Below are 72089 nucleotides of genomic sequence, written 5' to 3'. Positions count from 1 at the left end.
ATCCATTACACTTCTTTTAAAGATATTTTAGTCTTTGCCCTGGTGTTTGAAATATACATTTACAACTGATTCAATCCACATTGAAATAATGCTATATCACTTCTTAGGTAAGATAAATACCTCATAATAGAATATGCCCAATCCCCAGCCCCACATACCTTAAGAAATTCCTGACATCCATTTCACTTTTGCACATGCTATAATCACCACTATTGTTATTATTATACTTCAAACAAATGGCTATCTTTTAGAGCAAGTAAGAAGGAAAATTATTTTATTTTATTTTATTTTCATTTTTTTTTCACCTTATGTTCATCGCACATATGCCCACTTTCTATTTTGCTGAGAAAGAGGTGTTTAGTTGTGTAACAGTTTCTTTCCCACAGAGGAATGCCACAACTGCTACCATAAAAACAGCTGCAGACCAGTAGCTGTGGAAGAAAATTATTTTAAATTATATTTTATCTTCATTCATTCCTTCTCTAATACTCCTTTTTGTTTGTGTAGATATGAGTTCCTGAACTCTATCATTTTTCTTCTCCCTGAAGAACTTCTTTTGACATGTCTTTCAGAGCAGGTCCAGAGATTTGGATTTTTCTTGGCTCTTCACCATGAGAACCTGGTGAGATTCCTGAAGGTAAAACCCACACACACATATGTTTGCTTCCTGTGAGTGGCCCTCAGTAGTTTCTCAGTTTGACACTTAATCTCAGCAATTTGTCAAAATTACCTTTAAGTATTCCTACCAGTTTAGAGTTTCTGTTCCAAGTAAACAGATCTTGGCTATTATTCACCTGTCTCTCCAGATTTTGGGGTAGATGGTGGTTTGCCTTACAGTCTCAGTTCCTTTATAGTTTCAAGAAGAGTTGTTGATTTTTGTTTTTTTCAGATTTTACTTGCTATGAGAATGGCAGTTATAACTTTTAAGCTTTTTACACATCAGGACTGAAACTGGACGTCCCTTGCTTCACTTTCTAACTTATTTGGTAAAGGAAATCTATGTGCGTACAGGGCAAAATATTTATTGATTAGATAAATCAACTGAGTTATCAGAGATTTTCTTAGAAAATGATGAGCATGGAAATGAAGTTTATTTATTTTTTTTAATAAATTAATTAATTAATTTATTTATTTTTGGCTGTGTTGGGTCTTCGTTGCTGCATGTGGGCTTTCTTTTTTTTTTAGTTGTGGCAAGTGGGGGTTACTCTTCATTGCAGAGAGCAGGCTTCTTACTGCAGTGGTTTCTCTTCTTGCGGAGCACAGGCTCTAGGCGTGCAGGCTTCAGTAGTAGTGGCTTGCCAGCTAGAGAGCACAGGTTCTGTAGTTGTGACACATGGGCTTAGTTGCTCTGTGGCATGCGTGATCTTCCCAGACCAGGGATCGAACCCGTGTGCCCTGCATTGGCAGGTGGATTCTTAACCACTGCACCATGAGGGGAGCCCTAAAGTTTGGTTTAATTGATGCGAATTTTACTGGTATTTACTTTTTAATTAAAAAACAAATGCTCAGAACTTGATTCATTCGAAAGGCTATTCATTGACTAATATTGATTTAAATAAATTAGTTAGAATGTATAGATATGTTGGCCAATAGGCCCTATTATACTTGCTGTTTAGCATAATGTTGCCAGGAAACTAAATGAGCAGTTCCTGCCTCCCTCAAGAAGTTATTAGCTCTCTTTTTCAGGGAAATAACAGGACTTTGTTTTTACCTTTATAAGAGCACTCAAATCAATCTACTGTAATTATCTGTTTGTGTCTGTCTCCCCTATGAGAATAAGTTCTTTGAAGGCATGGATCATATATCCTATTTATTTTGTATTTCCAGCACTTAGCATATTTCTTGGCCCATCATAAGTGCTCAAGAAATGTCTCTTAATTGATTGAATGAATACATTAATGAATGAAAAATATTTTCCATATAATAATACTGTGAGAGTGATTCTTTGGGAAATTTATGGCAAAATTCTAATATATTTGTATTATTTTGGTGTGTTTCATCTGAAAGTTGTCCACTGAAATGTTGGTATAACTGTTTCTTAATTTCATCATCTCAGCTATGTCCAAAATATCAAAATGTACATTATTTCTTGGAGCTATAAAGCATAGGCTTTTAGAAAAAGAAATCTTATATTCTCAAATGTCTGATTAAGTTGACCAATGTTAACATTTATTTGTTTGTGTTACTATTTTTGTGACTTCTTTGTCACTTAGCACTTTTTCAGTACATCAGTGGTAATTAAACCCATCTCGGAGTTCTGAGTGGGAAAGTAGCAATAAAATATTATTAAAGAAAAATTCTTTGCTGCTCTGCCAACAAAGGTATCAGGAGGGGCATATGGTGTCAAGCAGAGAACTGGGATCAGCGAGAGCAAGACCACAAGCCCTAGAGGCTCTAAAGAGGGGCTTCATACATTATCTCCTGCCATAGGATAGTACCTTCAGAAACCTGTTATTGTCCACATCCTATAAGAGCAGGTTTATCTTTCAGTGGCAGATTGTGTTTAAAAAGTTCATAAGGTAGGGCTTCCCTGGTGTCGCAGTGGTTGAGAGTCCGCCTGCCGATGCAGGGGACGCGGTTTCGTGTCCCGGTCTGGGAAGATCCCACATGCCGCGGAGCGGCTGGGCCCGTGAGCCATGGCCGCCGAGCCTGCGCGTCCGGAGCCTGTGCTCCTCAACGGGAGAGGCCACAATAGTGAGAGGCCCGCGAACGGCAAAAAAAAAAAAAAAGTTCATAAGGTTGATGGAAAAAAGCTATAATACAAATTTGCAAATACAAAATAGTTATCATAGAGACAGGAACTGGAAAAATTTATGTGTACTTAAGTATTAATATTTCCATGTATATGCTTACTTACTTGGGAAATTTGTCCAGAGAACTACTTGATGAACAGGATGTGCTTTCTCAGGGCTCCTGTAACAGATTATCACAAGTTTAGTCTAGTTAGTTTTGTAGTCTAGAAATTTGAAATCAAGGTGTAGGCAGGGCCATACACCCTGTAGGCTCCAGGAAAAGTTGGGGTTTTTTTTGTTGTTGTTTGTTTGTTTGTTTTTGCCTCTTCCTCATTTCTCGGGTTTGGCAATTATTGCTGTTCCTTGGCTTGTAGATGCATCGCTGACATCTGCCCCATTGTCATACGGAGTTCTCCCTGTGTGTTTCTGTGTCTAAATTTCCCTTTTCTTAAAGGAAACCAATCCTATTGGAGTTGGGGCCCAGCCTAATCCAGATAACCTTATTTTAACTTGATTACTTCAGCAAAGACCCTATTTTCACATAAGATCACCTTCACAGACTCCAAGTGGATATGAAATTTGGGGGCACACCATTCAACTCAGTACAGGAAGCTAGATAAATCCAGTATTTAATGGTACCAGGATAAGGTAGGTTGGTAGCTTGATACAAACATTTACAACTAAGGACCATTTTGTCAAAAGGACAAAGACATTTTAAGTCATTTTAGGACAATTTTAAGGCTATGACTCCACAGTCATTTCAACAGTCAGGCTGACTTTGCCTCAAGCACCAGAATACTTGAGGACCTTTGGACATCAGTGCCAAACTTAATCTTACTCCTTTTCCTGCTTTCCAGGCTGCGCAGTGCCCTATTTGATAGATTGATGCTTTCTTTAGATATGTTAATAAATTCCTTCAGTTTTCTGAGGAGTTTTCTACTGCTGAAACAATAGCCCTCTCTACTTTGCTATCTCTGCTGGGATTATTTATATTATTTTTATTTTGAAGCAATATTCTCACAGATAATTGCATTTCCGTGCATGTAATGGTTGGCAGTGGGGATGCTGGCTACCATATGGTGGTACTGACCACCATAATAACCACAAAAATAACAAAACATTATAGTAACCATTTACTGAGGATTTATGGCTATAGGAAACATCTCATTTAAGAAGTACAGGTGTTTCACATGAATTATAACAAATGATCACAAGATAACTTAATAGGCATCATTTCCTTATTTTACGTGTGAGGAAACTAAAACTACTAAGTAATTTGCTGAAGATTACTTAACTAGTTAAGTAGTGGATTAGAAACAGATTTGTCTATGTTACTCCAAAGTTTTTCTACTTTGATACAATAACCCAATCTAGTAACCACTATACGTACTGGGATGATCAAGCTGAGTCTCTGTCTCTCTCTGTCTCTGACTCTCTGTCTCTCTGTCTCTCTCTCTATTTTTCCTCTTATTTTTAAACAACATAACATTTTGAAATCATTATATATTTTTACTTTCAAAGTAGAGTATTACAGATTAACTTAATTGACCAGACAACCACTTTTCCTGGAGAACTTTTTCTAAAACTATTGTTCTTTGAACTACACTCTAGAAAACACTACTTTGCAAGCTTTCAATCAGTGTCCGCCTTGTTTTTCTCATTCTCTACCCTTGTCGCAACTTCCTTTCAGACAATATGTTTATTTTTTAAATAAATTTTTATTTATTTATTTACTTTTGGCTGTGTTTGGTCTTCACTGCTGCGCGCGGGCTTTCTCTAGTTGTGGCGAGCAGGGGCTACTCTTCGTTGAGGTGCGCAGGCTTCTCATTGCGGTGGCTTCTTTTGTTGTGGAGTACAGGCTCCAGGCACCCGGGCTTCTGTAGTTGTGGCACGTGGGCTCAGTAGTTGTGGCTCACAGGTTCTAGAGCACAGCCTCAGTAGTTGTGGCACACGGGCTTATTTGCTCCACGGCATGTGGGATCTTCTCGGACCAGGGCTCGAACCCGTGTCCCCTGCATTGGCAGGTGGATTCTTAACCACTGTGCCACCAGGGAAGTCCAGACAATATGTTTCTGTTACTGAAATATTTTCTTTCATTCATCTTCTGCAAAGTGGTGAGAGCTGAGTTCATTAAACACTGACCTGCTCTGAGTCTGTTAATACAGTGAAAATGGGACCGTTAGAAAGGTCTCATTTCTAATTATGTCATCTGAAAAAGGTAGCACAGTAATGAATCAATTCATGTAGCTATACCCATTAACCAATTGCTTGAATTAGTTTGCTGATGGGCTGGCTCACCCCTGTTGGAGAAGAGAATCCTGAGTGGTGCAGGTGTTGGTGTTGGAAGGGTTCGTGCAGTTGTTGGCATGGAGACGGGTTAGTGCAGGTGTTGGCATTTATTGGTGTTGGCTTTAGGAAAGGCTGAGCTTACCGCAAAAAAAAACATGTAAATTAATTTTGGGACACTATTTAGGTTGGAAGGTGTATTAATTTCCTAGGGCTGCTGTAACAAATACCACAAACTGCTTGGCTTAAAACAACTGAAATTTGTTTTCTCACCATTTTGGAGGCCAGAAGTCTGAAACTGGTAGATTTGTGTTCTGTTATCACAGAGCTTTGTTCTCTCCTGAAGTCTCCAGGAGAGAAACTTTTCTTCCCTCTTCCAGCTTCTGGTGGCTCCAGGAGTTTCTTAACTTCCATGGCTTCATAACTTCAGTCTCTGCCACTATCTTCACATAACTTCTCCTTTTTTCTCTGTGTGTCTCTCCTTTGTGTCTCTTATAAGGAAACTGTCATTGGATTTTGGGCCCAGTTATCCAGGAGGATCTCATCTTGACATCTTAAACCTAATTATTACATCTGCAAGGTCTTTTTCCACATAATGCCACATTTACTGATGCCAGGGAGGAGGACATAAACATATCTTCTGGAGACCTCTGTTTAATCCACTACAGAGGGTAAGTGTCACACTTAATTCCAAATTTTTCCTAAGGCCAACCTTGCCACTGCATCCATGAAATTTTCAGGCTAAATGGAAAACTGATAATTTGAACTAAGCACTCAAATAAAACTTATCAGTACAATCCTTAAGGCTCTGAATTGTGTGGAGAAAGGTAGAAATCTGAGCAGTATTGAGATCTCTTATGAAAGAAAATGAGATGAATAGTTGGAGGATTATGAACAGCATCTGCTAGTACAGCTTCTTCATGTTACTCTATGCTCATTTTTATCCCTTTTAATAATAGTATATGTGGGAACTCGCATCTGTGTTTCTACTAGGAGATCCAATTGTCACAAATTTTAGTACAATCAACACTATCGCAAGCTTGTAGAAACAGAACTTAATTTTCTTCGAAATGATAGCATATTTATAGGCTTGTTTTTTATCTTACATTTCATATTTTTCAATTTTGCTAAATATTGTAGAGAAAAGTATTCTCTGATTCATGAGTCCACATGACTCTTTATTTTCCTTACCATAATATTCATCGAAGTGTATAGTAGTTTCATGTCCCTGGCAGCTAGTAGATGGTCAATAAATATTTCTTGTAGGAATAAATATTTAGAAATAAAGACAAAATGAGACTGAATAATTTAACTAAAAGTCATTTGTTCATGGTAAAAATGTACCTCTATCATTTCAGTTCTAGTCAAATTACTGTAATTGTTAATAAACAGATTGTGAATATTATTATGTTATATTATCAATGTGTTTAAATGCAGTGACACTTGGTGAAGAATGAAAGAGTAACTGAATAATATAGTTTGAGGATATGGGAGATAATCATATATATAACAAATATTCATTGACTCATTCCAAGCAAGTTCTCATGTTAGAATCTCTGACAGGGGGAGTGGTAGAAAGAAACCGTTTTTGTGGTAGCTGATTGCTAAATGGTTCCCAACAATCTCTGTTGCCTGGATTCACACAGTTGTGTAATCTCTTCCCACATGGTTTATGTGAATAATAGACCATGGTAGAAGTGATGATCCTGTCTTTTCTGAGATTGCGTTATAAAACAAACCATGGCTTCCCGCTTGGTTATACCCCCCACCTCTCTCTCTTTCAGCAGCTTGCTCTAGATGAAGCTCCTTTTGTCATGAGCCACCATATGCAGTGGTCCACATGGTGAAGAATTGAGGACTCCAGCTAGTGAGGAACTAAACCAGCCCAGGTAATGACTTCCGATGACTAGATCCTTGACTGCCAGCTCTGCTGAACCCCCATGAGCCACACTGAGTTAGCCACCCAGCTAAGCCATGACCAGATGCCTGACTCTCAAAAACTGGGTGAAATAATAAATATCGTTTTAAGCTGCTAGGTTTTGGGGTAATTTGTTATGCAATAATAGATTAACAATGGGAAGGCCGTTGTGAATGGGTAATACATATGTACATAACAAGATAACAGCTAGTAGCTGCATAAATACTAGCTTCTAAATGAGTGGCATGCAAAATAAGTCCAGAGGACAGAAACATGACGTTCAGCTCTGTTGTAAGGGAAGGCTTTGTAAAGAGGAAAGAATTGAGCCAGGTAAGATTTGCACGCATCTTCTAAAATGTGTGCATAAGTCAATACACACTGGATAGATCCAGATAGATGGGATTTTTATGTATGCTTTGTAGAGACCGGTCTCATCACTTTATTGTTGAGGCATAGTAATCTATGCAATCTTTCATGAATTCCCCCAGGTCATTAGTTTACAGCAATATTGCTGGGTGACGTATTCAACTCTTGCTACCTTGCAGCACTCTGGGAAATATGTGAATTGTAGGACCTATAGTTCTGCCAGAAAGTTATACTAAGAGGTTTAATTCACAGAAAATAGATAGCACGTATAATCCAACACTGGGTATGCAGATTGTGTAGGGACACCGAGAACTCCCTGACAACTGTGGTCAGGCTGGCCTATTGACTTCTCTTATGGCTCTTAATGCTTTGTTCTTTTTCCTGCGTGGATATAGGAGACTTTGGGTTTAGCATCCTTGACCCTTCCGTAATGTTAACTGCCCATGTAGAATCTTGAAGGAGGCTGGGATTTCCCTTTTCATTTTTCTTGAATTGAAATGCCACCTCTCTTTACCCCACTGAGCTAATAATGCTGCTTCTGCCTCCCAGGTAATGCTCATCTGTGATCTCCTCACAGCCTGGGAAACCCTCTCTGCTCTAAATGTAGCCTGCTCTAGTGCACCTTATACCCAAGCCGTGAGGATGCTATAGGCAGGAAAATCATTAGGAATTTCTATTCTTCTGCAGTGGTTCAGAAATAAGATGGGGTGGGAGGAAGTAGACTGTAGTATTGATCCCTTTCTTTGGAAAGAGCCATCTTGTTTTTGTGTGTTCTTTATGTCCTGTTATCTTTTGGACAGAAAATTGATCTTTGGCCCAATTACATAGTCTAGGAACTGTACTTCATCAATTAGAGCTGCCTTCTCAGACTTGTAGAAAACATTGCAACACTGTATTGGGTTTGTAGGTAAAGGCCACAGTGCTTCCCAAACTTGTGTTAGAAGGAACTTATGGGGAGGTTTCTGAATTCACTAGTAAAACCTTGGATAAATGAATTTCTCTAAATTATATTTAGGATAGTTGAGGTGTGCATTGTTAATTAGGTGGACTATGTACTTAATATGGGCACCGAATGTAGCTATTTTAAGCCAAGCCTGTAAAATGTGAGGAATAGCTTTCCTTTATAAACTTTCAAAAGCATTTGTTCCAGTTTATTGAATTCTTCAGTTTTGATGATGAAAGTGTAGATAAAGCAGGAGCATGCCCATCTCTTGTGTCTGGTTCACTGGTATGTCATCTACTTAGTTGGGATGACATTTTGATTCTTTACCTGTGCTGCTGTATAAGAGAGGGAGAGGGAAAGGGAGAGGGAGAAAGGTATAAAGAGAAAAAGGGAGGGAATGAGAGAGAGAGAAAGAAGGAGAAAGAGAAGAAGGAGGAGGGAGAGGAGAGAAAGAAGAGAGGGAGAGAGGGCTTCCCTGGTGGCGTAGTGGTTGAGAGTCCGCCTGCAGATGCAGGGGACACGGGTTTGTGCCCTGGTCCAGGAAGATCCCACATGCCGCGGAGCGGCTGAGCCACGGCCGCTGAGCCTGCGCGTCCGGAGCCAATGGGAGAGGCCACAACGGTGAGAGGCCACAACGGTGAGAGGCCCGTGTACCGCAAAAAAAAAAAAAAAAAAAAGAGAGAGAGAGTGCTTTAGAATGTATGAAAGAAAAAGCATATTGGTGAGAAGATTGGGTAATATTATTTATTTATTTATTTTTTGGCGGTACCCGAGCCTCTCACTGTTGTGGCTTCTCCCACTGCGGAGCACAGGCTCCGGACGCGCAGGCTCAGCGGCCACGGCTCACGGGCCCAGCCGCTCCGCGGCATGTGGGATCTTCCCGGATCGGCGCACGAACCCGTGTCCCCTGCATCGGCAGGCGGACTCTCAACCACTGCGCTACCAGTGAAGCCCCGATTGGGTAATATGTTAAAATAGATATCCTATTAAACAGTACAATACTCCACAACCTAAGTTCCATTAGAAGTCATAGAGATAAGTAAACAAATGCTTCCTCACTTTCATAATCATCATGCCATTTACTGGTACTTGTGAAGAATTAATCAGTACATCGGTGCTGGGGGACGTTTTAGAGGTACATTTGACATACTGAAAATCCTTTAGAGTCCTTCCAATCTCAACATAAAAAGGCAGGGGCCAAAAGCAGCCTCTTGCTGCAATTAGAAAGGAAGGCTCTTCTGCTTTCTCTTTTTGACTTCATATAAGAGCACTTAAAAACCTTTAATCTCACTTTTCCATTCTATGATAGAAGACATTTCAGTGCCCCCACCCCACCCAGGGAATTGCCCAGGAAATAGCCATCTAGCAGGGGGAAAATAAGCTAGCTGGTTACTGTGGCATAAATATTTCTGTTTAGCAGAACTAATTGGTTGACTTACGCATTTGTCTGTGTGGTTGTCTTGCACTTGACTCACTGCTTGGTGGCTGGAGCTTGTCATCCTGGCTCCTGGCCAGGACACTCCTTACCTCTGTGAGGCATCATCCTGTGTACATCCTGGGAAATACTAATGCCCCTGCTTCTTTGCATGCCTTTGTTTGTCCGTAAGGCAGCTCTCAGTATAGAATAATTCCTAGGACGTGAAGAGAGAGAAAATCCTCCCACATCCTTCAAAAAATGAAATTAGTATACTGTGGGAGAAAAAAACATGATACAGTTCTAATATGTATTCTTGACAATTGGTCTTTTCTTTTCATGGAGGATATCCTAGAAGTGCTGTGAGCCTGCCATCCATTTTCCATTTTTCATTTGCTGGCCTTTTATTTCTTTCATCTGTACCTTCCCTTTCCCACAGCTTCCTCCTTTCTCATCACCCATCTTCTGTCTTCCAGTGAGATAGCATTTTACCAAGATCTCCTTATTATTATTATTATTTTTTTTCATTTTAACAGGACCATGTCAAGAAACTTAAGCTCCAGATCTGGCTTGGCTCAATATCACAGTCAAAAGAGAGATTAAAAGCTCCATTTTTCAAGCATAGTATAGGATTTCTCCCAGGATGATTATGATGTACACACTTCTGTTTATATATACCTATCAAATTCTATGCAATGGCAATGGCTAAATTAAGCATACTGCACGCAAAACACAAGCTTCATTTTTAATGTCACGTCAACTAGAAAGGCCAGATGATATTTCAGATCACCGAAATCGCTTATTAAATAGATATCAGTATGCATTACATGAATTTCTTCCCATCCTGTAACCTCACCTATGCTACAGAATTCAAAAAAAAGTTTCAGATTTTATAAATTTCCCTAAACCTGATGGAAAATCAGAAATAAATCAAAATAAGGTCAAAATAACTTCAACTTTTTAAGGTGCTATATTATTGGTCGAAGCCTTTTACACATTACCTTTTGCGCAAGATTGGATTAAGATTTTATACACACCTTTGCCTTGTTCTGACATGACTCAGTAATTAACGTATTTTGTGACTAGTCTATTTTAGCTGACCACAATATGGAAAAAGAGGTGTATTTTGAATTTTCATAGCTTGGGTTTCGCAACTGATAACCTTCTCTAAGGTTTCTAAAAGAACCAAGAAATCTGTTTAATCTCCTGTAGCTTTGTACAGTTGCTGCTAAAGAGAAACAAAATATAAATTAAAATAGCATATTTGTGTATCTGCTTTATTGATTCCATTTTCTAGAAGGCTGGGACCCCTTGTATTTTTTCTACAGCTCATTGTGGACAGTGACTAAATATATGAAGTAAATGATCAATAATTTAATGCAGTTCTATTTCCCTCGTTAATTTGTCTTAGAAAGGCAAGATAAATTTATTGGCTGTGTTGTTTATAACCTGTTAAACACAAAGAGGATTTGTAGAATAATTGTTTCTGTTTTGTTCAGCCTTCCTCCTTGGGATCTCTAGCCTCCTTATGGGCGATGAGCTGATAATTTCAAGCTTCTGTTTTTAGCTTCTCTTTTTCACGCTCCTTCAATAATTCACAGTGTAAACCAAACTCTGAATAGTTGAGTCGGGAAGGATTTGTATGCGTGTGTCTGTATCATGGGCATTTTCTTTGCTCTATATCGTGCACGTATTTCGTAGGAGAAATTGGAAGGCCAGCTTGCTTTATATGCTTCTGAAAGCCTGGCATTGTGAGCCTCTTTTGTACATAATAACTGCAGGTGCTTTCTGGTGCAGAAATGATCCTGTGATCTGATAGCTGTTTTTCACATTCTGTGATCATGGCCAGTTCACAGAATACCACAAAGGTGGAAGATTGTTGTCTTCCCCTGGGTTGCCTAAAGTTACAGTGCTGATCTTTTGCCCCTTAATTTCAGCAAGTTTGATTGCTCAGGAAACCCTAGCGTGCATATTTGGAGCTGGTGTGGCATTTGCTGTTGAGTTGATTGTCAATATCCTAACAGGCTCATAGTATTTAGAAGAAGGGAGATACAGTATTTTGTGTAATTGTCTTGCATTTTAAAGAGTTAAATGCAACCAGTGTCACAAACTACTCCTTTGTCTCACCTAGTGGAATATTTTAGGCCTGGTGATGTATTTCGGCAAATGATTGCTGTGATTAGAGTGTCACCGCTTCTCTTCCTTGTGAAGTATAACCCTGCCCACCCTAAGGCGACAGGGTCCCAAGAGAAATGCAATCAGTCATTGGAATGAAGCCAGTTTATGAATTCTGATTTTCAAAAATGAAATTATTTTAATAGGGATTTTTAAATAAGTAATGCAACATGTTATTAAAAATTGCTAATCTTGCTTCCTTACTAATCTCGTGCCACACTGAAATGAATTGGTTGTACTAAGTATTTTAATTGTTTCCCCTTCTGATTTTTCATTCAACCTCTCTCATCAGCCCGAGTCCTTGTTCATCCTGTGGAAACTGATCAGGTATTTAAACTATGAATTAGTTTTTTTCGTAATAACCAGACTTGATTGTACTTGCAGATCATTTAATTTAAGACCCATGTTAATTTTTGCCTCGCTAAATGCTGCCTTGTTCTTGATTCCCGATTTGTTTCTCAAAAGGTGACTTGGTTGATAGAGTTAAATGCCTTTTAACCACTAGAGGGAAACATACCAATCTACTATGAGCAATGCATTGTCTCCAAATGGCAAATATCCTCCTGAAGCTGCAGGTCCTGCAGTTTGTTTTGTGTTCATCTTTTCCCTCTGAATATTGACAGCATTATAATGAGGAATAAGCAAAGGGTATATATTGATCAAAAAATTTAGTGAAGATAATTTCCTTTTTATTGAATAATTTGGGACCTATTCCTTGCTGTAGTAAATTTATTTTTGAAGTGAATAAATATCCCCAGGTCACTAAGGACGTGCTCCTATGATGCAAGCATTTCCTTGCATATTATATCTGGGAAGCAATGTTCTTTAAACGTCCTACTTATACAAAACATATTGAGTGAGTAAACGAGGATTTACTGAGTGTTGCTTTATCATTACAGGGAAAAAAAATCTTTCAGACAAATCAGATTCTGTTTGCATCCAAGAGTCATGGTTGTTAAAAGCATTTTACAGATTGTCCTTAGTATTGTTCTGGCCCATCCATACTTTATTTATTGAATTTGTTATTTTTTCATATTATCTGCTTTTATTTCATTATTTATGCCCTGGGGCACTTGACATGAACCCTGTGGTTGTAGCAATAGTCTTTGTGGCAGTTATGTAACTCCAATTACCTTTCTTATAGCTTTATGGAAATTTGAAGCAGGAATTTTGGTAGATCACCACAATGTTGAAGGCTGGGGCTCATAATATCAATGCTAGATGAATGGATTTTAGGAACCCAGTACAAATACCAAGCTGATTCTATGGCATTGCATAGCTGTCAGAAGTGAAAATACTGAAGCAGATCAAAGCAGTTAGGGAAACTCTGGACATGTGGAATATTTGAGTAATGTAAGAGGTATTCCTACATGTGTCAGAAACAGACACTTTTCAATGCATATTGCAAAATGTCTTGTTTTAGTTGTTTTTAATGTGAAGAAACAGTGCAAAATGCATATGGACTGTTTTATCCAGGCTCAGTTTGTCTCTATATCAACGCACCTAGAAGAATAGTCAGACAACACCTCCAAGCAGATGTTAGGCACCTATTGCTTTTGTCCGCCCAGTGTTCTGTCCTGTCCCATTTCCAGGCAAACTCCCCCTCCCATTCAACATGCAGAGGAGCTTCCTTTTCCTTACAGATCATCCGCCCTCCCCGCCGCCCTCCTCCACCACACACACTCTCTTTTGGCCACAATTAATTGGCACAGGCATTGGCAATTCACCAAACGTGGCCAAGGGCACATCACTGAAGCTTGGCCAAATTCTCCCCTAGGTAAACATGCTATGGAAAACAAGACAGAGAGAATGAAGCAAAAGGAATGGTAACTCTGGTGGTACTGGAAACCCTGTTAACCAACTGCACTCCTATTCTCCATGCATAAGACCTGAATATTTGTAAATATATTAGCATTTTGGTTTAAGTTTGTTTTAGTTGGATTTCTCTTACTTGTGATGAAGAGAGTCTCAATAGGCAACTCTTTTTCTTGTTTAAAAATAGAATGCAGATTTCTGTTGAAAAACATCGTGGTTGCATTGGATATGCAGCTAAAGTTTCTCTAGTTCAATAGGGGCTAATTCCAGGACTCTGGGTGTCTAGAGAGGAAAGGGAATGAGAATTCCCCCAGGAGGAGACATGAAAGTATGATTGGTTCTGACCAGAAATTCGTCACCTCTACCACCTATAACCTCTTACACTTTGACACTGAAAATAGAACATGGAATCATGTTAGATTTGGAGTCTTCTACCCATTCATCTATCCCTTTCTATACTCAACCATTATTCTCCGAGCCCCAACTATGTGGCAGACCCTGTTCTAGGACCTAGGGATGTAGAGAAATTTTAAATTATTTATTCTGAGATCTGAAAGAGGAGTTCAGGAGTTAATAAGGTGAAGAGTTAGATGAGATATTATCCAAATGTGTATTCAGCCTTTAATAGGACCACAGTCTGTGGCCAAACCATGGAATTGAGATCAGCTTTGGTTTAGGCTACATTGGTTCACTGTATATTTGATTCATCTGTAGTATTTTTAATTATTGTTTATTGCATAAAACACTTAATATGAGATCTATCCCCTTAACAGGTTTTTAAGTGTATAATACAGCATTGTTATCTATAGGCATGATGCCGTACAGCAGATCTCTAGAACTTATTCATCTTACATAACTGAAGTTTTATACCTCTTGATTAGCAACTCCCCATTGGCTCTTCCCCTGCAGCCTCTAGCAACCATCATTTTATTCTTTGCTTCTATGAATTTGACCACTTTAGATACTTCATATAAGTGAAATAATGCAGTATTTGTCCTTCTGTAACTGGCTTATTTCACTTAGCATGGTGTCCCCAAGGTTCATCCATATTGTCCTTATCACATATTGCAGGATCTCCTTCTTTTTAAAGGCTGAATAATATTCCTTTGTACATATATACTATATTTTTAAAATCCATTTATCCATTGATGGACATTTAGGTTGTTTCCACATGTTAAGTGTTGTAAATAGTGCTTCAGTGAATATGGGAGTACTAATGTGTCTTCAATATCTTGATTTTAACTCCCTTGAATATATACCCAGGAGTTGGATTGCTGGATTACATAGGAGTTCTATTTTTAAGTTTTTGAGGAAGCTGCATACTGTTTTCCATAGTGGCTGCACCATTTTGCATTCCCACCAACAGTGTGCAAAGGCTCAAAATTCTCCACATCCTCACTAACACTTGTCTTTTTCTCTTTTTTCTTTTTTTCTAATAATGGCTATCCTGACCGGCATGAGAGATATCTCTTTGTAGTTTTGATTTGTATTCCCTGATGCTTAGTGATGTTGAACATCTTTTTATATACCTTCTGGCAATTCGTATGTATTCTTAGGAGAAATGTTCATTTAAGTACTTACCTCATTTATTAATCAAGTATTAGTTTGCTATTGAGTTGAAGGTGTTCCTTATATGTTTTGGAAAATTACCCCTTATCAGACATATGGTTTGCAAATATTTTCTCCTATTCCCTAATTTGCCTCTCCCTCTTTTGACTGTTTGCTTTGCTTTGCAGAAGCTTTCTAGTTTGATGTCGTCCATTTTGCATTTGTTACCTGTGATTTTGGTGTCATGAAATTATCACCAAAACCATTGTCATGAAGCTTTTCCCCTATGTTTCCTTTTAGGAGTTTTGTAGTTTCAGGTCTAATGTTTAAATCTCTAATCCATTTTGAGTTGATTTTTCTGTATAGTCCAATTTCATTCTTTTGCATGTGGATATCTAGTTTTTCTAACATTATTTGTTGAAGACACTATCTTTTCCCCGTTGGGATATTCTTGGCATCCATGTTGAAGATCAGTTGAACATATATGTGTGGGTTTATTTCTGGGTATAGGATACTGTTAAAGAATAGAAAAGTGATCTAATCTGTATATTTTAGCCAAGAATATCTAGAACAGGCCTCCTGTTTATTTGGACTTCCCAAAGTCCAACAGGTTAAAATCATGCTTTTTCTTCTTTAAGCAATGCTAGTTGGTGAGTGTGACTCTTTACCATTTCTCTCTAATCCTTTGTGACTTACTTAATCATTTGATCATTTGTTTATTGGATTTTTTTTTTTTTTTTTTGCGGTATGCGGGCCTCTCACTGTTGTGGCCTCTCCCATTGCGGAGCACAGGCTCCGGACGCGCAGGCTCAGCGGCCATGGCTCACGGGCCCAGCCGCTCTGCGGCATGTGGGATCTTCCTGGACCGGGGCACGAACCTGCGTCCCCTGCATCGGCAGGCGGACTCTCAACCACTGCGCCACCAGGGAAGCCCCTGTTTATTGGATTTTATGCATAATGCAATCCTCTTCTCAATTCTCTCATTTATTTTTTCTGTTTCATTTGAAACCCACGAAATAACTTCTATACCAAAGATATTATTTTTTTTAAATTGGCTTGGATATAACAGGATACATGCTTCTTCAAAGCTGATATTTATTTGAACTTGCAGTAATTTCCTCTATGGTTAGCATTGCAGAAATATTTTAATATTTTTCCAGAGCAGTGTTGTACAGTGGAACTGTCTGCAGTGATGTCAATATTCTGTGTCTTTGCTGCCCTATATAGTGGCCAATAATCACATGTGGTTATTGAGCCCTTGAAATGTGACTATTGTGCCTGAAGCACTTAATTTTTTACTTTATATAATTTTAATCAATTTATATTTAAATTTAAATATCCACCTGTGGCTAGTAGCTATCATATTGGAAAGTGTAGGTCTAGGATATTTGGTCATTTAAAAAAAATGTTCCGTGTGTGTTTACAGATGGGAGAATTGTTGGATTTGGGGTTGTATATTCACTAAGTCAAGTTTACTAACAGTGAGACTTAAATCTTCTATTGCCTTATAAATTTGTTTTCTGCTTGGCCTATCAATTACCTGAAAGAGTTGAATTTTAATTATATATGATGAATTTTTCTATTTCTTCTTGTAATTATGTCAACTTTTTATTTATACATACTTCAGTTATATTATTTCATGCCTCAATGTTACAATGTCTGTTTTTCTATTAAACTCAAATTTTATCATTATATATTTATCCTATTTGTGATTAATAATGCATTTTTCCTTAAAGTATATTTATATGGTAATAATACGCTAAAATAATTTTTCTTTTGTTTTTTTCCTTTTAGATCTACTTTCGTTATTTTACTTTCAACCATAATATATTAATTTATCTTGAGTATGTCTATTTTAAACCCTTCTATTTATAGAGCTCAATGATATGTGTGAATTCATTTCTACTATAATATTTTATGCTTTTTATTTGTCCTGTTTTTTCTCTGCTTTTGCATTTCACCTGTTTTTCCTCTTTATGAATTAACTGAATTTTTAGTTCCATTTTTTTCATGCACTGGTGTAGAATTATACAGACTATTTTTATAGGGTAATTACCTAAAAATATTAACACACAAATCTTACTTTAATAATGCTTGAGGTAAATCAATTAGTGGAGCTTCCTCTTAAATGATCCAAAGGCATGAAAGGCCTTCTCTTTGATTAAATATCTTCTTTATCTTACATTATTGTCTAGTATAGTAGTTTTATCTGTGTTTTAACATCGCAAAGTACATATTATCATTGTTTTACATGTTGTTGATATTAGTTTTGATACCCCAATTTATTTGCTTGTCTTTCTACTCTCAGACATCCCTTCCACAATTATTTTCCTTCTTAAATTATAGCTTTTATTAATGATACATTAGTGATAAAAATATCCATTTTTTTGAAATTCTATACATTTAGCGCTTATCCTTTAATGAAAATGAAACATAGCTGGTTGATGATTATTTCCTCTTAACACCTTGAAAAGAATTTTCATTGTCTTTAAAGGGAACCTTTTTTCTTTTTGGAAGCTTTGAGCTCTTCTTTTTGTCTTTGGCGGTCTACAGTGTTACTGTGACAGGTCTTATTATAATTTTCTATTTTCTTTTTTCTACTTAATTCTACTTTACATGTGTCCTGACTCTGAGTATTCATATCTTACATCAAGTATTGTAAGGCTTTAAGCATCATAGCATTGAATATATATCCCCTTTATTTTTCTATTCAATTATTTTTAATTCCTATTTGATTTTTGTTATATTTTATTTTGTCTCTTTAGTTCATTAATATATTTTCAAATCTTTTACCTCTTAGTCTTTCTATGTTGTATTCTAGTTGATTTCCTCAGATCTCTTTTCCAGATCACAAATTCTCTTTAGCTTTAGTCTAAATGGCTGTTTATCTGATCCACTGAATTTTTCTATGTTGAATTTTTTAATTTGTAGGATTTCTACTTGGTTTTTTGAAAAATTGCCTATTTTTTCAGTGGTATCTTCTTTCTTGCTCATTTAAAATACATATTTTATTTCTATTAAACATATTAAACATATGATTTTATATTCAAGATCCAGGAATTCTAATATCTTCAGTCATGGGGAGTGAAAATCTGCTTTTATTTAATTGATTTTTCCCACCTCTACTTTATGTTGACTTGTTTTCTTAGGTATTTTGCAATTTGGGGTTGTGAATTCGGGTTTGACTGAGTTTATGTTTGGGAATACCAAGGCTTGTTGTGAGGGTATATCCATCCAGGAAGAATGTGAACTTCTTTCTGTCATGTATTCAGAAACTTTACCAATCCAGGATCAATTTAATTTAATTTAATGTTTCTCTTGAGATATCTAAGACCAACATTCAGGTAGAATATATTAAAAGCTAGCATCTGTGTGAGATCAAAACTGTGGTAATAAATTTTCAGAGGCTTTCTCAGAGAAAATAAATCTCCCTTTGCTCATGAGAGATATTTTATCCAATATTCTCTTTTCCTAAAGGTGTATACTTTCAAGGGTCCTGACTTCATACAGAAGTCTCTGTCACAGTTCCCTAAATTATGGGGTCCAAGGGCTTATCTCCTGACCCAACCAGCCATGAAACCCAAAGCTCTAAATTTTTGATATCAACAAGCACTCCTTGGTCACTGTGACTTGAAATCCTATTTATCAGTGTGCTTTACACTTTATATTTTTGGTGCCTATGGAGTTTCTGTTTTGTGAGTACAAATATGCATTTGCAATAATATTTTGTAATGTTTTATTTAGAGTTTCTCAGTGCTTTGTTGTAGGAGGATTTTACAGGATATCTAGTCTAGCCTGCATACTTCCCCTCTATTTTTTCAAATGCATTATCTAATTTATTCTTAGTAGCCAGAGGATGTACTATAGCTATATGGATTTCTCCCTTTCTATAAATATTCCAGTCTGATTTGATTGTAAACTTCTCTGTGGGAAAGAATAAACTTAACGTTTCTATCACTTCAAATTAAACAATAATTATGTGGACAAGAGATTTAACTTATAGTCTTTGTTTAGAATACTATAAAAAATACATATTTTATTCAGCAAAGTGACACATATATGTATATATATGTATTTATGTATATATTTCTATACACCTATTGATAAAAGCAGAAAAGGTCTATATATTCCCCAAACATAGGTACCTCTCCTGCCAGCAAGGCCTTAGGCAAATGTAAAAATGAGACAAGTTGTATTCTTCCGAAGTTACTTACTTCTATTATTTCATAAAACCTACTTCATATGTTCTACTTTTGTCACATACCCTCTTATTATTAGTTATTTTTATGCTAGAGATAATATTATAGTTCATTATATGTTAAACTATGTGCTCTGTGACTTTGCAATTGACCTATGTTTACAGAGTTATGCCACATCAATTTCTACTTTGGTTTAGTTGCTAAGTTATAATGCCTGTCAGAGGCAAACAAAATTGGAAATCATCACGATGCTCCTGAAATCTGATTGGTTAATTATAATAAAGCTTATTTTCTTGTGAGCTAATGTCTGACATTATGTATTTCAAAATGTATACTTCTGATGAAATAGCACAACAAATTATCTACCCTAAAAAGGATTGAGAACTCACAAATTTGGTATTATTCTATTATATAAATGATCATCAACATAATAACACATTTTCAAGTGAAATCACATCAAATCAAACAAAACAAAAGCAGAATACAATATAATCATACACAACAAACACTATCATGTTATACGTACAAACCTCAATTTCAGAAACATTAAAGTCTGAACACATATATATTGAGATCAAGGAAATAAGGTAAGTGATTACGATGATACACCACTGCATGAGCAAATCAGAGACATGGTCACATCCAGTGATAATGTCCTATAGCCTAGAGTTAAAGTGGAAGAGTTTTAATCTTTGTTGAGTGAGATTTTGCACATATTATGCTGTTGGGCAGGTATGTAAAGAGGTTTATGTACTTGTTCTAATTCTGGTGACTAGTCATAGTGCCTGGAGTTATTGTTTGTGGAGGGTTTTGAACTAAGTCCAGATGCAGGAAAGAAGAGCTTGTTGGTCATAGATGCAGAACAGAGGATTGGTGGCATGAATGCTACACGTTTGCCATTTGTATCCCCAGGAATTGCCTTGTTCACCTTATGGAAGATTGAAGTCTTCTGCATCTTCTACTGCCCAGTTGAACAATGAGCGTCAGGCTGGTTTTCCATATAAAAAGATAGCAAGGTGTCCTTATTCTTGTACTAAAACCATTCTAGCCCTTCCAAAGATTTGCATAAGGCATCCAACTACACTCCATGGTAAAGAGTAAGATTGAGCACCCATAGAATTTTTTGTTAGGAATAGAATAGAAAGTACATCGTGATTGAATGTGGGCCATTCTGACCACAAGGTAGTGATCTCAATTTAATTCAGGGAAGAAGGACTTGTTTCCTCTGCTTAAACCTATACCTTCCTAAACCCCAAAGAGAAAATCAAATTTAATGCCTGTGATTAATATTAATGAACACTAAGCCATAATTTTATGAGGTTGGCTGTGACATGGCTTCTTTTTAAAAAAGGTGAAACTACTAAAGTAACTTAAATCAATATTAATCCTAAGTAGAAACTAAATTGAAGCTTATATACTATTGGGAAAAATAATTAAAAATCAGATTAATTTTTATGCCTTTGGAAAAGACATAAATCTCTTGTACTGCTCCAGCTGCTATGAGACAATGACGTGTGGGAAGATATTAATCAAGAAGGAACAATACTAGCCAGTGCAATCTCATTTAATGTGACAGAAACAAAAATGAGGATGATTATTGATTCTGGCAAATGACATAGCCTCTTATAGATTTCTACATGTGAATATCTTAAATTTTACACTAAACTAGAGGTGAAGGATTTGCTTCATTTATTCAACAATTATTTAGTACCTTTAACATGGAAGGCACTGTGCCAGTCTCTGAGAAAATAGAGATGATTAAAAAACAATTTTAACCTAAAACAGTTTATAGATTAACAGCCAAGACAGATGGGAAAATTATATTAAAGCAAAGCAATGACAGAAGTATGGAGGTTCCTTTTAATAATTACAGTGCTCAGGTAAGCCTGCGGGAGCCACGGAAACTTTTATAGCAGAAGCTTTGATCTAGGACACATAAAATTAAAAAGCAACTCAATATAAATGAGTTTAAAAGAAAGAAATATAAAATTGTTAGCGTTATATAAATGAACACTAGGGAACTTAAATTGAAAGTGCCTTCATTCCTACATTTGAGGGTGGGAGGGAATGGGGAGCATGTATGAGTGAGAATATGCAGAGGCAGGAAGACACAAATAGATATAAAACTTAGGAGAAGGGAAAGAAGACACTGCTTTTAGTGCGGAGTGAACCTGGGCTACACCCCTGCTTTTCAGGGTTTGGAGTAGCTTGTCAGCATCATCGCTTTCAATCATGGATCTGCACGAAGTTAGTGCCCTCATGACTCCTACTGAAAAACAGACTTTGATCTTTTCTTCTTTTCTGCATAAAAAATAGAACATATCTCATATTCTTAATTATAAATTGAATAATATTCGGAATCATTAACCTTGCTCTTAAGGCCCTTCATTACCTTGGTACAGAGTTGTATCTCTTCTGAAGCTCTGCTCCAGACAAATGAGTCTCCGCACTGTCCTCTGGGCATGTTTTTGCTTATTTGGGGCTTATGTCCTGCAAGGGAAGTCTTTTTAAGGGCTTTGCTCTTCCCAGAACCCATGTGTTAGAGTTTTTCAGATTGCTACACGCTGGTAATTCAGACTTTCATTAATGACGACTTTATAAGAGCAAATGGACAGGTATTGGAGGCACAAAGAAATCCCAACAGATTCAGAACAAAAGCTCATTGATAACTGATAATTTCCGGATGTAATGGCAGCAACTCAGCCTGGAAAGATCTCAGATAACAAAGCAGCAATGTTGTTGATTTGTGTCCTGAGAAAGGGGTGTCCTGATTTAATGCCCTACCATTGTCTTGCCTCCATTTCTTCTTGACTTTTTTTTTTTAACATGTTTATTGGAATATAATTGCTTTACAATGGTGTGTTAGTTACTGCTGTATAACAAAGTGAATCAGCTACACATATACATATATCCACATATCTCCCCCCTTGCATCTCCCTCCCACCCTCCCTATCCCATCCCTCTAGGTAGACACAAAGCACCGAGGTGATCTCCCTGTGGCATGCAGCTGCTTCCCACTACCTATCTATTTTACATTGGGCAGTGTATATATGTCCATGCCACTCTCTCACTTCACCCAGCTTACCCTTCCCCCTCCCTGTGTCCTCAAGTCCATTTTCTACGTCTGCATCTTTATTCCTGTCCTGTACCTAGGTTCTTCAGAACCATTTTTTTTTTTTAGATTCCATATATATATATGATAGCATACGGTGTTTGTTTTTTTCTTTCTGACTTTCTTCACTCTGTATGACAGTCTCTAGGTCCATCCACCTCACTAAAAATAACTCAATTTCATTTCTTTATATGGCTGAGTAATATTCCATTGTATATATGTGCCACATCTTCTTTATCCATTCATCTGTCAATGGACACTTAGGTTGCTTCCATGTCCTGGCAATTGTAAATAGAGCTGCAGTGAACATTGTGGTACATGACTCTTTTTGAATTATGGTTTTCTCAGGGTATATGCCCAGTAGTGGGATTGCTGGGTCATATGGTAGTTCTATTTTTTAGTTTTTTAAGGAACCTCCATACTGTTCTCCATAGTGGCTGTATCAATTTACATCCCCACCAACAGTGCAAGAGTGTTCCCTTTTCTACACACCCTGTCCAGCATTTATTGCTTGTAGATATATTGATGATGGCCATTCTGACCAGTGGGAGGTGATACCTCATTGTAGTTTTGATTTGCATTTCTCTAATGATTAGTGATGTTAAGCATCCTTTCATGTGTTTGTTGGCAATCTGTATATCTTCCTTGGAGAAGTGTCTACTTAGCTCTTCTGCCCATTTTTGGATTGGGTTGTTTGTTTTTTTTGATATTGAGCTGCATGAGCCACTTGTATTTTTGGGAGATTAATCCTTTGTCAGTTGCTTCATTTGCAAATATTTTCTCCCATTCTGAGGGCTGTCTTTTCATCTTCTTTATGTTTTCCTTTGCTGTACAAAAGCTTTTAAGTTTCATTAAGTCCCATTGTTTATTTTTGTTTTTACTTCCATTTCTCTAAGAGGTGGGTCAAAAAGGATCTTGCTGTGATTTATGTCATAGAGTGTTCTGCCAATGTTTTCCTCTAAGAGTTTTATAGTGTCTGGCCGTACATTTAGGTCTTCAATCCATTTTGAGTTCATTTTTGTGTATGGTGTTATGGAGTGTTCTAATTTCATCCTTTTACATGTAGCTGTCCAGTTTTCTCAGCAGCACTTATTGAAGAGGCTGTCTTTTCTCCATTGTATATTCTTGCCTCCTTTATCAAAGATAAGGTGACTGTATGTGCATGGGTTTATCTCTGGGCTTTCTATCCTGTTCATTGATCTATATTTCTGTTTTTGTGCCGGTACCATACTCTCTTGATGACTATAACTTTCTAGTATAGTCTGAAGTCAGGGAGCCTGATTCCTCCAGCTCCGTTTTTCTTTCTCAAGATTGCTTTGGCTATTCAGGGTCTTTTGTGTTTCCATACAAATTGTGAAATTTTTTGTTCTAGTTCTGGGAAAAATGCCATTGGTAGTTTGATAAGGATTGCATTGAATCTGTAAATTGCTTTGGGTAGTATAGTCATTTTCACAATGTTGATTCTTCCAGTCCAAGAACATGGTATATCTCTCCATCTGTCTGTATCATCTTTAATTTCTTTCATCAGTGTCTTATAGTTTTCTGCATACAGGTCTCTTGTCTCCTTTGGTAGGTTTATTCCTAGGTATTTTATTCTTTTTGTTGCAATAGTAAATGGGGTGTTTCCTTAATTTCTCTTTCAGATTTTTCATCATTAGTGTATAGGAATGCAGGAGATTTCTGTGCATGAAGTTGGTAACCTGCTACTTTATCAAATTCATTGATTAGCTCTAGTAGCTTTCTGGTAGCATCTTTAGGTTCCTCTATGTATAGTATCATGTCATCTCCAAACAGTGACAGCTTTACTTCTTCTTTTCCGATTTTTATTCCTTTTGTTTATTTTTTTGTCTCTGATTGCTGTGGCTGTAACTTCCAAAACTATGTTGAATAACAGTGGTGAGAGTGGGCAACCTTGTCTTGTTCCTGACCTTAGTGGAAATGGTTTCAGTTTTTCACCATTGGGAATGATGTTGGCTGTGGGTTTGTCATATATGACCTTTATTATGTTGAGGTAAGTTCCCTGTATGCCCACTTTCTGAAAGGTTTTTTTCATAAATGGGTGTTGAATTTTGTCAAAAGTTTTTTGTCCATCTATTGAGATGATCATATGGTTTTTATCCTTCAATTTGTTAATATGGATTATCACATTGATTGATTTGCCTATATTGAAGAATCCTTGCACTCCTAGGATAAAACCCACTAGATCATGGTGTATGATGCTTTTAATGTGCTGTTGGATTCTGTTTGCTAGTATTTTGTTGAGGATTTTTGCATCTGTGTTCATCAGTGATATTGGCCTGGTGTTTTCTTTGTGTCATCTTCGTCTGGTTTTGGGTATCAGGGTGATGGTGGCCTCATAGAGTGAGTTTGGTAGTGTTCCTCCCTTTGCTATATTTTGGAAGAGTTTGAGAAGGATAGGTGTTAGCTCTTCTCTAAATGTTTGATAGAATTCGCCTGTGAAGCCATCTGGTCCTGGGCTTTTGTTTTTTGGAAGATTTTTAATCACAGTTTCAATTTCAGTGCTTGTGATTGGTCTGTTTATGTTTTCTTTTCTTCCTGGTTCAGTCTTGAAAGGTCATGCTTTTCTAAGAATTTGTCCATTTCTTCCAGGTTGTCCACTTTATTTGCATATAGTTGCTTGTAGTAATCTCTCATGATCCTTTGTATTTCTGCAGTGTCAGTTGCTACTTCTCCTTTTTCATTTCTAATTCTGTTGATTTGAGTATTGTCCCTTTTTTTACTTGATGAATTTGGTTAATGGTTTATCAGTTTTGTTTATCTTCTCAAAGAACCACCTTTAATGTTATTGATCCTTGCTATCATTTTCTTCCTTTCTTTTTCATTTATTTCTGATCTGATCTTTATGATTTCTTTCCTTCTGCCATCTTTGGGGTTTTTTTGTTCTTCTTTCTTTAATTGCTTTAGGTGTAAGTTTAGGTTGTTTATTTGAGCTGTCTCTTGTTTCTTGAGGTAGGATGCTTTTGCTATAAACTTCCCTTTTAGAACTGCTTTTGCTGCATCCCATTGGTTTTGGGCCATCATGTTTTTATTGTCATTTGTTTCTAGGTATTTTTTGATTTCTTCTTTGATTTCTTCAGTTATATCTTGGTTATTAAGTAGTGTAATGTTTAGCCTCCATGTGTTTGTATTTTTTAAGTTTTTTTCCTGTAATTGATATCTAGTCTCATAGTGTTGTGGTTGGAAAAGATACTTGATACAATTTCAATTTTCTTAAATTTCCAAGGCTTGATTTGTGACCCAGAATATCACCTATCCTGGAGAATGTTCCATGAGCACTTGAGAAGAAAGTGTATTCTGTTGTTTTTGGATGGAATTCCTATAAATATCAATTAAGTGCATCTTGTTTAATGTATCATTTAAAGCTTGTGTTTCCTTATTTATTTTCATTTTGGATGATCTGTCCATTGGTGGAAGTGGGGTCTTAAATTCCCCTACTATTATTGTGTTACTGTTGATATTCCCTTTTATGGCTGTTAGCATTTGCCTTATGTATTGAAGTGCTCGTATGTTGGGTCCATAAATATTTACAATTATTATATCTTCTTCTTGGATTGATCTCTTGATCATTATGTAGTGTCCTTCTTTGTCTCTTGTAATAGTCTTTATTTTAAAGTCTATTTTGTCTGATATGCGAATTGCTACTCCAGCTTTCTTTTGATTTCCATTTGCATGGAATATCTTTTTCTATCCCCTCACTTTCAGTCTGTATGTATCCCTAGGTCTGAAGTGGATCTCTTGTAGACAGCGTGTATACGGGTCTTGTTTTTGTATCCATTCAGCCAGTCTATGTCTTTTGGTTGACGCATTTAATCCATTTACATTTAAGGTAGTTATCAATATGTATGTTTCTATTACCGTTTTCCTAATTGTTTTTGGTTTGTTTTTGTAGGTCTTTCCCTTCTCTTGTGTTTCCTGCCTAGAGAAGTTCCTTTAGCACTTTTTGTAAATCTCGTTTGGTGGTGCTGAATTCTCTTAGCTTTTTCTTGTCTGTAAATGTTTTAATTTCTTGGTCGTATCTGAATGAGATCCTTGCTGGGTAGATTAATCTTGGTTGTAGGTTTTTCCCATTCTTCACTTTAAATATGTCCTGCCACTCCCTTCTGCCTTCTAGAGTTTTTGCTGACAGATCAGCTGTTAACCTTATGGGGATTCCCTTGTATGTTATTTGTTTCTTTTCCCTTGCTGCTTTTAATATTTTTTCTTTGTATTTAATTTTTGATAGTTTGATTGATATGTGTCAGCGTGTTTCTCCTTGGATTTATCCTCTATGGGGCTCTCTGCGCTTCCTGAACGTTACTATTTCCTTTCCCATATTAAGAAAGTTCTCAACTACAATCTCTTCAAATATCTTCTCAGTCCATTTTTTTTTCCTCTTCTTGTTTTGGGACCCCTACAGTTCAAACGTTGGTGCATTTAATGTTGTCCCAGAGGTCTCTGAGACTGTCCTCAATTCTTTTCATTCTTTTTTCTTTATTTTGCTCTTCGTTAGTTATTACCCCTATTTTATCTTCCAGGTCTCTTATCCGTTCTTCTGCCTCAGTTATTCTGCTATTGATTCCTTCTAGAGAATTTTTTATTTCATTTATTGTGTTGCTCATCATTGTTTGTTTGTTCTTTAGTACCTCTAGCTCGTTGTTAAACATTTTTTGTATTTTCTCCATTCTATTTCCAAGATTTTGGATCATCTTTACTATCATCACTCTGAATTCTTTTTCAGGTAGACTGCCTATTTCCTCTTCAATTGTTTAGCCTGGTGGGTTTTTACCTTGCTCCTTCATCTGCTGACTATTTCCCTGTCTTCTCATTTTGCTTAACTTACTGTGTTTGGGGGTCTCCATTTCGCAGGCTGCAGGTTCATTGTTCCTGTTATTTTTGGTGTGTGCCCACAGTGGGTAAGGTTTTTCCATGGGTTGTGTAGGCTTCCTGGTGGAGGGGACTGGTGCCTGGTGGATGAGGCTGGATCTTGTCTTTCTGGTTGGCAGGACCGAGTCCAGTGGTGTGTTTTGGGGTGTCTGTGAACTTATTATGATTTTAGGCAGTCTGTCTGCTAATGGGTGGGGTTGTGTTCCTGTCTTGCTAGTTGTTTGGCATAGGTTGTCCAGCACTGTAGCTTGCTAGTTTTTGACTGTAGCTGGGTCTTAGTATTGAGATGGAGATCTCTGGGAGAACTTTTGCTGTTTGATATTATATGGGGCTGGGAGGCCTCTGGTGGACCAATGTCCTGAACTCAGCTCTCCCGCCTCAGAGGCTCAGGCCTGACACCCAGCCAGAGTAGCAAGACCCTGTCAGCCACATGCCTCAGAAGAAAAGGGAGAAAAATGGAAGAAAGAAAGAAATAAAAAAATAAATAAAGTTATTAAAATAAAAAAAATTATTATTAAAAATAAAAAAGTAATAAAAAAACAGAAAAGTAAGAAAGAAGAGCGTACCCAAACCAAAAAAGCAATCCACCAAGGACAAGCACTAAAAACTATAAAAAAAAAAAAAACGGACAGACAGAACCATAGGACAACTGGTAAAAGCAAAGCTATAGAGACAAAATCACACAAAGAAGCATACACATACACACTCACAGAAAGAGAAAAAGGAAAAAAAAATATATTTTTTTTTTAAAAAGGAAGAACGAAACCAAATCAATATACATATCTACCAATGTTCATAAGCTCTAAATACTACACTAAGATAAACATAAAACCAGAAACAAATTAGATGCAGAAAGCAAACAGCAACTCTACAGTTTCTTGCAAAGTCTGCTGCCTCAATTTTGGGGTGATTCATTGTGTATTTAGGTATTCCAGAGATGCAGGGTACATCAAGTTGACTGTGGAGATTTAATCTGCTGCTCCTGAGGCTGCTGGGAGAAATTTCCCTTTCTCTTCTTTGTTCGCACAGCTCCTGGGGTTCAGTTTTGGAGGTGGCCCCAAAGTTAAATTTTGGCCTCTGTGTGTAGGTCACCTGAGGGCGTTTGTTGGGGTTAAAGGAACGGCTGATTCATGGGCTCTGGCTCACTCATGCTGGGGGGAGGGAGGGGTACGAATGCGGTGTGAGCCTGCGGTGACAGCAGCCAATGTGACGTTGCAACAGCCTGAGGCATGCTGTGTGTTCTCCCAGGGAAGCTGTCCCTGGATCATGGGACCCTGGCAGTGGGGGGCTGCACAGGATCCCAGGAGGGGAGGTGTGGATAGTGACCTGTACTTGCACACAGGCTTCTTGGTGGCTGCAGCAGCAGCCTTAGTGTCTCATGCCCGTCTCTGGTGTCTGAGCTGATAGCCGTGGATTGCACCCGTCTCTGGAGCTCGTTTAGGTGGTGCTCTGAATCCCGTCTCCTTGCACACCCCGAAACAATGGTCTCTTGCGTCTTAGGCAATTCCAGACTGACTGGACTCCCTCCCGGGTAGCTGTGGTGCACTAGCCCCCTTCAGGCTGTGTTCACGCCACCAACCCCAGTCCTCTCTCTGGGGTCTGACCTCCGAAGCCTGAGCCTCAGCTTCCAGCCCCCACCCGTCCCAGTGGGTGAGCAGACAAGCCTCTCGGGCTGGTGAGTGCTGGTTGGCACCGATCCTCTATGCGGGAATCTCTCTGCTCTGCCTCTGCACCCCTGTTGCTGTGCTCTCCTCCGTGGCTCCGAAGCTTCGCCCCCTCCAACCCCACCCCGCATTTCCACCAGTGAAGGGGCTTCCTAGTGTGTGGAAACTTTTCCTCCTTCACAGCTCCTTCCCAGAGATGCAGGTCCCGTCCCTATCCTTTTGTCTCTGTTTTTTCTTTTTTCTTTTGCCCTACCCAGGTACATGGGGAGTTTCTTGCCTTTTGGGAAGTCTGAGGTCTTCTGCCAGCATTCAGTAGGTGTTCTGTAGGAGTTGTTACATGTGTAGATGTATTTTTGATGTATTTGTGGGGAGGAAGGTGATCTCCACGTCTTACTCCTCTCGCATCTTGAAGGTCCCCCCTCTTTTTGACTTGCCTCTGATTTCTGGATTTTCTGAATCATTATTTCTACTTATTTCTCTATTTATGTATCTTTTCTATTTTGAATTACACTTTGATATACTGACTCTCTCTGTAATATCACAATAAAACTCCTCGAGAGAGAAGATTTGGTTGAGTTCATATATCACAATCAAGAAGACAGTAATTTGGGGTACTGTCTAGGACCTGTAAGACTTTGACTCAAGTACCATAGGTTTTTAAACATCCATGTTCAAGATACTGAGACTATAAATTGCCTGACGTAAGGAAATATTTACCATAAAGAGAGACTTTGGGAATAGCAAGCATTCAGATTTGTCTTTTGTCTAAATTCCAAAACACTATGTATATCACTTATTTGGCAAATTAATGGCAAATCACTTTATGATATCCACTCTCTTCTTTATTGTAGGTCAAATTTTATATTATTACATCATTTTTCATAGGTTTAGGTCTTGTTTCTCAAACTAGACTCTTGGATCTTTGAGGGCAGAGAATTTTTAAATGCTTTTTTTGATATATATGTATATAAATACACATATATAGTCACCATGCTATACATTAGTCACTATGCTATACATTAGATCCTCAGAACTTATCCATCTTATGGCTGGAAGTTTGTATCCTTTGACCAACATCTCCCCATTTCCCTCACCTGCTAACTCCATGACAATCACCATTCTACCCTCTATTTCAAAACGAGTTTGGTTTTTTTAGATTCCACATATAAATGGGATCATACAGTGTTTTTCTGTCTGACTTATTTTACTTATCATAATGGCTTCAAAGTTCATCCATGTTGTCACAGATGGCACGATTTCCTTCTTTTGTATGGATGAATAATATTCCATTTCACACACACGCACATGCACACAAACACATTTTCTTTCTAAGTGTCCATTAGTGGACACTTAGATTGTTTCCATATCTTGTTTATTGTGAATAATGTTAGAATGAACATGAAGGTGCAGACATCTCTTCTAGATACTGATTTCATTTCTTTCAGATATATATCCAGAAGTGGGATTACTGGATCATATGGTAGTTCTTTTAAAAAATATTTTGAAAAATATTGTTTTCCATAGTGGCTGCAGAGTTTACATTTTCACCAACAGTGCAAAAGTGTTCCCTTTTCTCTGCAACTTTGCCAACACTTGTTAGTTACTGTCTTATTGATAATAGTCATACTAACAGATATGAAGTCACATCTCATTTTGGTGTTGATTGGCATTTTTTTTTGATTATTGCGTTTTTAGATGTTGAAGACCTCTTCATATACCTATTGGCTATTTGTATGTCTTCTTTGGAAATATGTCTATTCAAGTCCTCTGCTCATTTATAAATCAGATTTTTTTTTGCTATTGGGTTGTATGACATATATTTTGAATATTAACTCCTTATTAGATAGATAGATTGCAATTTTTTTTTCATTCTGTAGGCTGCAAATTGCTTATATTGCCTTTATATGGTAACTTGTATCAAAGATGTTCAATGTTTCTTGATATAAACATACAACTCAATCTATTTTTCTAGAAAGTTTCTAAAGAGATTAAATGTGCATGTGTGTTATTTCATTTGTTTCTTGTAATAACAATGTATTCAAAATAAAAATCACTGTTATCATATTGATAGCAATAATGATAACCAAGATTAATTGAATACTTTCTATTTTGTAAGACACTTCTTTAAATCTTTCCAAACAGTTTCATTTTTAATTGTTCACAGAAACTTTATGAATGTCAAGAACTATGAAGGTTCTGAGATTTCACTCCACTTACACGCTAACAAGTTAATCTTCCATAGTTTCATGGATACTGGCCATAGTTTCTGGCTCAGAGACAAAAGTCAGTGTAATTGTCAAACAATAGCAGTTGCCAGAGTAATATGACTTGTGCCAGTTTCTTGACACCCAGTTCCTACAGGACAGTGCAACGAGGGCCAGGTGACGTCTTCACACACAGTGAGTTGCATTACAGGAGAACCGCAAGTTTCAGAAAAAAACCAAACTTTGGTAAGAAAGCTGGGGGCAAAACTGTCCAACACTGGCCCCAGTGAGAGGCATTATCTTTATTATCCTGGACAGCAAACAAATCTTCCCTCTTCCCAAGAGAAAGACAGGATTTTTTTTAACTTCCAATGCTATTTGCTATACAAACATTACTGAAAAGGTAATCCAGAACACATGTTGCCACTGCCTTTGCTCAAAAGATGTACAGAAATATGAGAGACCCATGGAGAGTTATTTTCCAAGATGACATAGATAATTTTAAGCCCTAAGTGATGAATGAGGAAACTATATTTCAGAAAATTTAAGAAGCCTATCTCATATCAAACAACTTGTAAGTAGCAAAGACATAGTGTGACCTCATGTCCTGTGCCTTCAGGTCTTTTCACTTGGTCATCTACCTCTTGGATCATTACTACTTATTGCTAATGAAGATGCTAGTAGCCCAGCCCTACTCTCCTCATCTGTTATATCACACATATTTAGGAATCAGAAATTGTTTCTACCTTAGCTGTAGGCCCAGTCATCAAGAATGTACTGCTTTTGATTGTTTGGGGTTGTTCTAAGAGTCAGTGTTATACCTTAAACAAATGAGTAAGGTCATTTCACGTAGCCAACATAAACAGAGACCCACGTGAACCTTCTCATGTTCATGTAACAATAAAGAATTTGGCCTTTGCTGTTAAAAGCACACTGGTTTTCTTGAAATCATTTTTTTTTTTCAGGCAGACATTGACTTTATTCCAATTAGAACTGAAGGATACAAGTGTTAATCCATTGATGTCACAAGACCCAGGGTTCACACTGGGGAGGACTTCTGACACATACATTTGTAGTCATTTCTCATGTAAAATATAGCAGAGTGTCTTTGGAGAGAAACATGGGCCTGGATTATTTCAGCAACATAACCGACCGTTTTTATGTGTGTCATGGCATTTCTTAAAACTTTGGCTGGGATTGTGGCATTTCACGTCACAGAAAAGGAAATAAAGCTGTATTGTAGTTTGCTTACATCAGTACCTAGAAAAAATTCCAGTTTTAAAGGAGCAAGAGTTTTTCCTTATAGAAGCTGGGGTCTGGGTAACATTTTCATTTCCTGTCTCTTTGACTTCCAGTACTCCCTTTCAAAAAGTTCTGAATACAGAAAGCAGAGCTTGCCTCCAGCACAAAACCAGAGCCCACTTTTATTACTGTTGTTGTTTCAGGGCTCCTGGATCTCATGCTGAACCTTAAAATCCTATTCGCAGCTCAGCTGCCAGCACGCTGTGAGCAAAGCCATGAAAAGTGGAAGAAATAACAGACTTCACCATGCAATCAGTAGTTCCCTACCGAAACCATATGTCATGCATAGAATCCGGGAGACTTGAAACGTCTTGAAAACCTTCAATGCCACTAGTGATCCTAATGGGAATTAGTGATGGGCAAGTTCCTGTTAGAGGGCTTAGAAAAATAGAAATAACTGAGCAAAAGTACAACTGTCATTGGCTAAGGGAAGTGATCAAAATAATTGTCCTCTATGGATTCAATCATTAAATGATTATAACTTCTATCTGTGAAATGCCTCTTGACCCCAGCAATCAAATTTTAAGTGCCTTAGTGCTAAAGAAGTGACAAACACCCTTTCTAATAATGTAGCTCCATGTCAGAGTAACAATCAAATAATTATCATAACCACCATAATAAAATTCTTCCTCTCTCACCAAATGTTATTTTTAAAAGGTAGTATATCATAGTGGTTAAGTGCAAAGGCTTTGGAGTCAAGGAGAATCAGGATCAGATCTTCACTCTATTCCTTCTAGTTATGAGATCTTAGAAAATGGTGCCCTGAGCCACAATTTCTCATCTGTAAAATGAGACTAATGATACTTACCTATAGTTTTGTTCTAAAGATTAAATTTAAAAAAATAGTGTGGACAGTATTAGTACAGGATTAGTATTAGTATTAGGACAATATTAGTAAAAATAGTATTATACAGGGTCAGGCATACAGAAATATTCAGTAAACAGTGTTATTGATAATTGTAGAAAGAAGCACAACTGTTTTTTTAATGTTGCTTATGAAAATATCCTCAAAAGAATAAAAAATCTATACATTTATGATACTTATACTCAGTATCTTGAGGGTTATTAAAATGTTAGAACTACCTAGTTATATTTTGTATGTGACAGGAAAAATATCCCTTACCTCATCTAGAGATAGTTTAAATTAGTGCTAACTTGGATGGTTTTAGTAGAATTTATTAGCTGTAAGTGGCCCTAAAATTTATCTCTAGTTTACTCCTTAGGAAATCTTTAAAATGTCTGGAGGACATGAAATTATTTTTGTAAATCTGAACTTTTGAAAGTAGTGGTAATGATACCCCCAATGTGTAATGAAAATTATCTTTTATCTTTTATTGATGATAACCTCTAAATAATCAAAGTTTATTTTATATTATGTATCAGACTGAAAATAAATTCAAATGTGTAGTTTTGGTTAAAATAATAATCTTTTAAAATTGTAATTGTGTTTATCTTTACACACATTTATGTGCACTGATAAAGGTACAAAGTTCATTCATTTCTATGTTTTACAGAAATTTATATAAAGCAAACTAGTATTCATAATACACACCCACATATGCATTTGGAATTTTTGAAACTGAAACTACACTCCAGGCAATTTAATCCTGTAATTGGATTGTGTTTTAAAGAGTTATTTTGAAAAATCCATTATTGGGATTTTAGAACCCATTTTCTCTTTGAAATAATGCTATAAATTGTAGTGAAACTCCCTGACCAGGTCTGAAAAGTCTTTTAACCTATCATGTTTCTAAAATATTGTGTTAGTTGAGCCATTCTGAATATATTTGACCATTATATAACAGTTTTTGATAGGAAAATACCTCCTAATCCCTTGTTTTAGACGTGAAAACAACATTTTTTTTTTCTTTTGGACATGGCTATTGTTCCCACAGCTGGGAGTCACTGGAGACTGAGGTGAATTATTATATTAATGCTTGATAATATAATGCTATATATAAAAATTAAAATAAATACAAATAAATATATAATTTGATTGTATTATATGTCTATTATATATTATATTAAAATCTTCTTTCTGCCTTTCTAATTATATAGAGAAGACAGCAGAGGGCTGTCACCTCTACGAGTTAAGCCTTAGGGCTTCATAGCCAGACAACACTGTTTCTGCCAGTCATTCTTCAGAATGGAGCATATATTCATTAAGAAGACAGATGGCAAACCAAATCCAAGTCTACTTTACATATGACTGCTTGGTGCACAGAGGAATGGTGTGAGTATTATATTATTTCCAGAAATATATGGAGACAGCATTCTTTTCCATCCTTGTGAATAAGATGATAAAGTAAGAACTGGATGAGAAACTCATGATGTAGATTCAGACGTGTGAACAGCTGGTTTAATAAGTGGTAATTCGCGATTTGGTTTCTGCCTAAAGAAGGGGTACTAGTAGTGTGCCTCTCCCAGTACTTTTTGAGAATTGTATCGATGACTTGAGTGAAACACATGGTACCCACTTTGCAGATAAAGAAAAATCCGAAAAGATGTCTGACAAAATTCACACTCCAAACTATGTTGGAAATGAATGAAAAAGGATGAATTTTCACTAGAATAAATATAAATTTCTTCATGTAGAGTCATGTGAATACTTTGTACAAGTTTTACTGTGTACCAGAGCAATCTGGCTTGGTGACATTATAGATGAAAAAGTACGATGATTTTAACTGCTCAGTTAATATATGTTCAATGTTTTTCCAGACTAGGCTGCACCTTCTTCCTCTGTACCTACACCACCCATGTGTCTATAGTAGCTGCTGTCTGTCCCATTGGACCAGAAGCTACTTGAAGAAGAGACTGTGTTTTATTTATTTTGTAAACACAGCACTTAGTCCAATACATGGTAACTTTTCAATGACTATCTCTCAGGAATGAACTGAATTTATGATGTGGTTAATAAAATAGTAAGCCTATTCTTAGGCTACTTTAATAGATTTATAATTCCCAGATCATGAAAAATTATGATCAAATAAATTTATCACTGACTGTATCTAGAATATTTAGCTCTAAGTAAAACATTTAAAACCAGAATTCACCAAGTGCACATTTAAGGTACAAAGATTAACTTGGCAAGGGGGCTAAAATTACGTTTTATGAGAAGGAAGAAATAAATAAAATGATTCTGGTAGCAAGAAAAACATTTTAAAATATTTTCAAGATTCTCCTATAAGGTAGATGGACAGATATATGTTGTCCCCAGAGGACAGCCCAGCCCAATGAGCCCAGGAATGATCGACCATGGCCTCACGAGGGAACTTTCCAATGAATGCCATAGTCTACAAATAAAATGTGCTGCCTCAGAGGTAGTCAGTTCTTGCTTATTGGAAGTATTTAAGCAGATAACATCTGTCAGGGTGCAGCAGAGGGAATTTCTCAGTGTTGTATGGATCTCAAAGTCTTTTCTAGCTCCAGCTACCTGTTCTTTTTGTCGGCAATTGCTCTCAGCAAGAGCCATGCCTTCCCCAAGGTGTTGAATGTGTAGTAACTGTAGGTTGAATGAAAGGAGTAGGGTGCCTTCAGACACAACTTTCTGTCGGTGAAAGGATGTCAAACTCATTCCTAGTCAAAGGCGTACGTGCCTTTGGTGATGTTCTTTCCCTTCCTCCTCCTGTCCCTCTCTACCTCTTCTCCCTCCTCCTTGTTGCTGTTGAACATTGTTGTCATTCTGTCCCTCCTCCTCCTTCTTCTTTGCCCGCATCCTCTTCCTCTTCCTGCTCTTCCTGTTTTTTGTTTTTTTTTTTTCCTGCGGTACGCGGGCCTCTCACTGTTGTGGCCTCTCCCGTTGTGGAGCACAGGCTCCGGGCACGCAGGTTCAGCGGCCATGGCTCAGGGGCCCAGCTGCTCCGCGGCATGTGGGATCCTCCCGGACTGGGGCACGAACGCGTGTCCCCTGCATCGGCAGGCGGACTCTCAACCACTGCGCCACCGGGGAAGCCCTGCTCTTCCTTTTTATCCTCCTCCCAGTTTTACTCCTCCTCTTCTTCTTGGTAAATATCAGTTGTAAGAGAAATAATACCTAGTCTAGTGTTTTCTTCCAGGAACATTATTTTAAATAGTAGTTTCATTAGATCATATTTTTTTGTTATTTTTCTATCAATATACACATTTTGTGAGACAAGTTATCTCATTAAAATATTTAGTCCATCTAAGCCTCGTGTTGGAAGTGTTGGTATTCTTAAAAGAAGAGATAACAGCGTTGGGAAATTGTGCTGCACATCTATAAAATGCCAGGGTATTGCAGAAAATATTCCTAGTAAAAGCAATGGCCAGTTATAAAATATAATGTGTATTCTTGAAACATATTAAAATGCCATTGATGAAATTGTGAGAACTTGGAAATCTGTGTAAATGAAAGCACCAGATTTGATATTCTTGATCCATTCATATGGCTCTGCAATGATAAACGATATTTTTTTCTTTTCAAAACTATCAAGGTATTATACAGTTGTGCTGTCTAAAATGACAGCCAATAGCCACGGGTGGTTATGGAGCCCCTGAAGTGTGGCTAGTTTGAATTGAGACGTGCTCTCTAAAAAATACAGAGTTTTAAAGACTTAATACTAAAAAAAGGGGTGTAAAGTATCATATTGATACTTTAAAATATTGATTATATGTTGAAATAATAATATTTTGAGTCTATTAAGTGAAAGAAAATATATTAATAAAATTATTTTCACCTGTTTCTTTTCACTTTCTTTAATGTGGCTACTAAGGAGTTTAATCACATATGTGGTTTGGATTTGTAGCCCACATCATATTTCTACTGTATAATCCTGATCTATAAAGAGCTGAAATAAAACTTTCACAGAATCCTTGTTTTGGAACTTGATGGGAACTTAGTTTGATCAACCATAAAATAATGAGCATTCAGAGACATCAAAATAAAATTAGTAGCCAGGGTGGGAATAGGATCAGTCTACATATACCTATACAGGGCTCTTTTGCGCATACATTAAGTATTTGTCCAAATCTCTTGAATGCGTATAGGCGTGACCTCTAACTCCTCATCATTTAAAAAAATTATATGCCTTGCTCAATGATGTCTAAGTACTTTTTTCTGTTTTTTTGGTTGCAATTATTTATATTTGGACTCTTCTGTAATCTGACAATGCAGTAGTGAGCTCACCATATTCTTATTTCATGAGGATGGCATAAATGTACTATTCTCTTTTTCTCCCTCATAAAGATTATTTCAACATAAGCATTTCCATAGGGAGCCACAAACATAATGTGTATCAGCTCCAATTCAACAAGCCTTGCCCTGTTTGTTATCAACTCTCTTTTCCTAAATTGTCTTCCAAGCAGAAACAACAACAGAAATGCCTGTGGGCACCAGGAATCTTCCACTCAGCCATTGGCAATCAGCTCCTGAAAAAGAGCATGACATGAAACAGAAACTGCCAAAAACGAGTATCTAACCTATACAGATAATTTCTACCAAGCAGAGCATAAACTTTTCAGAAGTGGTTACCATGCTATGCTCTCTTATCTCCAGTCTTTATATCCCTATTCCCCTCCCAAAGTGTCCTTTCATAGCTTGAGTACAAATTGTAAATATTTCATGATATTTGATTTCATCTAAAGTACTTGGGGACAAAAGTTTGAATGAGATCCTGAGGGCCTAGATTTTTTTTTTAAATAGCTACAATAAAACAATAATAGAGCTATTCTGCCACCTTAGGAAATGGCCTAGAGGAAAAAGAACTAGGAAGATCATTTTACTGGTTAGACACCAGGCCCAAAAGGAATGGTAACTTCATAAATTATTCTGTGGGTGTTGCTGAAGTAATTCTTCAGAGTTAGGCATTCTAGTGAGCCTACAGACAAAGGAAGTTGAGAGTTGGGACAAAGATCTGAATATTTTAGGCCTCTTGGAAGCTTATGCTGAATTCTAGAAAATAGCTATCCTATAATTAGAGTAACTGTGTTATCAGTATATAAAATCTGCAAATAGAATTTTCAGCATAAAAGGTGACTTCTCCATTTTGTTTGGTTTATATACAAGGTATAGGAAACTGCCTTTAGCATATAAACTTCTACCAAAAATAGTACTTGGACAAAGTAATTAGGACATACTAAATAGTAAATAGTACCCACCCAAATTGAAAATCATTGTTTGATTAACCATTTTATGATTTGTGATTTATCTACTTTCGAAAAGAAGGGTAGTGGTTGATCAATCAATGTAACCTGTATCTGGGTGCATAGATAAAGCCTTTTTCAATTTGTTTAAAAAATGTAAATAGTACTGTTCAACACAATTAAAAAGTGTGTTCCATGTAGTTTTTCAAAAGGGTTTACTTCCTCCTGGCGTATTTCCTGTATAGCCTAGGGGAAGTGGACCTGTTTCAAATCTGATGTGCTTTTTCTCGAATTCTATTGTGTAAATTTGCAGAAAAAATAAATAGTATCTCTTTAGAGACAAAGTATTAAAACAGAATAGCCCATATAGCATTGAAAAATTATACATTCCTATCAGTAAGTTATTCTGATCCTCTAGAAGACTGCTTACTATAAAGTGTATTTTAACTAGAGTGCATGATTTAAAGCCACAAAAAGTCCCTTACAGAAACACACACCAAAATGAAAAGTTGTTTATCTTAAGCTGTAGAAATTATGCTATGTGCCTAGATAATCAAGTTTACTTCTTGTTTTGCTACAGAGATATTCCCAGACTTTCTTGAAGTTGGGTGAGATGATGTGCCTACATTCGGGTCACTATAATGTGGGTGGAAATGATATATGCTACTTCTAGACCTGGCCCCATAAGGTCTACTCTCTTAGCAACTTTCCAGTATATAATACAGTATTATTAACAATAATCCGTATGCTGTACGTTAAATAACCAGAACTTATTCATCTTTTAGCTAGAAGTTTGTACTCTTTGACCAAAATGTCTCTTTTTCCCCCACCCTCCAATCCCTGGTAACCACCACTCTAGTCCCTGTTTCTACGAGTTTGGCTTTTGTGATTCCACGTGTAAGTGAATCATACAGTATTTGTCTTTCTCTGTCTGACTAATTTCATTTGCCATAATGAAGGTCCTCAAGGTCCATCCATGTAGCTGCAAAGGTCAAGATGTCCTTCTTTCTCATGGCTGAGTAATATTCCGTTATATATTATATGTGGTTATGTATATATATATATACACCACATCTTCATCCATTCATTTGTTGACAGACACTTAGGTTGTTTCCATGTCTTAGCTATTGAGAATAATGCTGCAATGAACATGGGAGTGCAGATAACTTTTTGAGATCCTGTGTTCATTTCCTTGGTATATATACCCAGAAGTGGAGTTGCTAGATCATATGGTTCTATTTTTTTTTTTTTTGCGGTACGTGGGCCTCTCACTGTTGTGGCCTCTCCCGTTGCGGAGCACAGGCTCCGGATGTGCAGGCCCAGCAGCCATGGCCCACGGGCACAGCCGCTCCGCGGCATGTGGGATCCTCCCAGACCGGGACACGAACCCGTGTCCCCTGCATCGGCAGGCGGACTCTCAACCACTGCACCACCAGAGAAGCCCTCATATGGTTCTATTTTTAACTTCTTGAGGAGCCTCCATAATGTTTTCAATCGTGGCGGCACCAATTTACATTCCCACCAACAGTGCACAAAGGTTCTCTTTTTTCCCTATCCTCACTGACGTTTGTTATCTCCAGACTTTTTAATGATAGCCATTCGAACAGTTGAGAGGTGATATTTTATTGTGATTTTGATTTGTGTTTCCCTAATTATTAGTGATGTTGAGCACCTATTCATGTACCTGTTGGCCATTTGTATGTCTTCTTTAGAAAAATGTCTATTTAGATATTCTGCTATGTATCGGAAATAGGACAATTGACAAGGCCTTTATTCTCATGGCACTTATTATATTGTATCAAAAAATACCCAACTAGTTACACAAAAAATATAAAATTGCAGCTGTGTTTAACAGCCTCACATATGAGGTGCTCAATACCATTAGGTTGTCTGATGGGGGAGGAGTTACCTAATACATAAGATGGAGGAAGCCTTTTTTGAGAAAGGGATTATTGAGCTGAACTGAAGGATAAGTATGAATTTACTACTAGAAGAAGGAACTGAAGAGTTTGCTCCCTGAATAATATACTATAAAAGTCTTGGAGCATGAAAAAGCTTGGTAAGGTTAAGGGTGTGAGGGCAACACACCTGTGGCAGAGATGAAGGGAGGGAAAGACTGAGATTAAAGGAGACAGGTTGGCGCCAAACCATTGCAGAGCATAGAGGGCAGGTAAGAAATTTTCTCTTTATTCTAAGAACAATGAGAAGCCATCAGATTACATACAGCAGGGGGTGGCCATGTTTGGATTTGTATTTCAAAAATATCACTCTGGAGCTTCCCTGGTGGCGCAGTGGTTGAGAGTCCGCCTGCCGATGCAGGGGACACGGGTTTGTGCCCCGGTCCGGGAAGATCCCACATGCTGCGGAGCGGCTGGGCCCGTGAGCCATGGCCGCTGAGCCCGCGCGTCCGGAGCCTGTGCTCCGCAACGGGAGAGGCCACAACAGTAAGAGGCCTGCGTACCACAAAAAAAAAATATATATATATATCACTCTGAAAAAAAAACCCACTCTGGCTCCTTTGTGAAGGACAATCTGGGCAGGAACTATAACGGTGGCAGGTAGAAGAGTTAGGAAGAGATCTCAGTAGTGTGAATGAGAAAGGATGGTAGGGAATTGGGAGATATGGGGAGAAGTGATTAGATTTGGTTGATTGTTGGGTTGGTATAGGATTTCATGTAGAAAAATCGTATTATTTTGAATGTTGAAAGATATTGCACTATTACCTGCTAATATTCAATGTTGTTGGTGAGAAATTGTATGACAAGTTGATGATTAAGTTTAGAGTGAATAAAGAAGCAGTACTCAGATGAAATGAGATGCTATTTCTAAAAAAGACAGGCATGCTAAGTAGGCAAAATTAAAAAGGATATTTCTAGAGCACCTGATTGATAGCTTCAATCTAAGTATTTATCTTATATATACTTATATTTAAAGAAGATCAACAGTGCCACAAATAATATTGTTTTAATTTTTCAAGATCAATAATAATATTCTTTGTGAATTTTTCATTTAAATGGAATTTAACCATTTATAAATTCTCATTTAAAACGATTCGTAGTGACTTAAGATGTGACAGGGAACATTTATTTTTTTTTTACTGATATATTCAGGGAATATTAAACTGATGAGAACAGATACTAAACTTGATCTTAGACAAAAGGACTAGAAGTAATATCCAGGGAATATTAAGGTGTTTTGTTCCTTCCTTAAAATTCACCACTTCTTGTACCTGATTTTTGAATATTGTCTGTTTATTGACTATCAAAAATATGTTTTTATTTTATGCTTCCAGTGAGAGTTTCAGTGGATATTTTTGAGTTTTAAAATAAAAGCATTCAATTTCTGAATGAAGGATATGTCTTTTATGAAATAGAGTTTTGTACCTCAAAAGCTTTTTTCTGGGGCTTCCCTGGTGGCGTAGTGGTTGAGAGTCCACCTGCCGATGCAAGGGACGCGGGTTTGTGCCCCAGTCCGGGAGGATCCCACATCCCGCGGAGCGGCTGGGCCCGTGAGCCATGGCCACTGAGCCTGCGCGTCCGGAGCCTGTGCTCCACATTGGGAGAGGCCACAACAGTGAGAGGCCCGCGTACGGCAAAAAAAAAAAAAAAAAAAAAAAAAGCTTTTTTCTGAAGGGGTTATCGTTTTTGTTGAATTTCTGTGTCTGTTGACACTATACTTCAGGTAAGTAATGAAGACCAATTAAATTATTTCTATGATGTCAGGCAATTTATCTTTATAAAGAATAATAGTAAATTATTGCAAGGTATATGAAATTGTGCTTTGACATTTAAAAAATATTTTTATAAAACTGATTATGAATTTTATTTTTTATTTGTTATTCACTTTATTTTAACCTTTTCTTTGAAACATCATTTGGTAACTAGTTTCCTAGAATTGTATAATATTTTGGTATCACTGATGAATGAATGTTCACTACAATTTGTTTTGGGAAACAAAATTTGAGGAGTTACTTCTTGGGGTATAATAGACTTGTCATGTTGACTGATGCAAAATGAAATGTTATTGGATTTCTGGGGTCACAGATTGCTCAGTAGTGATTAGGACAGCAATTGGGCAGCAGCAGCATCAAAGTGAAATGTGTTCATTGTCCGTCTAAAATTGGCCTGTGCTCTTTCTTGATGGCTTATAAATTCATATTTCCTAGAAAATATTTAATGGTATTCTTGAAAGCAAAAATCATTTCCAAAAGAATAAATCTTCAGTTATAGTTCCATTTTTTGAAGTCAGTCTTCTAGGCAGACTTCACTATTTGCGGTCTGTGTGATATTCACCATTTTATTACATACCTTTCAGAGCTGAGAATCCTCATAAATACCCTCTTCTAATGTTGGTAGATTAGTAGTGGCATTTATTTTATTTTTTTATTTTATTTTTTTAACATCTTTATTGGAGTATAATTGCTTTACATTGTTGTGTTCGTGGCTGCTGTATAACAAAGTGAATCAGCTATATGTATACTTATATCCCCATATCCCCTCCCTCTTGCGTCTCCCTCCCACCCTCCCTATCCCACCCCTCTAGGTGGTCACAAAGCACCAAGCTGATCTCCCTGTGCTATGCGGCTGCTTCCCACTAGCTATCTATTTTACATTTGGTAGTGTATATATGTCCATGCCACTCTCTCACTTCGTCCCAGCTTACCCTTCCCCCTTCCCGTATCCTCAAGTCCATTCTCTACATCTGCGTCTTTATTCCTGTCCTGCCCCTATGTTCTTCAGGACCATTTTTTTTTTTAGATTCCATATATATGTGTTAGCATGCAGTATTTGTTTTTCTCTTTCTGACTTACTTCACTTTGTGGTAGTGGCATTTATTGAGATGGTATATATAAAGGACCTGGTATAGTCCAGGTATATAGAATATATGCAATAAATGAATATTCATTGTTAAATTTTATCATTATTTATTAATTTAATTAGTTTTAGCAGGTCATAAAGAATTACATATTAATCTTTATTTCTAGCAGTGGGTCAGACAAGATAGCATCACTAAAATCTTTCCTTGAAAATATCTAAATCTACTGACAAAAATTTTAATTATTTTAGATGCATCAATGGCTGACCAGAAGTTAAAGAATATTGAGAAGCCAAAAATTTAGTGAATTTAGTACACTGAAGTGGTAAACAACTACTTAATCTGAATTTTTTGTTAGGAGCCAAACAGGTGAACTTGAGCTTTTATTTTTCTGGTCATATATGGAAAATGAGGTATAGAATTCAAAGTCTAAAATGGCCAAAGTTATGGAGTCCAATTGAAGATGTATTTGCATAAATCTGAGAGTCAAAATGGCATCATAACCAATGTAAGAGTAAACTTGCCCAAACTTACTTTCCAAAAGCATGAAACAGAAGATTGCTTATTAAAACCTTAGAAATGAGTTGCAACAAAAAGAGCTCTCCCCTATCATACCAAAACTCAAATAACCTTAACATGACCTCTAACCTCTATTCATATGACTCCACATTGAAAATCTTTTAATTTAGCTTAGAACTAGATACATGTATATGTATAACTGAATCACTTTGCTGTACACCTGAAGCTAACACAACAGTGTAACCATCTATACAACAACATTAAAAAAAAAAAAAGAACTAGCTGTTCCTGCTGACTGATGCTACCAGTAGACTTAAGAAACAAATGCAAATCTTGTTTGCAGAAATTTGCCTTCACAAAATTCTCAAGTTATTTCGGTAGAAGGTGTTATATGAAATAGAAGCACATAACCAAAAAGCAAAAATACACAAGGAAATAATATATGAGTTTTAGCCAGCAGAAAAAAAAAAAAAGAGAGAAGTTTCAGAACTGAAATTAATATTAGAATTTAGCAGATGTAGAATATAATTGGATTAGTTTGTTTAAGGAAATAAACAAATTGAAAATATGAGTAAAAACCAAAGAAATGATGTAACATAACCATGTAAATTTGAAGAAAAATCACAGATTCTATTAATGAAATACAATCATTGAAATAAAAAATTCAGTTATGATGTAACCGAATAGTACATTAATGAAGTAAAAAAAATGTATCTGAGGAAATTTTCCTTTATGTAGTGGCAAGGAAATATGATAAATGTGAAAGAGTTTTTGAAAGACATGAAGCTATGAGAAGAATGAGGTCTAACTTGCATATAATTGAAATTCTGCGATCAGAAGAGAGGGAGAATGGGGCAGAAACAATATCTGGGAGATAATGGATTATAATTACAAAGAAATTCATTCATTCCATAAATATTTATTCTGTCAACTTAGTACTGGGTATATAACAGTGAATAAAACAGATACAAATCTCTCTCTACCATCTTGGAACTCGCAATCTAATCACTAGTAGAAGAGAGGCACCGACTGACAGATGCTTTCCTCTTTCTTTCCCTGCTGGATGATCCTGAGATGTTTTTCAAAAGACTTTTCAATAAATTTGTAGCCTGGTACTACAGTCAAATTGATATTCTTTATTTTTTGCTTCAATCTCTCTTTCCATCCTTCCTTTTCCCCAGAATCACACTTCTATGTAAACTACTCATACACATAGCTTTCTCCGAGGCTTTGCTTTTGGGGAAATCCAGGTTGTACCAGAAGTGACCCTAAAATCTTGACCCTCATGATGGATTTGTAACTGGATTACTTACAAATTAAATGGCAGTAAAGACCCAATAAATTTAACAGTAAGTATGCTGCTATGAAAAACAGTATGGAGGCCCTAAGAAACAGAACTGCCATGGGAATTCCTTGGCAGTCCAGTGGTTAGGGCTCCATGCTTCCACTGCAGGGGGCATGGGTTCGATCGCTGGTCGGGGAACTAAGATCCCACAAGCCGTGCAGCACTGCCAGGAAAAAAAAAGAAAAGAAAAGAACTGCCATTGATCCAGCAATCCCATTCCTGAGTATTTATCCAAAATAATTGAAATCAGGATCACAAAGAGATATTAGAATTCCTGTGTTCATCACAGCACTATTCACAACAGCCAGGGTATGGAACCAATCTAAATGTTCATTGATGGATGAATAGATAAAGAAAATGTGGTCTATATGTACAATGGAATATTTTTCAGCCTCAAAAAAGAAGGACATTATGCAATATGCAACAACATGGATGATACTTCAGGATATTATGCTAAGTGAAGTAAACCACAGAAGGATAAATACTGCATGATTCCACTTACATGACACATCTAAAATAATCAAATTCTTAGAATCAAAAACTGGAATGTTGGTTGCCAAGGGCTAGATGGAAGAGGAAATGAGAAGTTACTGACCAAGGGGCACAATGTTTCAGTTAGGCAAGATGAATAGGCTCTAGAGATCTTCTGTACAGTATACGACTTATAGTAAGCAATACTGTATTATACGGTTAACATTTTAAGAGGGTAGATCTCATGTTCACTGTTCTTACCACAGTAAAATAAAAATTTTTAAAAAGAAAGCATAAAAACAAAAGGTGAACAGATTCAGGTTTTTCTGCCTTTCTTAGTCAATATATAGTCCTGGGAGAATTGATTCATCATATGTAAATGCATTAAAGGAGATTCTTCACACCATACACAAAAATATATAATAAATAGATTAAAATTTCAATAGAAAGGAAATATTGTAAAACTTTTTGAATACAGTGTAGGAGAACATCTTCATATATTCTGAGTAGTAAAATATTTACAAGACAGAAAACACACAAGCCATTAAGGAAAAATTGATAAAATTTACTTCAGTAAAATTAAGAATTCTTTCCATCTAAGCACACCGTAAAAATTAATAATATACAATGAAGTGAGAAGCTATTTGCAACCTATGTAACTGACAAAGGATTAGCATGCAGAGCTCCTCCAAATCAATATAATCAAAACAAAGAACCTGGTAAAAAAAAAACCTTGAATAGTCATTTCACACAGGATGAAACTTAAATGGCACATAAGCCTATAAAAAGATGCTTAACTTCATTAGTACTTAGGAATATGTAAAATAAGTCTACAATGAGACACAGTTTCATGTCCACTAGATTTGCAAAAATATTATACACTTGACAGTATCGAATGTCAGAAAAAATGTAGCACAATGACAAACTCTAATTTGATACTCATAAGGTATAAATTAGTACAAACACTTTGGAAAACAGCTGCACATTATTTAATAAATATGAAGATGAACTAACCCTAAACAAACCAATTCTACTCCCAATTATAGACCTAAAGAAACTTTTTCAAACATGAACCAGAAGACGTAAGGATTTTCATAGCAAAAATTTTAATAGCAAAACCAAAACAGAACAAAACTGAAAATACAACTCCTCATCAATAGTAAAAGGAAGAAATAATTGGAGTCACCCAAATGGGGTTCATACCTCTGCCTGGTGCCCCGATTTTTGTGCCACAGGTCACCTCTACATCACCTGGCTCTGGTGGCCAGTGGGGCTTATGCTTGCGTGTCCCACAGGATTGTAACCAATAGAGAAAGACTTCTTAAATAGCTGCCGCCCCCAGGGCACAATAAGAGGAAACAGAGCAAGAGTTTGGTCTTTCTGTGAGGGAGGCCATTAACTAATTATCATGGCTGTAGCCTGAGGGGCAGGCGTCTAATTAAACACTCATCTAGGGGCTGACTGTAATCCTTTGCAGAGACCACAGAGGGCAGGAACCATCTACAAGCTCCCCCTTTGCCATCTTCCAGAGTGCCAGTGTCTCCTGGAGGGGAGCTTCACATGCATCAGGTATCCTGATATTTCTGTCTGGTGCCCTGTTTTTTTGTGTTCCTGCTCAGGAGATGCTCCTTGATCACCTGGCTCTGGTGACTGAGGGGCTGGCATTTCTGGGTCCCAAGGGACTGTGGAAATCAGAGACAGAGCACTTGGTAGGCTCCCATGCCCAGGGCACTGCACAGCCAGTTGACTGGAGCACACTGCTCAGTCTTTCTGTGAAAGAGGCCTCTTTGCTTGTCTTGGAGATTCAGCCTGAGGGGCAGGCTTCAGGCTGGCACACTTCCAGTGTCTAGGAGCTCCTCTCAGTGAATGTAGGCTGTGGACAGCATCTTGGTGTTCTCCCTCTGCTGCATCTCAAAAGAGAAAGAAAGAAAGAGAGAGGAGAGAGAGGAAGGGAGGGAGGGAGAGAGAGAGAGAGAGAGTGGAAGGAAGGATGGAAGGAAGGGAGGGAGGGAAGATGAGAGAGAGAAAAAAAGAACTTTGGCATATCCATGGAGTGGTTTACTAGTCAATAAAATATCAATTAATTAATTACAACTATAAGAAACAACATGGATGAAACTTTAGACCATAATGTTGAGCATAGAAAGCCAGTCACTAAAAGCTATAAGCAGTATGACTCCGTTTATATGAAGTAAAAAAATAGGCACAAGTAAAGAGTATATATTAAATAATACAGAGATGGAAAAACTATAAAGAAAAACAGAAATGATTTATACAAAGGTTAATAATATGCATACTTAGAGGAGGCAGATATGGGTATACTTTTGGGGAGGGACACACAAGCCATATAAAAGGTAATGATAATGTCCTTTTTCTTTGGCATTTGGTCATATATCTACATACACACACACACACACATTTAAATACTTTTATCAACTGGGCATTCAGTAACTACAATTTTTAAAAGAAAAAAATCATATTTGTTTCTTCTAAATAATTCTTCTTCTCTTAGGACCCTATTTCATTGCTCTATGGTTTTATGTCTCATGCATAAATTGGCTCTGACATTAAGAAGCATCATGGCAGCTTGGGATAATGAAACCATAGAGACCTTGGCAGTAGAGTACAGACAGTTCAACACAGTCAGTGGTACTCTAGGTGTCTACATAAGCTACTTATACTTTCTAAAGTAACTGGGGAAAGGATAAAGTCTTAAAATGGCAATATACAAACTTGGAATATTCATTTTTTAAAATTTCCTTTAAAAAGTTTGATAAGGGCTGGACTAAATGAGTTGATATAGCATGGGAACAGCTTTGCTGTACTTTCAAAGTAAGCTTGATTTTTCTCTTATCTTTTAGACATCTATGATGAATCTTAGATGATGAAGATCATTAAGTTTACAATTATGGAATAATTTTCAAGTGCTTTCAAACTAATAGGCTGACACAAGAAATGCAGTTGGGTCCTAGTAAAAAGAAGGGACTTTGTTCTAATCTCTCAAGCAGGCTACTCACCTGTTTAACTTTAACAGCAATCAATGACTTGACTTCTTCATGAATTCTAGAATGTGGAAAATTTATCTGACTTCAAAAACATGGTGAAAATCAATTTTGAATTTTCCCTTAGATCAGGTAAATGTATTACACTGACACTGAAAACACATCTATCTGTCTTTTTTTCTGACTTAACCCAAGTGAAAAACAAGCAAGTAAATTGAATTCTGAGTTGGGCAGTGAAAGAGAGGCTCCCGGGGTTTCAAGGATTATCTGAAGCTCTTTTTCTTTCTTTAGGAGCCTTGGGGAAGGGGACACCCTTCTATGTTAGCAACCTTTCCTTTAACTATTCCTTACGTTACTTACAAGATCTAATCATTTATCCACGAAGAGCATTTGATCTGAAACCCTATTTGCTCTGTGTCTCCAAATGCATCAAAGCAACAAAAACTTTATTGCTGATAGCCATATTGGCATATTTAAAATTCTGCTGTTTGAATGCTCAACTTTTCTTTTTAACGTCGTAGTCTTGCAGGTAAATCAAGACTAAATTTCACTTTCAGTAGATTGAATTTATAATTAGCCCCAGTAAGTATAGCTTGGATTAATATTGTCACATATCACTGGGAAAAGATGGTTATGGAGAAGGGCTGGGGGCATATGTTTCGGGGGCGTATGTTTCAGGGAAAAAAATCTTGATTGGGAGATAGATGTTATAAAGTAAATGTAGAACATGTCATAGGAAATAACCATTGTTATGTGAGTTGCTAACTTTGCATCACCATCATCCTTCAGCAATATCTGGGTAGTGATAAAGGAAGGCCGGGATAAGGAGAGGATTTTACGCTATCCTGTGTATTTACTTAGGTTGCAGGGAAGACCCTGCATCTTTATGACAGCCAAAAAGCTACGCAGTGACTAACAATTTAAAATATTTTTCCTGGAAAATGTTTTAAATTTCTTAATACACATTAGCCCAATTTTTAAGTTCAAACCACGCTGACATTTTAGATTATGCTAATTTTGGTTTGCTTTCTAAGAATTTTTAAAATAGGGTTTTTTGTTTTGTTTTGTTTTTAAAGTTCTGCTGTGAGCAAAGTAATGATGAAAGCATTGCTATTTGTTTTGAAAAGTTGCTTTAGTTTTGCATTCCATGATTTTTAGATGGAAATCCAAATGCAATGAATTAAGGAAAAGACTGGCTTTCTAATAATGTCATTTAAAAAATTAAAGCACTGTCTTCTCTCCGATAAGAATATGCCAAATTGCTTACAGGACTGATCTTCTGAAAAGTTTCCAAAGCTTGATTAATCTTGTCCCATCTTAAAAGTTACGTTTGATTTGTTATATTGGTTAAATAATGTTCACAGTTGTTAATTAAAATATGCATTAGTCATGTATGTATTTACCACTGCAAAGAGTGATATTAACTCAAAGGCCTTTCCCCTGCTCTATTTTAGTTAGATGAACTACTGTAATTGGATTTAGATTTTGACTGAACATATTCTGTGAAGCACTCTAAGGCTTGAGACCATTAGGCCAAAGTTAAATAATGATTTTTAAACATGATTAGCTGCTGACAGACTAGTGGACTAAAAACCAAACTAAACACTACACCATATTTTGTCATACTAGTTTATGATTCAAAAAACAAAAAAATGTTTTATCATTTTGATTCTACTGTGAGTAGGAGCCACAATCATTTAAAGATTCCCAGTTGGGAGCAGTTATAGTTAATATTCAGCTCATGACGATGTGAGGATGACTGCATATCTTGGACTTATTTGTTATGCTGGAACTATGTCAGCTTAATAATTGTTCTATAAAATTCATCACATTTTTAACGTCAGGTAGTGACTTGGATAATCATTTAATTCTTTAAGTTTCTCATGCAAGATATTTATCCATGATAACAGAAGAATTACATTGGTTCTTGTTTACTTGTAGAACATGATACTCGGTGATAATCATGTAAGAAAAAAGAAGACAAGCAAATTAATCAAGGAAAATAGATATTTCAAAGCTCTTAGAACTGTATGTTATGTATATGTATGGGTGTATATGAAATCAGGTTCATTAACTAGTTAAGCTTCCATTAACTAATACATGCTTTTCACACCAATATGTCTAACATGAAACTATTCCTAAATAACTTAGGGTACAAATAATAATAAAGCTTTAACGAGGAGATAAATTATGATGACTCAGAGTGCTATGATGTTTCTTATATCTTAGTTTGCTATCCTAAATTTTCAGAAAAATATCTTTTTTAAACCTTTATCAAACCAAAGAAGACTCTCCTAACTTTCTAAATTCCAAATGTATGGCTGTTCCTAGCAACAAAACTATCCTCATTTGACCCACATACTGCATCGTACTGTTTCTCTACTAAGAACCTTTTAAAAATGTGGTTTCTTATTGTAGCATTTTTTACAATGATGCTATACTTTAACAGTTCCAAACTGTACATCCTGTATGAAGCCTCTCCTCTCAGTGGGTTTCTTATTTCTGTGTGAAATTTTATATCTTGCAGTGTTCTGTAAATAAAGATTAAATTCCACCCTTTAAAAAGTGCCCTGTTCTGGGCTTCCCTGGTGGCGCAGTGGTTGAGAGTCCGCCTGCCGATGCAGGGGACGCGGATTCGTGCCCCGGTTCGGGAAGATCCCACATGCCGCGGAGCGGCTGGGCCCGTGAGCCACGGCCGCTGAGCCTGCGCGTCTGCAGCCTGTGCTCCGCAACGGGAGAGGCCACAACAGTGAGAGGCCCGCGTACCGCAAAAAAAAAAAAAATGCCCTGTTCTTCAGAGTGCTTTTAATGCACTGAAGATATTGGTAAAGCAAAAACTTCTATGCAGATTCTTTTGCCTAGAAGATCCTCTTTAGATAATCGAGTCCAACATTTTGAAACACGGTAGAAACATTAAAGAACAGAAAAAAATATTGGAATTAATTTTGCTGTTAAACTATTGTTTGTTCAACATTGAAGGTACTATTTTCTTAGATCATCTTTTTTTCATTTTAATAACTGATGATTATATATTTCAGCAGGTACTCTAATAATTTTGTTCAATATATAGAGAATGTTGGCACAAATGTGTTTGTTATCAAGATTATCAATTAACCGTGCCTTGAATGCCCTTTTGTCCCTTTGCCACATTAAGATGTATGTTAATATATGCATGGGTATGTAAATGAATGCCATTATACGATCATCAGTAAGTGGTTTTGTAGTTCAGATCTTTTAAAAATATTCTGCTCCTGGAATAGCTCAATGACAGGTAAAATCTTCGTAGCTCCCAGAAGCCTGGCAAATTTTCATTTCATATAAACTGATAGCAGATTCTCCCTTCTTATGCCCTTACTTTCCTCAGAAGCATTTTACATTGAGATACAAATTATATAGGGATAATACTGTATTAGTCACAGCATTACCCCTATATAATTTACACTTTAAATTATACAGAGATAATAAATTCTTGTCACAAAATCTTGTAAGCCTTCATCAAATTCATTGTTGAAATTTGTAATTTTCTGAAAGTATGGAGACTAACAGGCATATATGGTTTGTAAGGCAACAAAAAGAACTAACTGCATTCAAATGTTTCTGGGTTTCATTTTTTCACGTGTCGGGTACACATATTTTTTAAAAACCATGTCAGTCTTAAAAACTTGAGACATATCACTGGATTCAAATGAGCGTTTTGTTCTGTTAACACTTAGCTGTGTCACAGTCATTAACAATGTTCTCTAGCTTCCTCGGGCCATAGTCTTCTCATCTGTAAAATAAGAGACTCATACTCAACAATTTCTAAAATCTCTTCTGCCTGAAATAATTGTCTAATTCTAAATTTTTTGTTCTCTGATTGTAGTGCTCAGTTAGAATAAGGACTAGAAATTTTGGTTAATATATAATGATAATATCATGTTTTCATACCCCAACCTGAAATTTGACATCAAGAAACAGTTAAGTGATTTATAGTAATTGACATTTTGAAAGGACAAATGTAAATTACTAACTAAAAAAGAGTGGACTTGATTGTGAAACTTACTGATTCACAGCATATATTTAATGAGGTTTGAACTAAAGTTTCTGTTGTTGTTTTGCAAACAACCGGAACAGACACTTTTCATGCCCTGAGGCCCTCAAGTTCAACAGCAGCATTCTGGGGCTACCTACCCAGTAAAGCCCAGACTGGGCAACAAGCTCTGGGTTTCTAGCACAGCTTCAACAAGAGGATCTCCATTTTGTATGTTCCTCACAACAGCATTTTGCATTCAGCTTTATGTGAAAAGTACTAAGGATCCTAAGTAAAAAATGAATTGATGTTTAGGAATTATTGTAATAGCCAATATTTAAGTCAGGTGAGTGAGAAAGACTTTGCTGGGAATGTGTTGCTTCATGCATTGGTGACCACCCTTGTTGGCATTCTTCAGACTAATTTTATTCACCTTTTAGCCATGACTTTACTGAAGACATCCAGGGCATTTAATCAACTGCACAGCAGACATAACTCTAGGAAGGAAACTGCATAAGTTTGGGTTAGAGAATCAATATCCCAAAAGCTCTCAGTCAGCTTGGATTACATCTAATAAGGTGAAGTTTAATGAAGCCGTATTTAAAGTTTTGTTTTTCAGATGTAAAATAAAAGATTGAAAAATAGATTAATAAGAGAACCTAAAAGTACCATAGACTATGAAAGAGACTTAACAGCAGTACTACTGAAGCAAACTGCAGGACTGGCCTTAGCTGCTAATCCCTGAGCTGTGAAGGGAAAATGTAAACACCAGCCAACAGTCTTTCAGTTGTACAACAAGAAGGCCTGGGCAGCCAGAAAACTTTTTCTAGATTCATTCCATCCATGCTTTTCCCCTGAAGTCAGGAAGTATCTTGCCAGTAAGGGGTTGCCTTTTAAATTTTTTGTTTGTTTCTTTTTTTTTTTTTTTTTTTATTAGGCAATGCCTCTGCCCAGCCAGCACTTCATGAGCTGAATACTGAAGGCACTGAAGTGGTCTACTTGCCCCCAAACACAATTTTCTAATTCAGTGTCTAGATGGGGGGGTTATAAGGATCTTGAAGGCTCATTACACAGAGGACTCTATGGAAAGGATTATCAACATTATGGGAGAGAGCCCCCATAGAGAGAACATCATGAAAATCTGGAATGATTACACCATTGACAGTGTCATCGTTGTTTTAGAGAAAACCATGAAAGCCATCAAACCCAAAGCAATAAATTCTTGCTGGAGAAAACTGTGTCCAGATGTGCATGACTTCACTGGATTTAGGACACAGCCAATCAAGGAAATCATGAAAGAGATTGTGAATATTGCGAAAAAAAAATAAAGTGTGGGGTGAAGGGTTTTGAGATATGGATCTTGGAGAAATTCAAGAGCTAATAGACACCACACCAGAGGAATTAACAAAAGACAACTTGGTGGAGATGAGTGCTTCCAAACCAGTGCCAGATGAGGAGGGAGAAGACATAGAGGAAACAGGGCCAGAAAAAAAAAAAAAATTTGCATTAGAAAATCTGGCAGAAAGTTCCAATTATTCAAGATTGCTTTTGACTTCTTTTATGATATGGACCTTTCAGTGATATGGGCACTGAAACAAAAGCAAACAGTGGAAGGATTGATAGTGTATAGAAACATTTTTAGAGAAACAAAAAAGCAAGGAAGTCAGACAGAGATTATAATGTATTTCCTTAAAGTTACACTGAGTATGCCTACCTCTCCTACCTCCCCATCTACCTCCTCCAGCTCTTCCACCCCTGAGGCAGCAAGACCAACCCTTCCTCTTCTTCCTCATCCACAGCCTACTCAAGGTGAAGACTACGAGGATGAAGACCTTTATTATGGTCCACCTCCATGTAATGAATAGTAAGTAATCATCATGTCATACGCCTAATAAACTTACCTGTTGCGTATGTGTGAGTGTTTTCCTGTGAAAATCTAATTAACTGTAGAGCAAGAACTGTATGAGACATTGTTGTATCATCGTCATCACCTAAGTGTTCATCGTGCGGAAGTTCACATGCAAGGCTTCTTTGAAGTGGATAGCCTATTCTTACATAGGCATACAGTAAGTGATATTTAATACAAACAAATAACGTGTTACTTTTCTTACTGTTTATAACTTTGCTTTCAAAGAATCAAATTACTGTATAGTATGCCTTTCTCATTATTGGAGGAACTATCAGCCTATTATCACAGGTAAGTGGTTTTTTTTAATGTAACAATGTTTCCAATATTGTATTATGAATATGTAATACTCAATGTCATAAAAATTTTATAACAATTCATTTATTAGTGGTTAGCTAGTCTATGGTGAAGCAATCATATTGCCGCTTCTTCCTTATCAATGCATGAATCATTATACCTGTAAATAAATATGAATTTCTTTTTCACATTACCTTTTCATTTTTATTTCTAGTATTAGTAATATATATAATGCGTACAGTGTTTTATATCATATAAGACAATATTGATATAAGTACTGACAAATGATTCATCTTGTAAACAGATGATGTTAACAGTATCAATAAATACAGTACAGTACTGTAAATGTATTTTCTCTTCCTTATGATTTTCTTAACATTTTCTTTTATTTAGCTTACTTTATTGTAAGAATACAGTATATACTATGTATAACATACAATATATGTGGTAATCTACTGTTTATGTTATCAGTAAGGCTTCTGGTCAACAGTAGGCTATAGTGGTTAAGTTTTTGGAGAGTCAAAAGTTATACATGGATTTTTGACTGTATGAGGGTCAGTGCCCTAACACTGTGCTGTTCAAGGGTCAACTGTAAAATGAAGTAAAATGCAAAATAAAAACACCAGCAATTTTCACTGAAAACATACTGTGAAAATAGAAAGTGAATTGTGATGGCTTATACCACAAACAGGACCTTTGTCTGCATCAATGGAAATGCAGAGTCTAAGCATGGCAATGGGAAAAGTCTGATCCGATCACACCTATTTCCTACAGAACCTACTATTTCCTTTCAGGAGCAAGACTTTAAGAGAAAGACTGATGTAAACAGGACTCTTTTTAAATGTACCCAACCAGGCTGATGAAGGGATCAGACACCAAGCCATAATAGAGTTTAGTATGTTTATTCTATCCTAGGGCATAGACTGTAGCTTTCTTTAAGTATTCTCAGTGTTGACATAGAGACAGAAATTAAAATTGTCCTATGTGACAATGAAGGAGCTGGACTTCACCAAACAGATTAAAATATCATGCAAGGTGAAAAAAACTGGACTTGATATAAAGAATATATTTTTAATATTCAGAACTTAATGAAGATGGGAAAAGTTTTCAGAAATACTGGATTCCCCCATCGAGGAAATAGGTGAGTTTAGAAAGTTATTGTACATAATATTTAAAGGCGTTTATTGTTCTGAAATTTATGGTACTATAATGATAATATTTTATTAAATTTCAAAATGTACGTATTTCTGCCTACCACCTCAAAGAATTAGGAAACTTTTCTATTATTTTTTGAGCAAAATGACAAAAAAATTTTATTATTCAACAGAATTATGCAAACTTTTTCAGTAAACATGCATTGCCATTAAGAAATGTTTGGGAAAATAATGACTATTTTGTATGGCACTAAAGAGTAGTACTTTTTGAGGCCAGCAATGAGAGTAAGAAAAACCTTCATCACAAATATGTCCAAATGTTATCATTGCCATGAAAAGGGAATTAATGAAAATGGTGTAAGCCTGTGTCTTCATTCTTGAGAGCTACAGCTTATTTGCATCTAGTAGGGAGAATGTTGTAAAGGAAAGGGAAACTACCCAGTAATTTCTCTTGAGCACCGGAAGTCCTTCTTACATTGTAACCAAGCCTTATAGAATCATATCTCCCATGTGTTATGGACCTAAAAAGTATTTTATGAATAAAATATGTTCAGAATATCCACACTCTAGACATTAACCCTTGAAATTAGATTCTGTGCTAAAATGAAGGTGACCAAGGAATATATAATATACGAAAGGCACAACATTCCTTTTAAAATTCCCACTCCACTCACTCAAAGAAGTGTTTCTGTGTGAAATATGAGTTTTAAATAACTTTCATGAGGCAACATGGTGGGTGTGTGGTAGGCAGAATAATCAATCCCCTCCTTACCCCAGCAAAGATGTCTGTATCCCAATCCCTGGAAATTTGCATGTTACCTGGCAAGGGGGAATTAAGATTGCCGATGGAATTAAGGTTGTCAATCCAATGACCTTAAAATAAAGAGATTATCCTTGATTATTTGGGTGGGTCCAAATGTCCTTACAAATGAAAGAGGGAGGTAGAAGTGTCACTGTCAGCATGATTCAATTCGAGAAATACTCCGTTGGCCATTGCTGGCTTTGAAGATGAAGGAAGCCAAGGAATGTGGGAAGCCTTTAGAAGATGAAAAACACAAGGCAATGGATCCTCCTTTAGAGCCTCCGGAAAGGAACTTAGACCTGCTGGCACTGATTTTAGCCCAGTGAGATCTGTGTCAGACTTCTGACCTCTAGCACTGTAACTTCATAAATTCATGTAGTTTTGAGCTCCTAAGTTTGTGGTGATTTGTTACAGGAGCTATAGGAAATGAATACAGTGGGTACTAAAAGCAGAGTGACTTAGGGGTTTTTTTCCCCCCACTTTGATTTCTTTTCTCAGAGACTCTCTTAAGTCTTTTGCAATAGCCTTTTTACCGGTGATTCACTTGACAGCAAGAGAATGTTTTACAGCATGGATTGTCTACTAAACAACCTAATCAAAATATTATTAAACAATTACACTGCAGTAGGCTGTTTAATGAAGTGTTTTCAGTGTGGTTTGAACACTAATAGCAACAGTGTTAAGTGGCTTTGTGCTCTGTGTATCAAAGAGCTTGTAGTAATGTGAGTCGACTAAGAACCAAATAAATCTTGAAGCACCTTTGACAGACAGTATACTTGTGCCAGTCTAACTCTTGTCGGGTATTGTTATTGTGCGTGAAGATTGGAAAAAAACATAAGACTCTCAAGAGCTTCCACATCCTGTATATTATGTTAAACTCCCTGATAACTAGGTACTTTCCACATTTCCTCTCACCAGATGACATGCCTATTGGCTTGATTTGAATTTGAATCTGAGTATAAATGTAAAAGAAGATAATCTAAAGTTAAGCCAAGTACTCTTGAGCTAGTCTTTACATCAGTACCTAATTTAGGAGCAGTGATACCCATAGTGCACTGAGAAAACCTTTTAGAATTGAGGAAATAGAGTATAATATGAGTGATGAGTAAATCTATATAGAACTAATGCAGATAGACTTGAAGATACAGTAACAGTGCGCTTTGACTGGTTTTTAAGTAGAAAATTTCCATCTGTCGAATTATGTTTTCTTTCTTTTGTGCTTCTTCATGTTGTAAAACGTCCAAGTCAGAAAGCCTTACTATTGTATTTTCTGCATCAAAAAGGTCATGTATTCATTTAAAAATCACCACAGTACGAAACACTATTGATAGTCACAGAGAAGTGGAAGTAGGGATTGAACTGAAAATTCATGCAAATGGTTTTGAAATTATGAACTGAAGTTCCCTCTACTCTAGTTCTCCAGTTTTCCTGGTAGTACTCTTTATGCACAAGGAACTATATTAGTCTTGTTACCCTAAAACCCCAAAACCAAAAAGTCCTTCCTGAATGAAAGCCACTTTTCTCCCTCTTGTCATTGTTCGAAGGGCAGTGATTCCTTAAGGAGATGATAGTTTAGGAGCTTGGTTGGAGCACATACTGGATTATAGACCTTGGAGACTGAAATTCATCACAGCCGTGACTTGGAAAGCACTCAGGAGTGGTACAGGCTGGTGATGTTCTTTTCTCTGGTTGCCTCATTGCCTGACTACAGCCCCTTGGAAGAAATCTGTGTAAATCCTTTACATTTTCTGCATCACTGGTGCTCCAGCAGAACCGTGGTTGCCACTCCCAAGCCCTGCAATTTATCTGCTATGTAAGAGTAACAGGAAGTTACTACTTGGAGGTCTGTCAGTTCTCTCTGTTTTAGCCCTCTTGATACCTCTCTTCTGAGATGTTAGGGGCCACTCAGCCACTCTCCACACATTCACCTATCATTGTCTGTGTTTCTGCTTCCATTGCCTGTCATCTTAAATACGGAGGTATTTTGACAAGTGGGATGAATTCCGATTAGCTGTGATTATCAGAAGTGGACAAGAAAAGTTGAGGGCAGTGGATGACACACTATTTCACATTTTCCTCTCATCTAAATCATATCTATCAAGCAGATCTTAAAGTGTTATCCACTCAGCATTCTCCAAATTGAGTCATTTTCCCTAATAGTATCAGTTCAGCTGATGTTTCTCTAAGTCCATATGATTACTGAGGAATCAGGCTTCAACTGTTAATGTGTAAGAGCTTTCTGTTTTGAGACTAGTGGAGAAAATTTTTGTTTATTTTTCAAGTGAGATGGCAGAATCTTCCTATACTCCTTCATTATCTGTCGGGCTCAACTTTGCTTTTTTAAGTAAATGTTAAGCTATGAATGCACTGATAATTTAACAGCTTCTATTAGCAATGGGAATGCTATTAGAAGAATTACAGATTATTTATTTATGCCTTTGATGTTTCACAGAGACAAAGAAAACAGCCTATTAGTAAATATGAGTATCAAAGCTATCTACCTAAACACGCATAGTGGTATATATAATCTTTCTAGAAGAAAATAAAATGAAACCAGCAGATTTACCTTTCTTTCCTTTTTTTTTTTTCGCTGTACGCGGGCCTCTCACTGTTGTGGCCTCTCCCGTTGCGGAGCACAGGCTCCGGACGCGCAGGCTCAGCGGCCATGGCTCACGGGCCCAGCCGCTCCACGGCATGTGGGATCTTCCCAGACCGGGGCACGAACCCGTGTCCCCTGCATCGGCAGGCGGACTCTCAACCACTGCGCCACCAGGGAAGCCCCAAATTTACTTTTAAACGAATAATAAATAAATATGTATCATTACATCTTACCAGCTGCTGAGATCTGATATATTTTGTGGAGGTTTAAAAATATTTACTATTGCTCTAAGGGATTCAATATTTACAAGTTCCTAAAATATATAATTTAAAACATAATTAAGGAATGCCAAAAACTGAATGTTTATTTTATGCATATATTAACTAAATGCAATTAAGGCTTGATGTCTTTTAACTCCCTTTTCTTCCCAGAATTTGGTACTCCATGAAATCACAACCAAAAGAAGAGCTTCTTGATTCCCAAATATTTAATTTAAAGTTTTCCATATATACATATAATTTCCTGAAGTTTGTTTATAAATTTCTTGTGTATTTGTTCCCTTGAAGTTCCAGTGTTCATTTTTTCTTACTCTCTTTTTTTTTTAGTTTCTGCACATACCAATTCCATGTTATGTTAATAATAGTGATGCTTTGGTGATGGTAGAACTAAAAGATGGTATAATTTTCTAATTATCTTAAAAGATTTTACTAGGCAAATATCTAATTATTTAGCTAAAATAAATGTTCTTGCATTCTTATAGGTTAGTTGGGCCTGAGGTCAGCTACACAAACTCTGAGAGGCTATTTTTTGAATGAATCTTTGCATTCTCAAAGCACATGCAACATAATTCATTCTTAAAAGCTGTAAGCCAAACGACTACTAGCTGCTGTTTGAATATCTGTTAGGTTCCAGAATTTGTATTCGGTGTTGAAACTGTTTTTTATAAGCATTAGTTCTTTACAAATGCCAGTAGCAATGACTATAGACTACAAAGAGATGAAGGTAAAGTTCTTTTCAAGTTTTGAAATTTGTAGCATCTGTTATTATATATTGATAATTTATTCTCAAGCAGAGGTGCTATCGAAATTGCGTGACCTATAGATTAGTCCAGGTCTTCAAGGACAAATATTAATTGTAATATTTTAGAAATTTTATTTTTTTCCTAGTTTGAGTTTAAGAAACCTTTATTTTAGTAAAGGAAGAAAGAAATGTGTTCAATTACTGCCATAATGAATTTGAGTGGTAATATTTATTAGTCACCTTATTGCCTTTGTAAATCTGTGAACTTTATGATTTAGATAATCAAAGCCAAAATTAAAAATATATATATATGTGTGTGTGTGTATATATATATATATTTTTTTTTTATAACGTGGCTAAGGTGTTTTGAATCTATGCTACATGAGTTGTTTTTTATATAAAGAAAAATGTGATATGTCAGAAAAATTACTTAGAACCAGAGCTGAAGTCTGGCAAAATCTCCCACATACATGGAATGCAAAGATTTTTGTTTAATTATGATCTTTAAAAAATTTTGATGTAAATGCCCTTATAATATTTAAATTTTAAAAATGTTTTTATAAAATTCTGAGCCTAGGATAAACAAGGAGAAATTCCTTTACACTTTGCCATATAGATCTTATAGTAGGTAAGAATAATTGTTCTTGTGGTGTAATTATTTACTTTAATTAAAGTTAGAAGCATGAACCCAAAGAAGATATTTACCTAGAGGGAATGTGGAAGGGCTCATAGCATATTTAAAAAAACATATTTGGTGAGTGTTGTATGTGTGTGGATCTTTTACATATCCTCTTTCTAGATTAAAAAATTGTGGAGAATATTTGATGACGTGGAAATTTCTGTGATACATATTGAATTTCCTGATGCAGGAAGAATCAATAACTTGAAATAATTGAAATGACAAGTCTTTTATGTTGACATTGAGAAAGGAAGGTGCTAGTCTTTATTTTGAATATGAGCTTTCTATTCCCTTTCAGCATCAAACAACTGAAAGGGAATAGAAAGAAATGTTTTTGAATTACAAACTCAAGAAAGTCACCACAGAAAGTTTACACAGGTTGAAGTACATCATGAAAATAGAAAAAAATAAATGAGAAGGACATTAGTTAGAAGAAAAAGCCAAGTAGACAAAAAAGTGAAAATATGAAAATAAAATAATACAGAATGCATGTAGTGTGCATTAAATTATTTTTTCCTTTCAGTTTTATGGAGATGTAACTGATGTACAGCACTGTGTCAGTTTAAGGTGTGCAGCATAATGACTTCACTTACATAAATCGTAAATGAGTACAACGATAAGTTTAGTTAACATCCACCATCTCATATAATTAACAACAACAAAAAAGGACAAATGCTTTTTTCCTTGTGATGAGAACTTTTAGGATTTACTCTCTTAGCAGCTTTCAAATATACTATACATCAGTGTTAACTACAGTCCTCACATTGTACGTTACATCCCCAGTACTTATTTATCTTATAACTGGAAGTTAATGCCTTTTGACAGCCTTCATCCATTTATCACCCCCTACCTTTGGTAACCACAAATCTGATCTCTGTATCTATGAGTTTTTGTTTTTTGTTCTGTAATTCCACATGTAAGTGAGATCATATACCATTTGTCTTTCTCTGTCTGACATTTCACTTAGCATAATGCCCTCACTGTTCATCCATGTTATCCCAAAAGGCACATTCTTTCTTCATTCATCTGTTGATGGACACTTGGGCTGTTTCCATGTCCTGGCTATTGGGAAATAATGCTGCAATGAATATGGGCATGCAGATATCTCTTCAACATATTGATTTTAATTCCTTCGGATATATACACAGAAGTGGAATTGCTGAATCATATGGTAGTTCTATTTTTAATTTTTTGAAAAACCTCCATGCTGTAAATTGGCTGTACCAATTTACATTCCCATTGATAGTGCACAAGGATTCCTTTTTCTCCTCATTCTCACCAACACTAATTATTTCTTGTCTTTTTGATAATAGCCACTCTTACAGGTGTGGGGTGATATTTCACTATGATTTTGATTTGCATTTCCTTAATGATTAGTAATATTGAACACCATTTCATGTACCTCCTGGCTATTTGCATGTCTTTGGAAAAATGTCTGTTGGGATCCTCTGCCCATTTTTAAATTGGATTCTTTGCTTTTTGCTCTTGAGTTGTATGAGTTCTTTATATATTTTGGATATTAGCCCCTTATCAGATATATGATTTGCAAATATTTTCTCCCATTCCGTAGGTTGTCTTTTCATTTTATTGCTGGAATTGTTAAGATCTTAGTCATCTATTTGACTTGCCCTTTATACTGAATTGTCTAAATTCTGTGGCTTTTCATTCTGCTTTATCACCACAGAAAATAAAATGGATGAGAGTAATTCTGAAAAGAAATACAGAAATACTTGAGTATTTTCCTGTTAAAGTGACTTATGCAAAAAGTCTTTGCCCCGTTTTGGAGGAAAATGTAACAGTTCTGATGGTACTACAGATTACCTTGCATCATGGACTGAAGATGACCCAGAGAGCCTTCCCCTGATGTAAATTTCTGAATGGCTAATCTTTTTATCCCAGTTGATTGGTTAAAACAGTGGATGTAAGATCCAGTGGGAATATAAATGAATATAAACAGTCAGAACCCACAGATATTCTAATACCATGTGTTTAAAGGCATAAAAATAAGCTTTCTAGAAAAAATTAAAATGAGAAAGTAATTATTTATGAAGGCAAAGTAGCTAGGGACTTTTCCCTCACATTTTCTTCAATTATACACAGATTTTTTAAAGCACACTTTTTTGTATGCTCCAAAATTTCTTCTCCTATTTTGATCCAACAGTCAACAAATATTTGTTGTGTGGCCATTTGCCAGGAGGATTTGATAATAATAATGATGATTATGATGATGACACCTAGTAGGTAATGAGCGCTCAGCACGTGCCAGACACGATGCTCAGGGTTTGCTGAAGTACTTTACTTAGAACAACCACCTGGATTAAGTACTAGGATTATTCGACTTGACATAAATAATTAATTCTTGGAAAAGTAAAGTTCTTCACTCATTGCCACACAGCTAGTCAGCATATGGGCTAGATTTAAGGATAAGCAGAATTTTCCTCACTTTATGGAAGTGACAGCATTTTTAAAACTAAAAAAATAATTACACTGCAATGAAATTCCATGGATCTATGATCTAATCCTAGATATGAACTAAAAAAATTGATGAGAATTTGAGTAAATTTATTTTATATATTTGAGCTTTAGTTTCTTTATCTCTAGTATGATGGGTTGAGAAATGTCCATTCCCTGTGTCATTTCTAGCCAGAATATTCCAATACTTTTGTTAAAGGAAACTAGAGATACAGGGATGACATTTTTAAATGTATTAATAGAAAAAAGAAAGATAAGCTATTTCCTAAAATATACTTTTATTTAATCATTTTGTGTGTATTCATACATTAAATGGAGTACAACCTCAAATACATAAATTGCATTTTTTTGCATATTAAATTGTATACTGTAGATTGAGTTCTTTGTAATATAGTATTATGATATATTATAGCTAATGAATAATTACTACCAAGACTGCAGAGTCGGTGGTAAATTCAACATTCTAAAAATGCTTGAATTAACTGGGGTATTAAGGCTACTGTGCAATTAAAATCTTGTTTTGGGCTTCATAAATCTTGTTATATCCCTAACTTATGTAGTAGAAATTTGTTTTAGGCTGTGAAGGTTAGAATTAAATCTTTTCTAAAATGTATTTTGCTATAAAATCAAAGCATCTCAATTTTGTCTCTCTCCGCGTATATATTTGCTTTTAACATACAACTTTAGCAACACTTTTAATTTACAGACCTCTTTGAGAAGGCACAAGTTTGCTAAATGAATTTATAGATTTTCTTTCTCAACTCTCTATGGAATCACACAGCCTATTAATCTTAGTATCCATATCGACGATGTCGAAGATGGGTTTGGTGTAACTGTTATTTCCCTCTTTAATTCTCTTGGCTTTACTTGGCCCCATCTCTCAAATGACTCTATCATGGGAGGGACATACCACTTCCAACATTTCCATCGACTCACAATTTACTGAGTTCTATTTGCAAGTAAGGCTCTACTCAATACTCCACAAGCTCCCCTAGTTTTAGATATTTAATTTATCCTTGTGATTTCATGTAGGTTGATTTCTTTAGCACAGAATATTTATTATTCATTTGATTTCAAAATAATCCATGTCTCTTATTGACATTTCAGTCCAAAATAATTGTTGGTGCCCCATGACATCCACCCCTGATTTGTCAATAATTCCCGTTGTGCATTCTAACAGGAGGCATGTGGTATTTCTCAGTACCTTTGCTTTGGAAAAAGAAAAGCTCATATTATTCCTGATGTTATAGGTATTTATGCAATTATGTACGTTAAATTTGCCTGTTCTTTTTTCCTGCGCTAACCAAATAGTGAAAATATATTGTTGGTAGATATTACACTATTATGTTTGCCATTTCAAATTTCTAATAGGATAATAAAGATGTGCTTCAATTGTCAAGAGAAATAGGAACATTTTATGATTTTTTTTATTACAATGTACTTGTTTCTGCATAAGAAAGCTCTCTTATGTCCATCCATTAAGGCGCCCATGAGTATGTGAGTGTGTGTGTGTGTGTGTGTGTGTGTGTGATTTCTTTGCAGCATGTAATTATGGGCTCATAAGTTTGAAGAATTTTCAGTGGTTCTGTTCCTTGCCCACAATAGAAGTCCAGATGGATGAGAACGTAATTTATTGGATGACTAACACTCATTTTCAGGAAAAAAACCTTGATATTGATGCACGTTAATCAACAGGCTAGAATTTTACTTCTAGCCTCAAAGATCATGGGGAGCAATTGTTGCTAATCATTATTTAGTAACTTTTCCCAATTCTTAAATGCTTTAATTAACATTTACACCACCATTGTCCCTTTACTCTTTTATTTATATTATTCTTAAGGTTCTTCTTAAGATACAGAAAACAAATAAAGATCCTAAGACATATTCCTTTAGCAAGTCATCTAAATACCATAGCTGGAAAATTCAGGATATTCAGGTTCTACTCCTTTTTCCCCTAGCAGTACAATTTCTAGTGTACTAATGCTATGAAAATATAATATTTGATTTTTATTTGATATGAAGTATTAGATCCTTTATATGTATTTGAATAATGTGATAATACTTTCTACTTATATAAAATCATTGCCCCCTGGAGACTACAGAATGAATTTCTAATGTTTTCTCATTTATCCTTACAACATCTTGTTGATGTTGGGGATTAATTTTTATTATCTCTATTGACTGGGAAATGCAGTATTTATTATTACTAATATTGTGTACAGAAACAAAATGACTATCTAACTCTATGTAGGCAAGTCTCTAGGATTGAAAATGAGGGGTTTTGGTGCTAACAGTTAACTGAGAATGTAAAATGTGTATTAGTTAGCATTCTCTGACAAAACACAACTAATAGATCTCTCTCTCTTTATATATATATATATATATATATATATATATATATTATGATAGAGAAATAGAGTCAGAGAGAGAGAGAAATTCATTTAAGGAATTGGCTCACGTGATTATGGAAGCTGACAAGTCCGAATCACATTCTGACAGGCTGGAAACTCAGGTAAGAGTTGATGTTGCAGTCTTGAATCTGATTCTGCCGAGAAGCAGGTTAGAATCTCAGGCAAGGTTTCTATGTTGCAGTCTTGAGGAGTATTCCTTCTTCTTTGGGAAACCTGTCTTTGTGCTTAAGGCCTTTAACTGATTGGATGGAGCCCACCCATATTATGGAAGACAATCTACTTTACTCAAAGTCTACTGATTTAAATGTTAATCACATCTGAAAAATACCTTCACAGTAACATCTAGACTTCCTTGGGAAAAAAATGCTTTTCAGTGCTTGATCAACCAACCAGGCATTGTAGCCCAGACAAGTTGATGCATAAAATAAACAATCACAATATGATAAGTTGTAGATTGTCTCTTCAACCTTGTGACATGTTTGACATATTCATAAAGTCTATACGATTAATTGAACAATCTCCTTAAAATGTCTACGGCAGTATACATCTTTTACTGTGAATGTATCATTAAAATGCATGTGTATTTGTGAATTTATAAGGTCTAGTTCATCCACACAAAACATGTGACTGCCATTTTCTCAGTGATGGTCATATAATACATAGTTGATGAGAAAAAGGTACTCTGCCAGGAATAGGAAAAACCGTAATTAGTAAAATGGATGCAGTCTTGTACCTGTGGACCCTGCTGCCTGGCATTCAAATTCAGAGTAATTACTTATATAAACATGTCTGTGACTCACTCCTAGAAACTTTTTTGGAGACTGGTCACATTCTGGGCACCAAGAGGGTAATGTGTTTAGGTATGACCAATGTAAATATCTTAAATATATTTTTAACTTGTATTTAAAAAATGGCACTGGGAAGGGAATAGATGCGTTTATTTCACAAACAGTTAGAATTTGTGTACCATAGTTGTGGTCCTCTTTAATCATCAGGCTCTCCTCTCATTAGCAAATGTTTTAACCAAGGATAATTAGAGACAAAGCATCCTTCCTGATTTTTATGTATATATATTCTCCTGTGTCTTAGGCCTAAGTTTTCTGTTTCTTGGACCATGCTAAGAACTTTACTGGTTTACTACTGACGTGTCTGGGCTGCTTCTGCATTCTTCATGTCTGATTACTACCCTGACCACAAAAAAGCACCAGCCTTGATTGTCATTGCTTCATTTACTGTCCTTACTCTGCCTTCCCTGGACTTCTGTATGTTTCTGTGCTGCACCATTTAGTGCTGAGTTCTTCCCTTGTGTTCCCACTCACTTTGCTTTGACTGACGTTCAAGTCTGCACTTCACCTACTAGACCTAGGTAAGGATACAAGCACATGGTCCTCTTCAGAATCTCAGCGTCAAGTTGTCATGGAATCACTAATCTCAGAGGTCGCACTTCTGGATATACTGCCTATACTATATAATCCTGTTCCCTGTCCTGTGAATAATAATAAAAGTCTAACTTATTATTACATTTCCAGAAGAACTGGCCTCTGCAGAGTATGGTATGTGGTTCCCATGGCCAGGCTAGTGTGCATCTCAGCATTTGCTTCTGTGTTTGAAGCCCAAAGAGATAGCTTTCAAGCAGAAGACATCACTATTAAGAAGAGTGCCTCAGAACAAAACTAACAATGGTAATTTTGTGTATTGTCTTTCACTGTTACCCTTTCAAAACTACTGCGCTCACAGTCAAGAAAGGTACAGCATATATGAGTGACAAGCATATAGTTCTGGTTTCAATTGCATCAAGTAGTGCTCTCAAAAACCTCTGTTTTTCTTCTTTCCTGCTCTCTGTAACCAAGGGAATGGATATCAATTAATGTTGGGGGAAAATAGAATCATCAGTACCTGGAAAAGTGCTCATCATCATTAGCTATCAAGAAATCAAATTTCCCACCTCCACTGGGATGGCTATAATCAACAAGATAAGAATGGGCAGAAATTGAAGCCCACAAGCACTGCTGGTGAATGCAAAATGGAAAGCCTAGCAGTTCCTCAAAAGGTTAAACAGAGTTGCCATATCATTCAGCAATTCTACTGCTAGGTATATACCTAAGAGAAACGTGGACATATGTTTACAAAAAAAAAAAAGCCTTGTATACAAACATAACAGCATGATTCATAATGGCCAAAAATAGAACCAATCCAAATGTCCATCAACTGTTGAATGGATAAATAAAATATAGTCTATCCATATAATGGACTATTATTTACCAATAAAAAGGAATGCAGTGCAGATACCTGGCAGGCTATGAACAGAACTTGTAAAACTAAATGAAAGAAACCATCACAAAAGGACAGATATTGTATAATTCCACTTATATAAAATATCCATAAAAAGAAAAACCATAGAGACAGAAAGTAAATTAGTGTTTACCAGAGAAAGGGGGTGAGGGTGAAGGGAGAGTGACCAGGAATGAATATGGGGTTTCTTTTTGTGGTGATGGTTGCACAATTCTACAAATATACTAAAAACCATTGAAGTTAAGTATACACTTTAAGTAGGTGATTTGTATGGTATGTGAATTATTTCTCAATAAAGCAGTTCTAAAAAAAAGAGAAAGATTATAGCACTTCTCATGTGGTGTAAGAAACTTACCGTAGTAAACTTCCCTTTCTTTCCTCCTGGCCTTGTGATATTGCTGTCAAATATCTTACTTATACATATATCATAAACCTCATATTTTTTAGTGAAAGATGTAAAAATAAGTAAAATGTTACCTGTGTAAACTGATTTAATCACTATCAATTTCTTGCTGTCTGTCTTAGCCTATTCAGGCTGCTATCCCAGAATATTATAGACTGGGTGGCTTATGAGCAACAGAAACTTTTTGCTATCAGTTCTGGAGGCTGGGATGTCCAAGATCAGGGTGCCAGCATGAGGCGTGAGGGCCCTCTTTCAGGCGGCAGACCTCTCCTTGTATTTTCCAATGGTGGAAGCAGCAAGGGAGCTCTCTCAGGCAGTAATTCCACCCATGAGGGCTCTGTCCTCATGACCTCATCACCTCCCAAAGGTCCCACCTCCTAATGCCTAACCTTGGGCATTAGTTGTCAAACGATGAGTTTTAGGGGAACATAAACTTTCAACCTATCCCAGAAAGATACACACATTTAAAAACCCTTGTAATTGTTCTTCTTTCCTTCTTTCTTCCATCATTGGAAACCAGATGCTCATATAATTAAATTTTGTTGGCATTTATTAGGTGCTAAATACTGTGATAGGTTCTGGGGATACAAGAATGAGGTTGTCTGTGTCTCCAAGGAGGGTAAACTGGTGCTGGGTAGCCAGGTCACACAACTAATAGAGGTAGAAGCATATTATTGAAATAGCATTGAATGGAACTTAGGAGAGCTATTTTCTACTCTCAGTTCCAGTGCTTAACAATGTAACTAACACTTGGGCAAGGCTTCCAAAGTCTATTGGTCTCTATTTCCAGATAAATGGACTGAGTAAGCTAGAAGGTCTCTTTAGACCTAAAGTTCTTTGTCATTTTATATTGACATCTTTCTACCCCTGATAACTTGAATGGCATTTATTCTTGAGTCATGGGTATGAGAGTATTTTTATTTTTCATTAATGACTATTGGACATTATCAAATGTTATCCTGGGAGAAGAGTTCTTTCTACATTTAGTTTTAACAGTCATGTGTTCATAGATATAATTGAACCCTACGTTCAAGCCATATTCCAAATCCATCAATTTCTCTCCATTTTCAGTGCCAACACTTCAGTATCACCATTATCCATTACCTGTCTAGAAGGATAATGATGATGGAAATGTTCTATATTATTGTTGTCCTACTAGGTGTTAGCTACATGTGGTCACTGGAAACGTGAAATGGTCAGTGTGACCGAGATTCTGAATTTTTTATTTTATTTAATTTTAACGTATTTAAACTTAAATAGCCACATGTGTATTGGATAGAGCAGGCCTAGATCTCACTGTTGGCACTCCTGAATCTCTACCTGTCCATTGTTTTCATCACAGTGGTCAAAACATTTTTTTTCCATCATAGATTAAATTACATTGATCATTTATAAAATGCTACACTGGCTTCACATTGAACTTAGATCTGGTCTTCATGTCTTTAAACTTACCTTATACCACTCTTCTTCTCTCTTTGTTCCAGCCACTCTGTTTTTCATCTATTTCTCAAACACTCTGTGATCACTTCTATCTCAGGGCTTTTTCCTGCCTGGAATACTCATCTCATATTTTCATATCTCCATGCCTACTTTTATTTAGGCCTCATCTCAAATGTCCTTATTTTGGAGATGCCCTGAATGGTCACTCTACCAAAAGAAGCTCCTCCCTGGTCAGTCTCTCAACTGGAACCTGTTTTGTTTTGTTCATAGCATCTATCACTATTTGAGATCGTTACAGGTTTAATGTCTTTTTCTCTCAGTAAAATATAAGTAGCAGAGACTTTTTATATGCTTTTCACTCCTGTATCCCCGACATGGAGAAGGATACCTGGGATACAGTAAGAGTTCAATAATATTTGTTGAACTGACACAATATCCATTGTAGCAATGAAGAAGAATACAGGATAAATGAATAAATACACACAATTTGTTTCATTGTAAAGTATTAATTTATTTTTTTGTTATTGACAATTTGTTTCATTGTAAAGTATTAATTTATTTTTTTGTTATTGACATTACTCGTTTTGATTTCCTAATTAACACTGGTAAGAATAAACTGAAATTCCTAAAACTTGCAGTATAAACCTGGTAGAACAGTCCTATTTTAATTCAAGTGAAGCATATCCTTTTTTTTGGTCTTCATTGTAGCCCCATTTTTAAAGCGGCAAAAACCTGAGCATGAGCCTTTTAATCCATAAGATAAAAATAAGCAAAAATAAAGTTAAAGCCTTTAGATTATATAGAACAAATTATGCATATAGTGATAAACTTTGCTTGTGACAATGATATGACAGTAGGATTACTCCTTACTCCTTTACTTCTTTCTTTTGAATTGTCTTTTGTCATTCATTTATAATAGTGAGATTTACTTAAATATTTAAAGCAGTTCTCAGAGAGCCAAGAAGGTAGTTGTTTGCCAATTATAACCTTTGTTGAATTGTTAGCTGCGTGGTTTAAATTGGTCAGACAAATGCCTTTTCAATGAAGATGTTGAACAAAACCAAGGTAATTGGTTGAGCACCTTCTTAAGGGAATGATAGATTCCTGGCAGCTCTTCTGCTGATGTTAGAACGCTCACTATACCATCTGGCCAGCACTGGAGCTTCTCACATCATCCTCATCACCACTTCTGACACCACTGGGCACTGATGAAGTGTGTATTGTGAGGAAGACATTGCGGCAATACTGTCAGATTTATGTGTAAATGAAGTGGTTCTCTGACCACCCAAATATAGCCTATAGATAATGGTTGATCAAAGCTTCATATAAACAGTCTATAAACCAATAAAAATTCAACTCATATTAATGGATGAATTTTTTCCACTATCCATTTAGATTTGACCCCAAATGATAAAATAAAATAAAATTGATATACTTACATATATAATTGTAATAAGGATTATCTGTACAAGAAAAATATCTTGCATTTTTTCTTATTTTTCTGATGACAAATTATAGTTAAAATAAATGTTTGTTCCCAAGCAAGAGATCTAACGAAAATGAGAATAACAGCTCAGAAGAAAGTAACTATGAATATGACTCAGCTCACTACAATAATTTTTAAAATTTCAGGTATTGTAATGCATGGTGGTTAAGAACTTGGATTCCTGAATAAAAATTCTCTTGTTCAAACCCTTACAAACGATATTTTCAAGGCAAGTTATTTAATTTCTCTAAGGAACAACTTTTACCTATATAAAATAATAACTTTATAGAATTTTTTTGTTCATCA

At 36.3% G+C, this 72089-nt stretch overlaps 1 non-coding gene and 1 pseudogene across 1 annotated transcript; both read right to left on the bottom strand.

Moving 5' to 3' along the window:
- Positions 1–306: 306 nt before the first annotated feature.
- On the bottom strand, positions 307–439 carry LOC114896415. The gene has a single exon (XR_003793794.1). It is a non-coding gene; the product is annotated as a small nucleolar RNA SNORA41 (small nucleolar RNA).
- Positions 440–41725: 41286 nt separating this feature from the next.
- On the bottom strand, positions 41726–41834 carry LOC114896420 (annotated as a pseudogene).
- Positions 41835–72089: the final 30255 nt, after the last annotated feature.

Source organism: Monodon monoceros, unplaced genomic scaffold, assembly GCF_005190385.1.
Source record: "Monodon monoceros isolate NGI ecotype Baffin Bay Population unplaced genomic scaffold, NGI_Narwhal_1 Super_Scaffold_15, whole genome shotgun sequence".
Taxonomy (NCBI): Eukaryota; Metazoa; Chordata; class Mammalia; order Artiodactyla; family Monodontidae; genus Monodon; species Monodon monoceros.
The sequence above is the reverse complement of the archived record's forward strand: the minus strand, read 5'-3'. Positions and strand labels throughout refer to the sequence as shown.